This window comes from Diospyros lotus, chromosome 15 (genome assembly GCF_014633365.1).
Source record: "Diospyros lotus cultivar Yz01 chromosome 15, ASM1463336v1, whole genome shotgun sequence".
In the NCBI taxonomy this organism is placed as follows: Eukaryota; Viridiplantae; Streptophyta; class Magnoliopsida; order Ericales; family Ebenaceae; genus Diospyros; species Diospyros lotus.
The window spans coordinates 2,984,530-3,044,264 of record NC_068352.1 but is presented as its reverse complement, the minus strand read 5'-3'; the positions used below and the strand labels follow the sequence as shown (position 1 = coordinate 3,044,264).

General features: G+C 38.0%; 3 protein-coding genes across 5 annotated transcripts; 2 read left to right on the top strand and 1 right to left on the bottom strand.

The window, feature by feature from the left end:
* Positions 1 to 10,451: 10,451 nt before the first annotated feature.
* LOC127791355 (V-type proton ATPase subunit e2) lies at positions 10,452 to 27,891 on the top strand. 2 transcript variants are annotated; one of them, XM_052321172.1, is made up of 5 exons: positions 10,452 to 10,585; positions 10,784 to 10,910; positions 20,007 to 20,054; positions 27,464 to 27,546; positions 27,713 to 27,891. In XM_052321172.1, exons 2-4 carry the CDS (start codon positions 10,813 to 10,815, stop codon positions 27,528 to 27,530), a joined length of 213 nt encoding a protein of 70 aa, XP_052177132.1. In that variant the 5' UTR covers positions 10,452 to 10,585; positions 10,784 to 10,812; the 3' UTR covers positions 27,531 to 27,546; positions 27,713 to 27,891. The 2 variants fall into 2 exon arrangements, with proteins under 2 accessions (XP_052177132.1, XP_052177131.1); XM_052321171.1 differs by having other exon boundaries at positions 27,464 to 27,891.
* Positions 27,892 to 34,803: 6,912 nt separating this feature from the next.
* LOC127792457 (cell division protein FtsZ homolog 1, chloroplastic) lies at positions 34,804 to 49,029 on the top strand. The gene is made up of 6 exons (XM_052322945.1): positions 34,804 to 35,296; positions 38,532 to 38,631; positions 38,890 to 39,119; positions 47,317 to 47,484; positions 48,010 to 48,243; positions 48,610 to 49,029. The coding sequence occupies exons 1-6, from the start codon at positions 35,012 to 35,014 to the stop codon at positions 48,880 to 48,882; spliced, it is 1,290 nt and encodes a 429-aa protein (XP_052178905.1). The 5' UTR covers positions 34,804 to 35,011; the 3' UTR covers positions 48,883 to 49,029.
* A 1,116-nt stretch (positions 49,030 to 50,145) lies between these two features.
* LOC127792606 (syntaxin-52-like) lies at positions 50,146 to 58,336 on the bottom strand. 2 transcript variants are annotated; one of them, XM_052323170.1, is made up of 6 exons: positions 58,163 to 58,333; positions 55,729 to 55,950; positions 53,009 to 53,214; positions 52,822 to 52,922; positions 52,653 to 52,697; positions 50,146 to 50,672 (listed from the first exon to the last, which is right to left on the bottom strand). In XM_052323170.1, the coding sequence occupies exons 2-6, from the start codon at positions 55,944 to 55,946 to the stop codon at positions 50,541 to 50,543; spliced, it is 702 nt and encodes a 233-aa protein (XP_052179130.1). In that variant the 5' UTR covers positions 55,947 to 55,950; positions 58,163 to 58,333; the 3' UTR covers positions 50,146 to 50,540. The 2 variants fall into 2 exon arrangements, with proteins under 2 accessions (XP_052179130.1, XP_052179131.1); XM_052323171.1 differs by lacking the exon at positions 50,146 to 50,672 and adding an exon at positions 50,711 to 52,539 and having other exon boundaries at positions 58,163 to 58,336.
* Between the last annotated feature and the right edge of the window lie 1,399 nt (positions 58,337 to 59,735).

The following is a 59,735-nucleotide window of genomic DNA, read 5'->3' as shown; positions in this document are numbered from 1 at the left end:
AACAAGGTACGCACCAATCGAAAAATTGGCTTACTGTTTAATAGTGGCATCAAGGAAGCTGCAACCCTATTTTCAAGCTCATGAGATCGAAGTCCTGACCAAATACCCATTGAAACAAATCCTCCAAAAAACCAGATACCTCAGGCCGCTTACTAAAATGGTCTATTGAGCTCGCTCAGTTCGACATAAAGTACAAACCAAGGACGGCGATAAAGGGTCAAGCGTTGGCAGACTTCATTGCCGAGTTTACTGGACCAATTGACGAGGAGCCGAAAAACCTGAAAGGACCGTCCTGGGAACTATACGTCGACGGATCATCGAACGAACAAGGAGCGGGAGCCGGGGTTATGCTAATAAGCCCCGAAGGTCACAAAATCCTCTGCGCCCTGAGGTTCGATTTTTTGGCCACCAATAATGAATCCGAGTATGAAGCCTTATTAGCAGGACTCCGCCTGGCAAAGGAAATACGAGCTGAATTCTTGGAGATCTTCAGCGACTCTCAACTAGTTGTCAACCAGGTGCGGGGAGAATACCAGGCCAGAGACACGAAGATGGCAGCATACTTACAGAAGGTACACGAACTTTTAGCCACTTTCGAAAAATATGAAATGCATCAAATCCCCCGTTCCCAGAACTCTCATGCGGACGCTCTGGCTCGCCTAGCAACTGCCCGGGACGTAGAATTCTTGGGGGACATACCTGTCGATTTTTTGGCCACCCCGAGCACGGAACAACGAGATGAAACGCTACTGATCACGGCGCCACAAAACTCATGGATGACCCCCATCTTGGAGTATCTGCAAGACGGGAAACTACCGGAAGACAAGCTGGAAGCACGTCGCCTGCGAGCTCAAGCCGCCCGATATTGCATCTACGATGAAAGACTGTACAAGAGGGGGTTCTCAGCCCCGCTCCTGAGGTGCATTGACAGCACCGATTGCCAGGCTGTGCTAGAAGAAATTCATGCAGGCCACTGCGGTAATCATGCAGGGGCACTCTCTCTGGCACAAAAGGCCCTCCGACAAGGGTTTTATTAGCCCACCGTGAAGCAAGATGCCATAGAGACGGTCAAGAAATGCGAGAAGTGCCAAAGGTTTGCCAAGGTTCCGCGAGCTCCGCCGGCTTACCTACAACAGATGAGCAGCCCTTGGCCCTTTGCCATCTGGGGCATGGATCTAATCGGGCCACTCCCTACGGCTCGCGGAGGATGCAAACATGCCATAGTGGCAGTTGACTACTTCACCAAATGGGCAGAGGCCAAAGAGCTCACACAGATCACCAGTGCGAAGACACAAGCTTTTACATGGGATAACATAATCTGCAGATTCGGAGTGCCACAGCAAATAGTAACGGACAATGGAACCCAATTCACCAGCGAGCAATTCATCCAATTCTGCGAGTCAATGGGGATTCAAAAGAGTTTCACCGCCGTTGATCACCCCCAGGCCAATGGGCAGGTCGAAGCAGTCAACAAAATAATCAAGCAGACCCTGAAGACAAAGCTTGAGGCTAGAAAGGGGGCCTGGGTGGATGAACTGCAAACAGTGTTATGGACCTATCGGACAACAGCCCGAAGCAGCACTGGAGAAACCCCATTCTCAATGGCGTATGGGTCGGAGGCTATGATCCCCGCTGAAAATAAAGTGGCCAGCCACCGAAGGGCCACCTTCAGCTTAGATCACAATAACGAGCTACTGGCGGCTAATCTGGACCTGCTCGAGGAATCAAGAGATGTAGCTCGCGTGAGGATCGCCATTTATCAACAAAGGGTGGCACGATACTATAACAGGAAGGTCCAAATCCGACGTTACAACATCGGAGATCCGGTACTACGCCTCGTACTGCCATGAGCACGGGCGGCAAGCGATGGCACCTTAGGTCCTAACTGGGAAAGTCCATTTATCATCAAAGAAAATTTGAATAACGGAGCATATTATCTGGCAAATATGGACGGTCTCCCTCTCCCACGAGCTTGGAACGCAGAACACCTTCGTCCTTACTTCAGATAAATGTAATCGTTGTTGCCTATGCTCCGTCTTTTTCATTACGAATGACTTTCATTATTCTGGTCAGAATTTATGAACTTTCATTGCACTTTATTCTTATTAGTATTCGATTGAATGCCCCCGTAACGAAGGGTCGAGAAGCCATGGTTTACGAGCTGAGGCCTAAATAGCCTAGCCACGGCGCTACGGTCAACGACTTAACCAAGCATTCACCTTGGTCCCTCCCTCAGGTCGTGGTTTGCGAGCTGAGAACCAATCATCTTAACTTTATGTCATGGTTTGGAACCTACTGAGCAACCACTTCCACAAGTTACCCCGAGCTTGGGTTCGCTAGCCGAGGTCCTTTTATCTTGGCTTAAAGCCATGGTCTGCAACCTACCTGGGTGTTCCCTCTTAGTTCAAATAAAACTTGTAGAAGCCACTGGGTGTTAGCTGAGGCCGTAACGCGACCTACCTGGACACATATCCTGGCCGTACAAGTCAAACGAGATAAGAAGCCATGGTGTGTTAGTTGGGGTCACTCTATGACCCGCCTGAACATATAACTTGGTGGTACAGGTTGCGCTTTCACTAGCTGGGGTCCTCCTATCTTGGCTTAAAGCCATGGTCTGCGACCTACCTGAGTGTTCGCTCCCAATTTATTGAAAACTTATTAAAGCCTCAACATGCCAGCCGAGGCCATGGCATAATCTCATATCCTAGCAAATTTTGCGTATTGGACCCTATTGGCTGAGGTCCGTCTTAACTTGGCTAAAAATAGAGCATTTGCGACCTACCAGGCACACGCCCTATAACGAGCTTCTCAGCCACTACATGTTAGACCAGATCACAAGGTCATCCGACTTTACATATATCTCGGGAAGGCTCTCGTTATTTCGTCAAAATATGCCGAACGGGGTTTCCTGGAAATTGCCTAAGTATGAGTGTTCGCACTGATTATTACAACTATCATCAACGAGCTAGTTAAAGAGCGTTAGTCTACGAGCTGATAAAACTCCGGATCTACCTGGACCTATGTTCGAACAGTTCGTTATCAAGTTACATACTCAAAAGTTTCTTATCAGTGAATCTTTCAAAAATACGGGAGCTTTGTTGAAATGATTTTCAAGTTATACCATGAAGAAGTTACTTTCAAGTCACCTCATCGAAATTGATTCAAGAATCGTCATGCCAAAACCTCGTCAGAGTTAACTTGAGTTCGCGAAGAAATCTGAGGATCAACCTCGACAGGGCGAGCTTCAGTAGATAGGGTCGGCTGGAGATCGACCTCGACAGCCCCGGCTGGACAAACCTCGGCAACCTCCATAGGAGGCTCCTTGGTAGTCTCACCAGACTGAGCCGCGGCGACCCCGGATAGCTCGGCCCCGACCTGAGGAGCTTGCGTTGCGACCAAAAACGAGTCAAGGGGATTGGCATCATCAGCATCCTCCGCGGCCTCGGCAGCATACCGAGCCACCTCCTCGACAGCCTGCGCACCAAAGAAGGAGAAATCCATCTCATGATGGTTCACCCAAAGGGTGTACAGAAATGCCGAGTAGGTGTCGGGTCTGGTCTCCCTACGCGCCGCGTCCATCCGCTCTCCGACCTCCGCCCTTATATCGTCAATGGTCCTCTTGGCAAGCTGCTCGCATCGGACGACACGATCATCCGCCCGTATCCGCTCCTCCTTCGCCGCCCTAAGCTCCGCCTCGGTTGATTTAAGTCGCTTCTCAGCCCTCCGCAACTCCGCCTTCGCTCCATTTAGCTCGCCGGTGAGCCCGGAGTTGGCTTGCTCCCACATGTTCTTCGACCTGCAAAGCTCCTCGTCGAGATCTTTATTCTTCAGGACCTCCATCCTCAGACGCGTCAAGCAACCCTCCATCTCCTTTTGAGTGGCAAGAAGCTCGACCTGGAGATCTTTCTTCTCGTCCGAGAGCTTCGTTATTTCGGCCTTTTGGGCGTTCTTCTCGTCCTCAAGCTTCGCTATTTCGGCCTGACGGGACATGCTCACCGACTGAAGCTGCTCCTCAAAATCTTTGTACTGAGCTCGGAGCTTCACGGCAGCAAGAGAAGTCTGCAAAAGAAGAAATGTTAGCTCATTAAAAAAGTAGGCTAAGAAACCAAGGTACGAAGAATTCCTACTTACCACCAGGTTGTGACGGGCGACAAAATCACAAAGGGGGATTCCCTTTAACTTCGGGTTGTCGAGGGGCTTCGAATTCGGACCCAGGAAGTCGGGCACGGAATCCAGGAGGGGACCAACAAAGACCCCTCCTGGTAGGGCCTCCAGGGCCAGCTCCTTCTCACGGACCCTGATCCGTTTGGCCCTGATATCCTCCCCCTGTTGCAGCTGGTCCGATCTCCGTTTCGAGCTGGCGGCAGGAGCGTCTCGAACCTCCACTGCGACCTCCTTCCCACAGGCTCCACTCGAACCATGGTCTCGGGAGGCAGGGGGCCGATGCCCCAGCTGCAGATGAGCTTACTTTGGCTTTTGGGGCTGACGGGGCAGTGTTCTTTGCCGCTGCTCCGATAGACCGGCCCAATCACCCAAGGCCAAGAAGGCCCGGACGACCTCGTCAAGGAAAGTCCAGCCTCCACCAAAGATCCGGAACTCGTAAAGCGAGCATATGGCGAGCTCCCGGTAATCCCCCAACGAGCTCCAAGCAATCGACTAACGAGCTCCTGAAATATCCTCCAGATCGCTGGCCCATCCAGGTCGCTGGCCTAAAACCTCTAGCTCGCATGAGTGGCAAAGCTGCTGAGAAGTCAAAGGTAGGGTCCGATCACTTTATCTGTAACAGCCCATGCCCCTCGTAATGAGGATCCCACTCCCGGTCTTGTGAAGGCGATAAGAACTGTTTGTCCCCCATTATACAATCACTGTATTTTTATATATTATCTAAATTGTAAAAGCCCCTCAATATAAATGAGAATCAAAGAGACCATGGGGGGAAAGAAGGACAAAAAAAGAATAATCAGATACCGCCCTCTGAGAGAATAATCAGATGGCGGTCGTGGACTAGGCATCGTTCTGGCCGAACCACGTAAAAGATTCTGGTGTACACGCTTGGAATTTTTTTTGGGGGGGGGGGGTTTCCTTCCTTCTCAGTATTTTTGGATTGACTCACCGCGGCCCAAAACGAATCACGGTTGGCCGAAATCGAATGTCGACAACTGTGAAGTTGTATCTTCTAATATGGGTTGTCCGGTGCCAAGGTACGATATACGAGAAGATGTAATGCTTGACAGGGGAGTTAGGAAAAAAATGTTTACAGTTTTATTTCAAAGAGAAACTATTGAATTTGTTTGTAGTTATCATCTATTCGAGTTCAGGGGAATAATGTGTAGGCATGTGATATCAGTTTTGCTTCGTAATGATGTCACTACACTTCTCGAGAGGTATATCCTCAGGAGGTGGAGGAGAGATATAAATAGATGACACAGGAGAGTAGCAGTTAATTACGATGGTTGGATAAACACTCATGCTCAAGTAAGATTTGACAAAATGTGCATTGCTTTTACTAATGTAGCAAACTTGGCAACTGATGATGAAAACTAAGTTTGTAGGATCATGGAGTGGATTGAATCTAAAACAGCTCAGCTTTCCATGTTGCAACCCATACATGGCAGTAAAAGTAATTTACATTCCCAAGCAAGTGTACAAGTGGCCCTTAATTCTCTATCAATAGAACTTGTTGGAAGTGCTAACACGTTGGATCCAATATACTTAAGAACTAAAGGAGCTCTGAAGAAACTACGAAATAAAGGTCCATTGGAGAAGAGTTCTAAGAAATCCAAGGTATAGAAACTAACCAACCAATCTACTTATGTTTGATACAGTTTGTCTGTTATTATATATTTAATATTTTATACAATTTGCTTAAAAATGTTTGCTTAAATATAATTTTTTTGGCTTTACTAAATTATATAAATGATTTTATTTAACTGCGACCTTTGGTTGACGTACATGCAATTGCGAGTATAGATAAAGGCAAAACAAAGGTCCAAGGCAACACACAACACAGTTCATTGTATAATGAAGACTCACAACCATCGCAGGCCTTGATTCATCCTAGTATCTTATATATTGGACAGATCAATCACTGGTAAATTCTCAATCATTATCAATATTTTAACCTAAACATTAAATTGCAACCAGATCCATTAATTTGGAGTTATGAAATGTAAAATCCAATGAAAATGAACACTTTTGTTCGATTTTTATTTATTTATTTATTTTTTGTTTAAGGGTATACAATAAGCAATATCTAAGCACCCGGAGCACCTTACGTGTATCAGCATGTACAATATGTTCAACAACTATCACCATCTCCCTTAAAGCCTGCTTTATTCCCCAATATTGTTTTCGATCCTTTAAGTATATTTACACTACTTTCAAAAATATGTTGTTGGTTCAATATTATGGGAAGTCGTTTATTAATTATTTTTCCCTATATGCAAGTAACGTGATACAATATTTTAATCAATACTTGCAAGGAGGCTCGGGAGCATGAGTTTTACACATCTAATCGTTACACTTAGATTGAAGTAAAAGATATGAGATTTCAGTCACATTGGAGATTTCATAATTGTAGTTTTAATTTTGGAAAATGTAAACTCTAGCAATTTCGCTTGTTGTCAAAATACAACTTTTGACTATAAAAAATGTTTACATCTGTAATGACAAGTCTTTTTTGTCATGTAAATTATTTTAGACATAATTATTCTCCTTACTGTTCCACTTTCTTTTATTATCTAATTCACAAGATTTTGTAATTGTAGTTTTAATTTTGATTAACACAACAATTTCAAAATCATATAAATGTGGGGCAGTGTTAAGTGTTTATTATTTAGGGAACTTGCCATAGTGAGCAATATGTCTAGCATGGACAAGATGTGAGAAGCAAATTTTTTATGAGACAGTGATACCTAAATGACCTTCTATGAATATGCTTGACTTTGGCACAAATAGGCCACATATGGACCCTCCTACACACATGCGTCCACATAATAGATTGTTATTATAGACTTAATTAATATTCTAATTTTTAATCCATAATATTTAATTTACAGATATATATTGATCGTATGGAATTGAATATTTTTAAGTTTCTCATTCCGCGATAAGATTTTAATTAAAGGAAAATATAATTATACATACCAAGAAAAAAACTATCTAATTTAATTAGACATAAGCTCAAGAATTGGCATTTCCTTTTCCCTTACGAAATGTTACATTGAGAGATATCTCCGCATCTTCTTTTTCATAAATGCGAGCAAGAAATCTAAATGCACGAGCTATATCTTGTTCGATTTCTTCTGTGGTGGATGATTTGGCTAAAGCAACACCACTTGATTCATCTTTTTCATACACTCCTCCACTTAGTTGTCCTCCAAAAGTGTCAGCTTTCTTTTGGTGGCATTCATCACCCTACTTGAAATATCCGCAATCATCACTACAACAAAAAAACATTCATCCTTTGTTCACCATATTCTTCTCTACCTTCATCCATTTCACAAACCCCTGTCCACATGAAGAGCAATGTTGCTTGGTGGGACATCCCAGCAAGGTATGACCAGGACGTCTACAACTATGATAGATTCCTTTGTTTTTTCCCCATTATAAGATTCAGCAACGTCCACAATCATAGATAAACAATATTTCAATAATGATTGTCAAATTGTTGGAACATGTAAAATCAAAACAACTAATCTTAATTTGCAGTTATCTACTTCAGTGTTATAAGTAGTCAAACGAAATTACATAATACTGCAAATTTTAGCTTTCCAAGTACTAAATTTATACACCCAAATAAAAACCAATTAATGTACTCTAACAGGTTTATAGATCTCATCTAAACATATAGCCATACACAATGTAGACACTGATGTAACAATATTATAATTCTAGACTATCAAGGACTCAACTCAAGGCAATGTACACAATGGGAACTATTGAATTGCAAAGTTGTCAATATACAATTAGAAATAATAAACCATACAAAGTACTTCATATATACCATTTTATGAAATACAAAATGCCTCTAGAGGCCCATGGAAATTCCATTCATCACATACACTTCATTTGTTTTCACAAAGTTTTATCAAATTACATGTATTAAAAAGCCTTTTTAAAAGCTGTCAAATTTCCACCAATTACATGATATTCAAAATGCTACAGAATGGGACTCCACTGCATGTGTCAACTATCAACTATGACTCTATTCAGGACACAAATTAGCCCCAATTATTCTGGAAAACATTATCAGATAAATGTTGTCATAATACTACATATTTAGATCACATTAAATTTAAAAATATGTATTACAGTTTTCTGTTATATACTTAGATCATATTAAATTTAAAATTTAAATACTTGCACAGATACATTAAATTAACCCCAATTATTCTGAAAAACATGGTCAGATGAATGTCTTCATAATACTACATATTTAGATCACATTAAATTTAAAAATATGTATCACAGTTTTCTGTTATATGTTTCACAGTTGTATTGAATATAACTAGAACTTAGAATGCTAGAACCGAACTTGCAGCCACACACATCTTTGGAAACAAATACTCAGATACATAACTTGGTGATGAAAAGTGACGCTTGTCAAAATCACAATCCAGAAATTTACTCACAGGCTCAACATTAATTAAGGAAAAAACGCTATGATCTATTTCATGGATTCAAAGAAATAGGATCAATTGAGCACGTATTTAGTTAGGAAGTTTACTAGAACCACCAAGGCCTGTCGATCCAAACCAACTGCGTAACTTTGTCCTCCAACAAACAGCAAACGATTTGGCTATAGATTCGAATCTTCAATGGATCTGGGCCTAAATGGAAGATGTGGGGTAGACGACAGAGAGGGAGGGCGACGTTGGGGCTAGGCTGAGATGGGGTTCTAGCGAACGGCGGGGATGGGAGGTAAAGGGTTGCGGGGAGAGAGGGGAGGGGGCAAGAGATGGGGGAATTTTTAGTGAGTGGGCGGGAGAAATGGGAGAGAGGGAAGGCTGGGGGGAAGGGTGGTGTAAATGCTGAGAAATGAAAAGAAAAATAAAAAATAAATTAAAATATTTACCCGTAAAACTCTTTATAAGAGTCCCGGGATATCTAGCATTATCTATAGAGTCATGCTAAATGTACATCCATTTTTTACATCTTGAACTACATAAGGGGGTATTATGACTAAAATACCATGCGCCTTACATGCGTCTCACGCGCCTCTATGCGACTCATGAGGGATTTTTTTATCATAATACCCCCTATGTAGCCCAAGAGATACAAAATGGATGTACCAATAGCATTTTTCTTATCTATATCGACAATAATGAGGAAGATGAAAAACGATGGCAGGAAAGAGAAAATGGGTATTTATATTCATAAATAAATTTTATTCTCAGATTATGCAATTTATTTCAAAATTAAAGTTCAATTATAAGAATTAAATTTAATAACTTTTTTATTATAAATAAGGGTGAGCATTTTGAACTAATCGGAATATTGAAATCAAATAAAGTAAAATTGTGTAAAAAATTAAATTGAATCGACTAAACAAATAAGAAAACTGAAAGAATCGAAATAAATATAAAAAAACTAAATTGATTGAAAAAAATTAAAAAATAAATATTACTTAAATAAAAATAAGTGTTATTCAAATAAGAATAATATTACTCGATTAACCTAAATTTTAGTCTATAAATATTACTTCACTAAAAAAATGTATTACTTAAATAAAAATAAGTATTATTTAAGTAAAAAAAATATATTACTTGATTGACCTTTGTGAGCAAGTTTTAATTCACAAGTTTATCTTACCTAGAGTAAAAATAACATTATTCGAATAAATTTTTTATCTTGATTGAATATAAATGACATTTTGGTTGGTTTATTTATTTAAATTTTTTTCAATTCGAAAATTGAATTGAACAGAATTAAAATATTTGAAATTGCTAAACTTAAAAACTAAACCAAATCGATTATTAGTTTTAATTGAATTGAATCAACAATTTCAATTGTTTTAATTTGATTATTTTAGTTAAATCGAATTTTTCTCTAACTATAATTTTAAAGGTAAATTATATGAAATCTTCCTGAACTTAGGGTCATGTACAACTTATCCTTCTATACTTTCGATTGTATCAAAAAAATTTCTTAGACTTTTAAAATGTTACAATCAACCACAAATTGTTAAAATTTTACATAATTTTATAATTTTATAAAATTTTAAAAGAAATGTGACTGATTATAACATTTTAAAAGTGTAAATAATTTTTTTTTGATGCAATTGAAAGCGCATAGGATAAGTTACATATAACCCTAATTGTAAATAATTTCATATAATTTATCCTAATTTTAAACATAAAAAATTAAATTTTAAAATAATTTTTATAAAATAAAAATAGAATATAATAACAAATTTATTACTAAATACAAACTTCATCAACTAATTTGTTAAGAAATCAAAGAAATAAAGTTGTTGGTTAACGAGAACCCAAAAGATTCATCTAAACTACGAGAGCGAAGCCGAAGCGACGAGCTTCTACTTCCCTTCCGACGGAGTATCGCCGCCGGTCGCCGTAGATTTAAGGTCCTCTTCTCTGACTTTGCAATCAAAGCGTGTGTTCACATATATAGACATGTATATATATATATACATACATAATAATCGTGTTTCGTTTTCCGGTTCTACTTATTTTTTCGGATTACGGTCTTGCATCTCCTGATTGAACCATAATTTGCATTGTGTTTGACTCGGATCGGATGTGAATTCATTGCTTCGTTGCAGAAACTTTGGTGCAATTGAATCAAATCAGAATGGGGTTTTTTGTGACAACCCTAATTTTTGCCCTGATCGGAGTTATTGCGTCTCTCTGCACCAGAATCTGCTTCAACAGAGGGCCTTCTACAAATCTGTACGTTTCTGTCTTTGCTTTATCTTCTCCTTTGTTCGGATTTGCTTTTTCAAATTTTTCATTGTGGCTTTAGGCTAAGTACTTTCTGTTCTTCATTAATGGCTTTTTAACGTGTAAATTCTATCTTTTTTGCCTTTAGCTTTACCTTTATTTTTTTTAATTGCAATTAGGAATTTGAATCACTTAGCAGGAGGAATCTTACTTTTGGTTAGTGTTGAAACAATATTTTCATTCGTTGTTTTTTCTACAGAATTGCGAAAATTTTCAGGTGCAAATTAATTCTCTCATAATATTCTAAGTATATTAATTTATGAAAAAAATAATGACAATAATATCTTAAGGATATGAGCCACCCACATCTGATTCTCCTCTAAAGGAGGAAGTATTGTGTGCTTTCAAGGCACCGTGTCAGCAATGCCCCGGACCAATCAAATGCTGCCTGGCAACGCATGATTGGTTTGGGGCATAACAATATGGTGCCTCAGAGGCACAAAATACTTTTTCTCTCTACAAGGTCCTTGGATGGGTAAGATTGGGTGGACTCTTAACCTTTAGCTGCCTTCTCTTGCTGCTGCAGTCCCATGTTTGACAGCCAAACTTTTAGCCCTGCACCAAGAAATGCCTTAATTCTTTCATCAGATCTCGCACAAGCAATATTGAGGTGTGCAAAGTATGATTAGGAAGGGGAAAATATACCTAGTTGAGTGACAGGCATGAAAAATTCATTGCTTCTTTCGCATGTCCTGATAAAGTTGGGAAAAGAATCTTGTATATGAAAGTGTTTAAATTTTTCTTTTAAACACATTATGTTCTGATACTGCCTGATGGTCTGGCAAAGGTTTTGATTTTCTGCAATGTAGGTGGAGATTAAATAGCATTATAGAATATGTATAACTTGATCTAATATGGGTAGCAATGCCTCCTAAATTCAATTGGTGCTTGGAATCATATAATTCGACCTTTTAGATTCATGTAGGGCATTGAGCTTGCTAATAAGTTTAGTAATGTCACGACCGTAGGTGACAATAGGATTACACCTTCAATCCGGGTGGTATTTGGAGAGATATAATCAGTGTGAACAGAGAAAAGAGAGAGAGAGATTTAGAGAGTAAGAGTTGTGGAAGAGAGAGAGCTAGAAGATAGATAGAAATCAGAATGCAAAATTCATATTCCATAATCTTCTCAAGACAGCCCAGGGGTGATATAGCTGGATGGTCGTGTCCACAATCCTCCCTTCCTAACGGTTGTAACAATAAGTTTTGTCCTATTCTAGCTCCCTTCCACATGGGGAATCTTTAGTTAACAAACTGGTGCTAGAAATTACAATAAAACCCAAAAAAGTAAATAGTAAAACAGAAGAATTACAGTGCAAGGAAAATTAAAAATGTTGTTGCTTAGGGATGGTCGTGACAATTCCCCCCCCCCCCCCCCCCCCCGATTTCTTGTCCTCAAGAAATATTAAGGAGATTGGTCGTTCGGGGAAATTGCTTTAGGAGATCCAGGAGGTACTCCCAAGTGCTATAGTCCGAAGTGCTACCACGCCACTTGACCAGCACTTGAATGAGCGGCACCCCTTGCTTGTACACCACTCTCCTTTTGAGTGTAGCTTCTGGTTCCACCACCCCGGTAGCTTCTTTAGGGAATGTAGGGAGGGCCCTGCTCACTGGTTGGGTTCCCACGGATTCCTTGAGGAGAGAGACATGAAATATTGGATGAATTTGGGTCCCCTTTGGTAACTTTAGGCGGTATGCCACTTGGCCTGCCTTGGCTTCTATGGCAAAAGGACCAAAATATTTAGGGCTAAGCTTAGTCACTTTTCCCTTGGTGATGGACTTGAGATGGGGATACTGTAGCCTCAAGTACACATTATCTCCCACCGCAAACTCCCTTTCACTTCTCTTTCGATCGACTACTTGCTTCATCCTGTTCCTAACTGATGCCAGCTCTTACTTAAGCTGTTAAGTGACCTGTCTTCGTTGCTGAAGGTATTCTTCCACCGTTGCTACATTGGGTCCCCCCTCTACCACCGGTAAGGTTGGCGGTTGGTATCCGAATAAGGCTTCAAATGGTGACATTTTAATAAAGGAATGATGGTTGGTGTTATACCACCATTGGGTTAGGGACAGCCACCAATGCCACTCCTTGGGTTGTAAGAGGCAAACACACCTCAAATAGGTTTTTAAACTTTGATTTACCATATCCGTTTGCCCGTCTGATTGAGGGTGGTAGGTTGTGGACATGCTTAACTTGGTCCCCAATGCCTTCATGAGTTCCTGCCACATTAGACTTGTGAAAATCCGGTCCCAATCTGAGATAATGTACTTGGGAGTCCCATGCAGCTTCACCACTCGATCAAGGAAGTCCCTGGCTACATCTTGAGCGATATAAGGATGAGTTAGCCCTATGAAGTAAGCAAATTTGGTCAACCGGTCTACTACTACCAGTATACTATCCCTTCCCTCCGATTTCGGTAGGCCTTCCACAAAATCCATTGATATGCTAGTTCAGGCTTAGTTAGAGATGGGTAATGGCTGCAGCAGCCCGGGGTAGGCTATGTTCTCGAACTTGCACCTCTTGCAGGTATCACAAGACAACACATATCTTCGAATTTCAGCTTTCATCCCTAGCCAATGGAATACGCTCTTAACCTGTACATAAGTTTTTTGCATGCCGGAATGCCCTCCTAATGGCGATTCATGCAAGGATTGCATGATCTTTTTCTTGAGCCTAATATTATTCCCAATCGCCAATCTCCCGTGACGTCTCAACAATCCCCCACTCAAAGTATATTCTCCTTCTCCCTGTGTTCCCACCGTCAATCTTTCTATTATCCCCTTTATCTTTTCATCCCCCCCATAGCTATCAACCACCTCATTGTACCATTCTAGCACCACCTGGGATATGGCTGCAACACTTCCCTCTTCGTGGCACCTTGACAATGCGTCCGCAGCTGTATTTTCCTTCCCTTTCCTATACTAAATGGTATAATCCAACCCCATTAGTTTAGACATTCCCTTCTTTTGCAGCTGGGTGTGAAGTTTTTGTTGTAACAAGAACTTTAGGCTTTCATGATCGGTAATGCCTCCATTTATCCACTGCCATCAAAACAGAACTCCTTTTCATAAATACTGAGCCCCCGAATGCTTAGGGCTTAAGGCCTAACTCAAAAAGGCCAGTGGTCTCCCTTCTTGAGCTAACACTGCTCCAATACCCGTGCCACTTGCATCTGTCTCTAGGATGAAGGGTTTGCTAAAATTCGGTAGCCCTAAGGCCGGCACATTACTCATAGCTTCTTTCAACTTAACAAACGCTTCCTCTGCAAGTTGTCCCCATTCAAACCCTCCCTTCCTTAGTAATTCTGTCAATGGCTTGCTGATGGCCCTGTATCCCTTCACAAATTGCCAATAGTACCTCGTCAAACCTCGAAATCCCCTAAGAGCCCTTACTGAATTGGGCCTTGGCCAAGCTACCATAGCTTCTAATTTTCTCGGGCTTGTGCTGACCCTTCCCTTGGATATGATATGGCCTAAATATTCCGCTTGCCCTTGACCAAAAGCACACTTAGACTTCTTAATAAAGAGCTGCTTCGATTTGAGGATATTAAAAATGGCCTTTAGGTGAGATAGGTGTTGGTCGAAGGTGGGACTATAGATGAGGATATCGTCAAAGAATACAAGTATGAACTTGCGAAGGTAAAGCTCGAATATACGATTCATGAGGGATTGAAAGGTGGCCGGGGCGTTGGTGAGTCCAAAAGACATCACCAAGAATTCAAAATGCCCATGGTGGGTTCTAAAGGCTGTTTTAGGGATGTCCTCCGATTTCATCCGAATTTGGTGATAGCCCGAACAAAGGTCTAACTTAGAAAAGAATTGGGCATTGTGTAATTCATCTAAAAGACCCTCAACAAGGGGCATGGGAAACTTATCTTTGACGGTTAAGGCGTTTAGTTGGTGGTAATCCACACAAAACCGCCACGTTCCATCCTTCTTTTTTACTAATAAAATCAGGGAAACAAAAGGACTTTGGCTAAGACGGATTATGGACTGTTGAAACATATCCCTAACCATTTTTTCAATTTCATTCTTTTGGGCAGGAGGGTAACAGTAAGACCAGATATTAACGGGTTTTGTGTTAGGTTTTAGGTTGATTGTGTGGTCTTGCACTCGGGCAGGGGGAAAGGCTGAAGGTTCCAAGAACAGATCCTCATATTCTAACAACAATGTGTTAAGAAGGTCTGAGTATGATACATGGTCAGCCTGATCGTGAGGGGAACTAACTGTCAGTAACACCTCTCCGTGCTCCTCCTTTCCTCCTGTGACCTCCTCGATGGCCACTATGGAGAATAAGTGTGCCAGCTGGTTCCATCTCCCTGTGAACATTCTCTGCATCCTTCTCCCACTGATCATTTTGCAGCTACCTGTTTCCTTTCCTCCTGTCAGAGTCATCCTTCTTCCCTCTTTTTCGAAAGAGACCTCCATCCTGTTAAAATCAAAGTTTATGGGGCTCACCCCCTTCATTCAATCCATCCCTAGGACAACATCACAACCTCCGAGTTATAGGAGTCTTAGGTCCGCCTCAAACATTTCCCCTTGCATCTCTCAGCCGAAACCATTACAAGCCGACTTGCTCAACACCCTATCCCCATTCGCCACTGTCACACTCAAGGGTGGTGTCCCCGTGAGTTGACATTCGAGTCTCTTGGCGGTGCTCTCATCAAGAAAGCTATAGGTACTGTAACGCCCCATTTTCCAAACGCGTTATAATTCAGAATAATTCTGGGATAATAATTTTTTTTTTGTTCAATACTACTAAAACTAAACTATGTCATTCCTCATATCCATCTGAAAATTTCTATACATCTATCTTGAAAGAGAATCATCATAAACATTAAATGCGGAAGTTAGAATCGAACCTAACATCATAACATTAATCATAATTCAGTTCTTATATCACGGGACATAAATTTCTCAACATGACTTAATACATAACATAAGTTCACAACTAACATTAACCCTAAACAGAGTTCTACATTATCATTCCTCAAAACGTTCAGAATTCGAAGTAGCAGAACATCAATACATGAGCTACATAACATACATTCAACTCATCATAAAACTCATCATGCACTTTGCTAAGTGCTATTTCATGCCTCATTCATCCTCGTTTCTGCTACAATCTCCATCCGGAACGTTTGAATATTCTAGGGGCAAAACCCAAGTTAGATGATGAATCATCTAAGTAAGGGAAACAACACATTTAATGCTCATGTATGTATGCAATGCATATAACATCATAACTCTCATATTTGGGTCGACTGCACCTTAAGATTACCCGCCATTTTTCCTATCTCCCTGCTAGACCGGGGTGTATAGGTGCACCCTTGGCAAAGTAACGGAGCCAGTACCTAATCCCAAACCCATGCAGCGTATGACCGTAAATCTCATCATGCTCATATGCATATTTCATAAATCAAAACATGTAAATGCAATCTACATGACATACTCATAACAAGGCATGATAAGATAATAACACTTAGTCCAATTAGGAAGTACCACTTACCTTGTAAAAAGACAATTTTGCCCCTAGCATAATTTTGCCTCAAAATTTGCGTTAGACTTCCAATTGTACTCAATTATGAACCTTGACGTACCCTGGTATCATAATTACTTAAGAAAATCAGATTTCTAATTTTTCGCTAATTTTTCTAATTTCTCCAATTTCCTCCTATTATTTCCTCAAGATTATGAAATAAATATTTTCTCATAAAATTTTCTCAGTTTCTCTTCACAATAATTCATAAAACAATATTTCTAAGCCCCAGAAATTTCCTCATAATTTTTAAAATCCATGTTCTATTTATTTCTCATTTTCTCTTTGATTTTCAAGCATCTATTGCCTCAAAAATCCATAATAAATACTTATCATGCATTTCTCTTTCAACTTCACCATCAAAAATTCTAAAATATCATTATAATATTTCTGAAATTTTTAAAGAAATTTTTGAAGATAACTTACCTTCCCGCGGAGTGATTCGGTATTCTTCTATACTGCGATGAAGTCTCGGTTTGTGTATCCAACAACGTCTTTTGTCACAAATTTTCACACGAACTATTAAACCCAGCCTATAGGATTTTTCTAGAAATTTTTGGTATTTTTCTCTATATTTTTTCTTTCTCTTTTTCAAATCTCTCTTACTCTCAAATCTTTTTTTCTTACAACCTTTTTCTTTCTAATCCAAATCCTTCAACCTTTCAAGTTTTCTCTATTTATAGAGGTTGAATTAAGCTTAGTATAATTGTAGTGATCCACTATCTTTAATTATTTTGTCACCTTTCTTAATTATTTTTCACTAAATCTCACCCATAATCTTTAATTATTTGTTCACACCCCACTTTGTTTCCCACATTTCTCAATTATTTCACCCATTATCTTTGATTATTTGTCCACACCCTATTTTGTCTCCCACATTTCTCCATTAATTCACCCATTATCTTTTATTATTTGTCCACATCCTATTTTGTCTCCCACGTTTCTCAATTATTTCATCCTTTATCTTTAATTATTTTGTCACCTTTCTTAATTATTTCCCACTAAATCTCACCCATAATTTTTAATTATTTGTCCACACCCTACTTTGTCTCCCACATTTCTCCATTAATTCTCCCATTATCTTTGATTATTTGTCCACATCCTATTTTGTCTCCCACATTTCTCAATTATTTCATCCATTATCTTTAATTATTTTGTCACATTTCTTAATTATTTCCCACTAAATCTCACCCATAATCTTTAATTAGTTGTCCACACCCTACTTTGTCTCTCACATTTCTCAATTATTTCACCCACTAATTTTAATTGTTTTGTTACCTTAATTATTTTTCATTAAATCTTCTTTTGAATATATTATTCTTTCATTTATTAATTTTAAGCCCATTTTCTTAGTCCATTAATTTTAAGCCCATTTACTTAATCTTTCATTTTTCAACTTAGCTCACTAATTCTATGCCCATTTACTTAATATTTCTTTTTTCATCTTAGCCCACTAACTCTAAGCCCATTAGTTTTCTCAACCAAAAATCTCTAATGGATATCAAAAATATTTTAAATACAATAAAAATTAATTATTATTATTCTCAGAATACTAGGATATTACAGGTACTCCCACTGTCGATAAGAATCATCAAAGTACACCTATTTGATCGGCCTTCCACCTTCATAATCTTATTATTAGCTACCCCCTTTAGAGCATGAATGGAAATTTTCCCATTATCCTCCTTGTCGTCATCCTCGGGGTTGAATTCCCCGGTCCCCCCTTGATCCTCTTCTTCATCCCCCTCTAATAGGAGGATTTGTCTTTTACACTGATGTCCCGGGTCGTATTTGTCTCCAGACTCTCCACAACGAAAACAAAGGCCCGCTAACCCCCTTTGTTCTCTCAGTTGTTCCCCATATGGAGTTGAGTTCGATCCCCCCATGTGTTTTCCCTTCATCACTTCCCAATTGTAGTTCTTTCCTCTAGCATTAGAGGTGTCCAGAACCATTTCTCGTTGTTGCTGCCTCTGTTTCTTCATCATTGCCTCCACCAAGGTTTCTTGCAAACGGGCACTCTTCGAGACCTATTCCGCGATTCTCGGCCTCATCATTTTCACCATTGGCCGCAACTCTTCGCTAAGGCCACTCATGAAACTTGACACAAAATAAGCTTCCGAGAGGTAGGGGTTGTGGCGGATCATGAATGACCTTAACTCCTCAAACCCTTGCAAATAAGATTCAACACTTCCTACTTGCTTGAGTTTGTTGAATTCTTCTATGGTATCCATCAAGCTCCTTTCTCCAAACCTCTCGCGCAACTTCTCAGAGAACTCCTCCCATGTATACTCCCTCCTCACACTAAGGCACCCTTGGAACCACGCGTCCACTATTTCATTGAAATAAGCAATGGCCAGAGGTACCCTTTGTGCCTGCGGTATGTTGTACCAGTTGAACAACCTCTCGCACTTTCTTACCCACCAACGCGGATTAACTCCCTCAAATGTCAGAATCTCCCTCCGAGGCATTGGGTACCCCGGTTGATGATGATTGGGGGGTTCTACCCTGTCCCTACCCAACATCCTCTCTAACTCCTCTTCCGAGTTTACCTCAAGTTCGGATGTCCCAATTCCCCTGTTCATTCTATGTCCTTGCAGAATGGGCTCATTTCTCTCCCTAGGAGGGAAGTCTAGTGATAATCTTACCGAGTTCTGGTGAGTAAACATCACCGTGAATTGCTGCATTTGAGTTCCCAGTTCATCTCGTACTCTCGCGATTGAAGCATCCAACCTTCGCTCCAAGCCTTCCATGGAACTCTCCAGCTTGCGGTCTATGGCTATGATTACCTCATAATTCCGGGTAGCTCCCAACTCCAGTTGATCGGTTCAGTTCTAGAAATCCGCCACCGTCGAGTTAACTTGTTGAAGCTGCGTTTCAAGGCTTTTCATGCGAGTACCATCCGCCATCTTTCACGATCCCACAAAGTGTTAGCCAAGAATTTGCGGCTCTAATACCAATTATTGTCACGACCGTCGGTGACAATAGGATTACACCTTCAATCCGGGTGGTATTTGGAGAGATGTAATTGGTGTGAACAGAGAAAAGAGAGAGAGAGATTTAGAGAGTAAGAGTTGTGGAATGGAAGAGAGAGAGCTAGAAGATAGATAGAAATCAGAATGCAGAATTCATATTCCATAATCTTCTCAAGACAGCCTCGGGGCTGATATAGCTGGATGGCCGCGTCCACAGGCGATCCTCCCTTCCTAACGGTTGTAACCTTAAGTTTTGTCCTATTCTAGCTCCCTTCCACATGGGGAATCTTTAGTTAACAAACTGGTGCTAGAAATTACAATAAAACCCAAAAAAGTAAACAGTAAAACAGAAGAATTACAGTGCAAGGAAAATTAAAAATGTTGCTGCTTAGGGACGGTTGTGACAAGTAACGCAGCCTTTTTTTCCCTCTTTCTTTTGCATTGCTTGAGGTAATTTATTTCAGCTATGTTATAGGATTATTTAATATATTGCATTCTTCTGCATATGACTAATATATGCCATATGATGCAGGTTCCACCTAACCTTAGTTATTACTGCAACAGTATGCTGCTGGATGATGTAAGTATGATGTTTTTTAGTTGATTTCCTTCTTTCAGTAGCAAAATCTAAACTCGAATCATCTTGCATTAGGTATTAGAGGTAATTAAATTATTTAATCATATTCATCGTCTGTCACGTGACTACTGAGTTGTTATAGGTGTAGATATGCTTATAGCCCCTATTAATAGCCCTCTTTCAATTGGGTGTGCTGTTTTGAGACCAAGGTTGACCAGGCAGAGGATGCCTTTTCGGAATCTGTAGCGTGCATTAAGTATGAGACGGCCAAACAAGGGAAGGAAGTTATGATGATGACCAAAGAGTGGCAATTGGATACAAAGGTCTGAATTTCATGGATATTGTACCACTGAAGGTCTAAGGCCTTCCATTTATAATGGAGAATTTCATGTCAGACAGCCATGTCCGAAGGTCTTGGGCAGCTCATCATGGTTGAACCCTGTCTGGCCTCTAATGCACAAGTCGTAACAGGTCCCACACTGTGGGAAATAGCTAAACCCTTTCTCAATGTAGATGCTTGAGTTATTCTATGGTTGGTGACTGGTATGTTATGGAAATTATGCTATTCCATGGTTGAAGATTGACTAGCCGTGGAAGTCATGCTCAGTGGGCTAGAATGGGCAACTTAGAAGAGCAGAAAAGGGGGGGGTATTCAAGGAAGTCAACTCTACATGGGAAAGGGCGAATAGTTGGAGGTCTGGAAAACTGCCAAAATTATTGCAGCATAGAACTTAACCAAGTTTTAAGATTGACTAGTGGAAGCACTTGAGTATTGACTTAAATATTCATACTCTAATCCAAACATGCCATATCATGCATAACATAAAATAAAGATGCTTGTCAAACGCCTGCGATGTACACCCTTCATAGAAGTTTATAACTCCAGCTAGCATGCCTCTTAAAAGATAAATCAAAATATTGTTCTTAGTACTGTTTGTACTAGTCTAGATTAGCATGGTATAACACACTCCAAACAAGAACACATAGGATTTCCTTTAGTCAAATAACCTTCTTGAGAAAGAATTTCCTAAAAAGTGAATTCCAACATAACTTATGTCAATCTGTAACGTGAGACATAATGATTTAAGGGACTAGAAAAAAAGAAATGATTTAAATGATATGAGTAGATAGAAAATATTTAACAGAGCAAAAGCAAGCGTTCTATTTTAATTTGCATGAAAGAAAGCAAAGTTGGGCATTTGACTGAAGGGTTTCATATGGATGATTGGTTGCACCATAAAACTTAACCAAGTCTTAAGCTTGACTTATGGAAGCACTTGAATATTGACTTAAATATTCACACTCTAATCCAAACATGCCATATCATGCATAACATAAATAAAAGGCAAAATGTCACTTTTCATGAACTTACATGATTTGGTCAATTTCATATATGTACTTTTTTCCTAGTCAATTTCGTACATGACCTTACAATTTTGGTCAATTTCATACAAAATTACAAATATTGAATAATTAAAAAACAATTAATGAATAATTTAAAAAATTGATTCCCAAAGCCCAGTTTTATCTGCATCAATGTCAAAATGGTATCCTATTTGATATAAAAATGCATAAAAATCTAAAGTTGATATAAAAATATTTCTAAAATGTTTTTAAAAAAATAATTTAATATAATTTCCCATAAACATCAGAAATATTTTTTCTGAAATAATTTCTAAAAATATAATTTTTTATTATTTTATGAATTTCCTAAGCATTTTTGGATATTTTCAATATTTTTAACAATTATGAATAATTAATAAATAATTAGTGAATAATTACAAAAATTGCTTCACAAAACCCATTTTTACCCGCATCGTCAAAATGGTTTCTTATTTGGTATAAAAATCCATAAAAATCTAAAGTTGGTATAAAAATATTTATGAAATGATTTTGTAAAGTAATTTACACATAATTTCCCATAAACATCATAAATGTTTTTATAAAATGATTTCTGGAAAAATATTTCATGGATTTCCTAGCATTTTTATATGATATTCACAAAAATTGTAAGGTCATGTATAAAATTGATCAAACCATGTAAGTTCATGTATGAAAAGTGACCAAAACTGTAAGGGCGTGTATGAAATTGACCAGAAAAAAAGTTAATATATGAAATTGACCATACAGTGTAAGTTCATGTATGAAAAATGAGCTTTTCCCTAAATAAAATAAAGATGTTCATCAAAAGCCTGGGAATGTACACCCTTCATAGAAGTTCATAACTCAAGATAGTATGCCTCTTAAAAGATGCAAAATATCGTTCTTAATACTGTTTGTAGAAATCTAGATTACATTGGTGCAACACATTCAAAAAATGAACATGAAAGGCAAATAACCTTCTTGAGAACAAACTTTCTCATGAATGACCTCCAACATAATTTATGTCAATCTGTAATGTTAAACATAATAGTGAGCAACTGTAACTTAGAAGCAACTATTAGAAGGATCAAATAAACTTTGGAATTTAACTGATAGGAAAAAAGACATGTTTTGAATGATATTAGTAGATAGATAGATAGATAAAATATTTGGATGGGCCAGAAGCAAGTCTTCTACGGTAAGTTACATGAGAGAGAGAGCAAATTTGGTCATCTGACTGAAGGATTTCATATGGATGTTTGACCATAAAACTTAACGAAGTCTTAATATTGACTCATGGAGGCACTTGAATATGGACTTAACTATTCATACTCCAATCCAAACATCCCATATCATAGCATAACATAAGTAAAATAAGGATGCTTGTCAAAAACCTTGTCCACCCTTCATAGAAATTTATAACTAAAGCTAGGATACCTCTTTTAAGATGGATCAAAATATTGTTCTTAATACTGTTTGTAGAAATCTAGATTAACATGGTATAACACACTCAACAAGAATACCAAGGATTTCCTTGTCAAGCTCGTAGGGTGCAGGGCATATTGTGTAGACCATTGTAGCAGATTATCTCTACAATTGGTAGTTAGTTAGTAGTTAGTTACATTCTGTAACTGTGTGTTCTTGGTCAGCTATATATAAGCTACACCAACTTGTATTGGGGAACAAGATTTCTAATACAATTTCTCAAATTCTCTCTCAATTCTCTCCTCTGTTTCCTCTTTAATTTCTCTCTATTCTCTCTCCGTTTCTTTCTTCTATTCTTCCTTCTTGTTTCTACATTGGAAACCCTAGATTCAAGACTTAGGTCTTGACATTCCTTTAGTTAAATAATCTTCTTGAGAATAAACCTCCTCATAGATGAACTCCAACATAACTTAGCTCTGATTTTAAACATAATGATAATGAGCTACTACTACCTAGGAGCAACTAACTAGAAGGATCAAATAAAGTTTGGAATTTAAATGATAGGAAAAAAAAGACATGATTTGAATGAATGGGTAGATAGATAAAATATTTGAATGGAGCATAGCAAAAGCAACTGCTCTGCGTTATTTACATGAAAGAAAGGAAAGTTGGGCATGTGACTGAAGGATTTCATTTGGATGTCACTTTTTTTTAATGCTCTTAGCATAAAATCAATGAGAACTTTTTGACAACCAAATTAATAATCCCTTTAGTACCTTTGAGAAGAATCACCGCCTGATGGCGGGGAGCCAAATTCCAACAATTTGGGGTCATATATACTAGCCCACCGCCCAGATAACTCCAATGAGCAACAGTCCAGCACAAGACTAGAGGTCAACAAAATCCAACAAATCCTTTTTGAGAGACTCAAATGACAACTGATTAGTAGCTGATGTGAAGATGCTATGTGCATTTTAATAATATCGAGATTGGGATGGCAAGCAGGGTAAGGATGAGGTAGACCTTGACCCAAAATTGCCCCATTTAAAGATATTAGTTGATTGAAAACAAATCTGGGTATAAGTGGTACAACCCAGTATTTATCAAGTCGGGTTAACAAAACTCTCCCTTACCCGTTTATATCTGGTTCTAATAATGTATTATTACTTTCTAAGTGAGATGAAATCTGATGTGCTGAGCTGGAGAAATGTTTCTCAGTCACCAAGTTGCTACCCATTGAACTAAAATCCAAGTTTGGATTCAGCCAAAAAAAAAATCCCAGTTAGGAAAGTTTTGAGCCACTGGCTATGGTGGTGGAAGGGCTAATAGGTGTGGTGGTTGGGGTTGGGCCACCTGGATATTCGATTTGGTTATGAGTAAGAGCCTTAGAAGGATGGGGAGTGAATGATTTGGTTTCGATCTGGTTAATGAAGGAGCTACACTGCCGAGCCTTGCCACCGGGCAAAGAACATAAGGGGAAGGGTCACCAAAGAGACCTGAGTCGCTCAAGTCGGATTTGGTTGGGCATCTCAGGTTGAGATAATGACCTGATATGTTGGGCCCCTAGGCCAATATTGGCCGATCTCTTCAAGGGCTACTATGACTAGGGTCTATTAGTGAAGGAAGAGTTGTCAAAGATGGAGACACATTTATGCTTGTAGGCAGAGTTCTAGTGATTTGTGGTGGTCCAAGTCTGCTTGAGGGTTGGATCGGCCTAAAATAGATTTGTTGACAGCGACCAGTTCTGGGGTCTGCTTCTGCACCAGGGATGCAAAGGCTGTCCTTTTGGGGCCCTCCACGAACCCTTGACCTGATCCAGACCCTTGCTAGATGGCATCGTGGCCATGGATGTGGATTCTGAGAGATGAAGTGTGAATCAATAGAGTTTGAGCAGTGGGCTTGTTTTGAAGCTAATCTGGTAAAATGGGTAACGTGGGGATTTAGCAGTAACTGGGTTGGGCTTGCTAATCTGGTAAAATGAGTACTTAAGTTAGTGTGTCCCTTTACTGATTATGGTGTCAAGGTGTTACCGCCGACACACAACACCAGTTTTCTAAGCTTAGCTTAGCTCATGGGAAATCAAATATGATAATCTCACAAAAGCCATGAAATTCAGATATTCATCAATGGTTTTCACACTACAGATATTTGCATAATTGCATTTTCAAGTAATGAATGTATAACCAGTTTGAAGGCTTGTTTTGTACTTGCTATTTTTAGCAGTTTTTTTTAAAAAAAAAAAAATCTTAAAGGCATTGACTTTTTAGATTTTTTTGAGCCAAAAAAGCACAAAAAGAATTTTTTTTTCATTATAAAAAAGAGATCAAACATATATTATGCATAATTTTTTTATATAAGATAAAATAATCCTCTTATTCTGTGATGATGTTATTGCTTTCTAAATCAAGTTTCAAAAAAATGGCTAACAAAAAAGTTAGCTTTCTTAAGTAGTTATCAAACAATCTGTTATAGCCTTTTCTTATACTACACAATAAGTTAGCTTTTAATAATAATAATAATAAAAGATAGCACCAAAAACAGCCCGAGTGTGAGTTTGGATTTGTTATTTTTACCTTCATATGTAAATGTGCAAAAATACCATATCCGTGATATAGAGATTTGGTGCCTTCGATGTTTTCAACATTTCCAGTCCTTGCAAAAACTGTGTCAGGAGTTCTGTTTTCTACTTGTACTCGCTCATTCAATACACTAATTGCTCTTCGAACTTTTCATTCGTTGGAGAAAGACATAAGCATGCTAACTTCCAAGTTATGACAGAAGGTCTTTACATGTCTTATGCGTACAACCATCGAAATTGGGGTCCCCAGATATGCTTTATTGTGCTATCTAACATGCTAAGCTTGCTATGTGCCTATTTTGTGTTCGCTTAGTAAGTGAGGTAATATATCTCACATATTGCTACTCAGTTGGGCAATGCCCTGTTTTAAAATTCTTTTCTACACCATCCACTCCAAATTAAAAAAAAAAAAATTATTCCTCAAAATTTGCCACCCTTTTCTACTCAGACAAGCATGAATACTTCCCCCCTTGTGTAGTCCTCACATCTCCATGTGCCCTATTCACTACTAGTCGTGTCACTTTGGATGCCAGAACTTGTTCCTTTGGATCAAGGATTTTGTTAGGCTGCTTTACATGTGTTGGATCTTCTCTAAGTTAAATTGGTTATTATCAAGTGCACAGATGGTGTGTGGTTCATGGTTCCTTACCATTGACACATAAAACATATTTTGGGTATTTGGTACATACAGCAGCAATGCTACCAACTCTTTCTAAGATCTCAAAGGGGTCAGGAACCCGGCCTAACTGCAACTTCTTTGATGAAAGAATTAAAAGAGAGGGAGAAAATAGAGAGACAAATGAAGGGAGACGAGAGGAACTGAAGTGTTTCTGATTTTCCAATGCCCCAAATTCATCTCACGAGTGGCTAATATAGCCCACTCTTACAGGAATAAAGTAGTGGGAAGGAAAATGGATGGTAACTGCCAGTTACTGTACATAACTGTAAGTTACTGTTCATGCTAAATTATAAATAGGGAAAGAAAAATAAATAACAGAAAATAAGACTGAAATTAATAACAGAAAATTAAGACTGAAATTAGGTAATAATCTGCTGCACCAAGGGCCTGGATGTCTGCCTACATCCAGGTCGTGACAAAAGGGTTCGATAAATGGCAGATTATATTTCTTCCCACCGATTCTTCTGTGATGATCAGCATAAGCAATTTTGCCTGAATCAGTCTCTTGGACCTCAGCCCAAAATTTCCTGTCCTAAACTAGTACCCAGATAACCGGGCTAAATTACCATATCTTGTCACAATTTACTTTCTACAGTAGTTGGTACATGTTTTCTGTTTTCTCTTCGAATGAGTTAGGTTCTAGTTGTAGACCATAGAATATGGGGTTCTTATACCAGTTCAGAACTTTTATCTTTTTCTGATCAGTTACCTTGCATCCCAAGTTTGAGTATGCATTTGTATTTATTATTTAATCAGTGTTGAGTTTGATTTTGACTAGGGTTTTTCCCTCTGATCTTTCTTGAACATATATTATGCAAACAAGCTCGAGCTGACAAATTCTAGCTTGAAAATTTTGACATGCCAAGCTTTGCCATAACTCCAGATTCCAGCTGAATGAGCTTGTACATCTCATTTTTTTGCTACACTTAAATCATAAATTTAGCGTGTCTGAAATTTGGCTACATGTAGATTTTGCAGCTTATAATACTTGGATGGCTCCTACATGTTTTTGTTCTAACCTCAACATTCTTTTAGACTGCATCTCTTAATGTCTTCCCCCGACACCATATTCCATTCTTTGACGCTCAATTCTGGAACTAATTAGCAAATAGCTCTTTTGAGAACGCCAATGTGAACTAAAAGATGGACGTACTGATTCCCAACTTGAAAGATGTTGGGTTCCTATTTTCCAATCAGTTTCTGTTCTGTGAAAGTAGCCTATAGAATACTATATTTCTTTTTTCCCCTTTCTATGGATTCAGGATTCTATAGTTTTCGTTTTTTTGTTTATTTGAACGGCTTATTTCCTTATTGCCCATGACCTGTTTTCAAAAGTTATTTCATTGTGTATTCCTTTCGCTCGTGTAGGTGGGCAATTGTGTACCTTGCACAGATGAAACCACTCATTGTCCCAATTTTGAGTGAAGGGGAATAAAGTGCTAGTTAGAGAGGTAGAACAATCAATCCTCCCAGTACCCAAATTCTTCTCCTTTCCTTTCAGATTTGTACGTAATTTCTTATTGGTTGAGAACAACACTGGGTGGGTTTTGCATAGTGTGTTCAGCCCAACCTGTTGTAACACCAACTATTAATGTCGTATTCATTTTGGAGATCTAGTAGCAAGAGGAGCATGGAGCTTGTACTTAAACACTCGAGGAAATGCAGTTTGGTATATCATAAAGAAGCCACTATACTAGGGATGTTTAAATGCTAACTTAGGTCCCCAAAACTCTCTGCCCATTCTAAGGCTTCAATAAATCCATATATATAGATACATTCTTTGCGGTTTGCTCTTACTATTGGCTTGAAAATATCTCCTGGAACACGTTGCATTGCATCTATGATTTACTGTTGAGTGCTCAATGCATTTTTCTGTCAACTAGTTTAGTACTTGCAAGTCCTGTTTCTGGAGGACACGTAAGAACTAGCAGAATGTGTTTGGGAGAGACAGGACTGTACTTGGGAACACATAAGTGTAGATGCTAAGGGGGCTGTTTGGTTGTGGGTTTTGTTGTCTAATTTTCTTTATCCAATTTTGTATCAGATCTCTAGTTTTCATTTCTCTTAGGAATTTTGGAAAATGTGTTAAAATGGAGAGAGAGATATTGTGGAGTCATTTTTTCAAGTCCCTATCTCTTTAAGGAAAATTTGGAAACTGATTTTAGGAGTTTTGCAAGTACTAATTTGGTCAACATTTTTACTTCAATCTGTTTCTGAGTCGGTCTGTTTCAAAACCAAAATTTGGTTAAAAAATTATATAGTATGCATATAATATATTATTAAAGTGTAATAGAGTTAAATCATGTTTATATTTTTTATGAAATTTTTTATTTGAATTATATATATTTATACTTTTTAAAAATTTTATATTAAAAAATAAGGAAAAAATATTTAGGACCGGCCCAAATCGGTTTTGTCTTTAGTATAGGATTTTTATGAATTCTAGTCTAGAGTCGGTTTAGACAAAATAAATTTCCTTAATTCGACTATAATCGTGTGATTTTTGTGAAAATCCATGATCTTTTTAGTTACAAAAATCAATCTTATTAAAAGCGTTAATCGGCAATATGAAAATGGATGAAAGATGATTTTTTTTATATGAGAAAAAAATAAGAATAGAATGAAAATGGATAGAAACCTCTTTTTCCTCCATTCTTTCAAATCTCTACTTTTTTTGTCTCTCTTAAATTGGGAGAAAATAAAGTTTAAATTACTTTATTATGTGCTTATGGCATTATTAACCTTAATAGCTTTTTAAAAATTTAAATTTACTTTTATCTAAAAAAGGGCCTCCGACTTTATTACATTCTCTTGATTCATTAAAAGGATATTAATAGTTAATATTTTTTATTTAAAAAAATATTTTTTAAAGTTTTATATTCTCTATTCTTTCAAATGAGAAGAAAATATTTTATATTTAATTTCACTTATTTCTATTTATTTTATTACTCCTCTCTCCAAACAAAACTTTTTGTGCGATTAGGTATAGAATAAAGAAGATAAAAAATTTACTCTCAAATATAAGTCGAACGATCGGATGAGTAATATGTCAGTGTCAATTCAGTGAGTTGTGAATTTGATCCTCACTTTATGCAAGAATTAAAGGGCCAACCTATAATTTATCTTTCTTGACGTATTAGAATGCACAAGTATCGAAAACCGCACAAGAGTAATTATCCCAAGGAAGATAAAAAATTTAATATATGATTGTTAATGGTGTGTACAATGATAATGTTTTTGTTGTAAATTATTTTGTTATTCATATAAAGAAAAAGACTACAAATAAGATTAGATGAACGTAATAAGGTTAGTTGCGCTCAATCAAGGGTAAGCATTTGATTCGTTTGATTATTGAATTGATCGAAATGCTGAAATCGAAATAATCGAATTTGTATAAAAAATTGAACCAAACTGACAAAACAAATACGAAAATCGAACAAATATAAAAAAATCAAACTGATGGAAAAAATCAAACAAATACAAAAAAAGAAATTGAATCGATCAAAAAATTGAAAACAAGGACTCCAGTAAGAATAAATGTTATTTGAATAAACTAAATATTACTCAATTAAAAATAATTTTTACTCGATTAATCTTTATGAGTATATTTTAGTACAAAAATACTATTCGATTAAAAGATTCGTTACTCAAATAAAAAGAATATTACTCGATTAAGAACAATTTTTATTCGATTAACTAATCGAGTAAAAAGAATATTACTCTATTAAGAACAATTTTTATTTAATTAACTTTTGTGATCAGATTTCAATCAAACAATATTACTCAATTAAAAAGATTTATTATTAAAGTAAAAATGACATTACTCGATTAAAAAATTTTCCTTACTCAAGTAAAAATGACATTTTGATTGGTTAAGTTATTTTGATTTTTTTAATACAAAAATCAAACCAAATAGAAATAATTGAAATTGTCAAATTTGAAAACCAAACCAACCCTTAGCTCGAACCGAATTGAACCGGCAATTTCAATCAATTTAGTTAAACTAAAATTTTGCTTACCCCTATGGTCAATAAACTTTGATAAATTTTCATGATAATGTTATGAAAGCTTTAAACTCAAATATATCATCAAATGAAAAATGGAAGGCATAAGGTCTTGTTCTGTTTTGAGATCATTTATTTTGATTTTTCATTAATTTTCTTGGATTGGCTTTTGTTTTGAATTCATTTGTTCTCTTGTCTGCATCGAGTCAAGAAGGGTACGCGCCCCCTCTTATTTTGCCTATGTAAGACAAACATTATGTTACTTAATGCGGACAACATAACATTTTTCGAGAAAGAATATAATACGAGAACATGAACCCGTTGAAGCTTTGAAATTGCCTTCATTACAATAAAGTTAAATGCTAAAATTTTATTATAATCATAAAAGTTGTATATTTCATTCTCATTTCAATTTTTTTTTTTTTTAAATCTCACTAGTCTCATAAGTAGCAATACAAAATAAATAATGCTATTGGTATACCTTTGTGTACACATTGGGCTACACAAAAGTGTATCAATGATAAAAATGTCCCTTATGAGGCACATAAAGACACGTGAGGCGTATGAAGACAAGGGGTATTTTGATGATAATATCCCTTTGTGTAGTCCAAAATATACAAAAATGATGTACATCTAGAATTCTATATTTTGTTATCTTACCCACACCCATTTATCTACACCTAATGACCATTTTTATAATACTAACAAAAGTCTTTGTTAGGCCTAGGGAACAACATTATTAGCCATTTCACCCCGTAACCTTAGCCGATAATGATGATATATTACATAAAAATTAAATCTCAAATTCACTAAGACAATTATCTATCACTAGATTACCACCCTAATACCCCATGTTTGTATAAGGTTGTCATGTAATTTTACTGAGTTTAGAATACCGAAAAATTGACTTGATAGCAATTATAAGTACCGAATCAACTGCAGGGAATGCCTCAAAGTGAAATTGTTTAAAAAAAATAATATGGTTTCGATAAGCGTTCTGAGATAGAATTTATGGTATCGAAAGAAATCGGATCGAGAACAGTTTTCAGTACAGCTAAAATATAGCTGCCATTTAGGCTGAAAAACTGAATCATTGTAGGAGGCTCCTGAAAAATCAACAGAACCCTAAGAGGGCTCTGATTTTGCGTAATGAACAACCCTTCAGTGGTTTTGAGATGAAACGACAGCTCGGTAAGGACACTAGGGCGAAATAGCCTTTTTAACTAGGCTTCAAGTTATTAATTTTATGTTTTCGGTATCGTAATGTCAATTAATTCAGTGTTTGAGGATATTATTGTAATTAGATAATTATTCTAATGAATTTAAGATAAAAATTGGGATTTAATGCATAATTTTATCAATCAAATATATGATATATAAGTATATATATAGGTGCATGAGAGTTAAGCTTCTGTGAAGCATTAAATGGCAGGATTTGGTGAAATTGCCAGCAAGCAATCGCCAGCGAGATTTGAGGAAATGGCAGCCTCTATGAGATCTTCATTGCCAAAGAATTTCCTGCAATTCAGCCGCATCCGAGATTTGTGCAAGATTGAATATAATGGCAGTAAGAATGTGGTCAGTATTGAGATTGCGTGTAAATTATACATTCATATATACATATATATGTATTCGAATGGAGTAGCGGCCAAGGCAGGGAAGTTTATAAATAGGATGCATTCGGCTGATTGAGAGCAAGCAAGTGGGAGATTGAGAGAGAGAGAGAGAGAGAGATTGAGAGAGTTGCAAAGGGATGAAGTAAGGGCTGATTCGGCCATGGCAGTGAGTGGCCGAGAGCTGCCAAAATTGCCAAGAGAGTAAGGGCATGGAGAAAGGCCATGAGAGCTTGGCCGAGTGAAGATAGTAGCCGAGGGAAGCCGCGACGGAAGCTCGCAAGAGCTGCGAGCAGCAGGTGGGAGCAAGCAAGGCAGCCATTGCTGCACGCTGCAAACAGGTCACGGGCGGAGTTGGGCTGCACGAGTGAGCAGCGGTGGTCAGAGAAGCGGCCAAGGGGTGATGGTCCGTTGCGGCTGAAGGCGGCGGCAGCAGCCGGCAAGGCTGGGATCGCAGCGGGTGAAGGCTGGTTCGCGCGGCAGTTGTAGGGAAGGAAGGAAGAAGAAGAAGATGAAGAAGAAAGAAGAAAAGAAAGAAAGAAAAAAGAAAAAAAAAGAATAATAAAGGAAGGAAGAAGTGGTTGTTTGGTTGCAGAAGAAGCAGGGGAAGGAGAAGATGAATAGGAAGAAGGAAAAAAAAAATAAATGAAGAAAAATGAAGAAAAGAAATAGAGGAAAAAATAGGAAATAAATAGAAAAAATTCTAGAAAAATTCCAAAGAATAGGAAATTATGTTTCGGTAATATCCTGAAGATTTTAACAAGGAAAACAGTTCGGGCACGCATTTCGAGAATATGGCACGCATACCGAGGAAGTCAGAGATGCTAAGTTAAGGTGAGTAAAATTTCCTAGAAAATTTTAAAAATTTAAGAATATTATTTTATGAATTTTCGTAGTGAAATATTTGAGAAAATATTTGAGAAATATTTAGTTTGGATTTATGGAGGAAAATTAGGAAGAAATAGAAAGAAAATTAAAGAAAATGCCAGAAATTATGAAAAAATAGGTTTTAATGTTTATTTAAATAATTATGGTGATTAGGATACTTGGAGGCTGAAGTTGAAGAAACTCGTGCAAATTTTGAGGTTGGCACGCAAATCGAGGCAATGCACAGATATCGAGGTAGCTCGATAAGCTTGAGAAGGTAAGTAATACTCCCTAATTAAAGTTAGTTTTATGGAAAATACTTGGTTAGTAAGTGATTTATGTTCCTCGAAAATATTTCCATCATATTGACATGCCCTGATATGAATCCATCACGTAGACTGCATATATGACATGACTATGAAATGCATAAATACACGTTGATATCATTGATCACTCGCATTTGAGGCCGTAAGGAGTATGAACTGGCACCGCTGCTTTACCAATGGTGCACCCATACACCTCTGCTTCGAAAGAGGGGACCGCAAAAATGGTATGTAGCATAAGGGGTGCAGTTGACACCTACGATGAAAGACATTGCATTCATGCACAAAATATGTTTTCTGTACCCTTACTTAGATGATTCATCATCTAACTTAGACTTTGCCCCTGGAATATTCAAACGTTCCAGGTGGAGATTGTAGCAGATACGAGGATAAATGAGGCATGAAATAGCACTTAGCAAAGTACATGAGAAATGAAATATATATATATAACGTAGCCCCTATATTTAAGTTCTATTACTTTAGATTTTGAACGTTTTGAGGAATGTTGAAGATGTAAGAATTTATTTATGATTAATGTTAAGATATCAGGTTTCGATCATTGCTTCCGCATTTAATGTGTAAGTGATTCTCTTTGGAGATTAATATATGGGAATTCTGGGACGGATTCGAGGTATAATATGATTTAGAATTAAGTTTGAAAAAAAAAAAATTTATTGTCCCGAAATTGTCCCAATTTATAACGCGCCCAAAAAAACATGGCGTTACATATATTTTGTTATGAATGACAATTATCACAATATCAAAATGGATAAATTTCACACACCACATTTGAGGTTTGAGGAGACTTCATCGTCTACCTTTGTGTTTATAGAAATGTCATCCCCTGTAACTATGTAACAATTGTTAATTTTTTTTTCTTTTCTAAATCCTCAAAATGACCCCTCTGTCTCTCCACCATAGTTACACAAAAGTAAAAATATTAATGGTGGGCGACAACCACCTATGTTGGTCACCACCGTTTCACACACCACACTCGAGATTTAGATAAATTTCATTGTTTAATTTTGTGTTTATAAAAATGTCACACTTTATAATTATATAACAATTATTAATTTTTTTTCTTCTAAATCCTCAAAATAGCCTCCCTCTCTCCCTCCACTAGTTACACAAAAGTAAAAATATAAAATAAAAAGATACTAGTGGTGAGCGGCAACCACCTATGTCAATCACCACCATGGGTGTTTTTGATCGAAGTTGATAACAATGGAATTTTAGGAATCTAGAATCTAAAACAATAGCCCTAACATTATCACCACGAATAAAAACCATTGTTATCACCATAAACCCCAATTTGCCATCATAGATAAGTTCTCAAAATTTCAAGAACCAATAGAGAGAGAAGGGGGAGAGAGTTGTATGATTGATAAACAATTGACAAAAAATGAGAGTTCCATTACAAGCTATCAAAGATGAAAAAGGAAAAAGAGAGTAGAGAGTCATTGAAACTAGAAATGAGGAAGAAATAGAGATGCAAACAAAACGATAGGAATAGAGGACAACTTATGTTGCTCGATATGAACAAATTGAGAGAGAGGGTGTAGGTCCCATGAGGGGGGTAAGTCGGACTCACACCCACTCATTTCCTATAATCTTATTTCGGGTAACATAACAGAATTTAAGAAAAGATAAAGAAAAATAAAATTATTTAAATATAAGAGTAACATAATAAATTTAGATATTTTATAAAAAAAAATGAATATTATTTTTAAAAATATAAAAATAATCGATAAAATTTAGAAGGTTAGCATAGCAAGCAATGGCATCCAATTGTTTTTGAGAGTCAACAATTGGTTACAGGCGCGAGGCAATGGATGAATTAGGGCTTCGATTTTCGCGGGCAAATTAACCTGATTTTTATTATTAATTAATTTTAAAGTAGCGAAAGAAAGCTTTGGACGGATTTTCTTTGCTTCGGTATTCGGATTTTCTTGGCAACCAAACAGATAGATGGTGTAAGTAAAAAAAGCAAAAGCCTATCGATTACTAAAACCCTAAGAAAACCTGCTTGCCTTGTCCTCTCTTTCTCCCTCCAGAAGAAGCCGAGATCCCCCCTCCCCTCGTTTTCTCGGCCACCAAACACTAGCATTCATGGCTGCGATTCGTCTCACAACCCCGGCCGACTTTATCTGCTCTTCCTCCTCCTCTTCGTCTTCGATTCTCGCCGGGTTTACCCGGAACACGCTCTCTCCGCTTCTTCCAAGGCCCGGCTTCTCTCCCGGAGGTCGGCGGAGGAGCGCCTCCAAGCATGAACGCTCCGGTCTCTGCTGTACCTGTGGTTCGTTTAGCCCGATGGAGTCGGCCAAGATTAAGGTCGTCGGCGTCGGTGGCGGTGGCAACAATGCCGTTAACCGCATGATTGGCAGTGGTTTGCAGGTGGGTTTTCTCGGATTCCGCCCTAAATTCGGTTTATCTGACTTCCTATACGTAAATTTGCATAAACGTATATTTTTGGAGATCTGCCTTACTCTGATTGGAGGTAGGATTGGTTCTCGTCCATTACTGTGGTTGTTGATCACAATGTTGCTTCCTAGCTACTTCATTGGTCTCAAAGGATAAGTGATTTTGTATGAACAATGCCGGGCGTGTATAAATTATGATTCTCCGGTCTCTTTATGATATGGTTATTATATGAGTTTTTTCGTTCTCAATTTTGTTTCTTTATGTGGATCTGTTTTTCCTTTCCTTTTCTTTTATTTTGTTCCCCTTGTTTTTGGTGGAGGATGGACGTTTAGGTGTTGTAGGTTCTGTGGTAATAGTAGATGTCCATGTCCATTATAGTTTATGAAATTCCAGAAAACAAAGATGAATTTTTTGAATAACAGTTATTGATAAGCATTTAATCTGTATGCGTAAATTGAGACATTTCAAGTTTTAATTGGACGTCTTGTTTAAGGCTGAAATGGCTAAACCTTATGAGGTACCATGTTGGATGGTCTTTGTCAAGACCTCAAGTCCAACAATGGAGTTCTCCTCGTGAGGAAGAGAATTAGGGCTGAAAGAGAGTAGAAAACAGAGAGGAAGAGAAGAACATAGGGAGAGACAGAGAACAGAGAGATCGGAGGGAGAGAAATCGAGTGAGAGAGATAGGTTTGTTTACTGTGAATTTCATCGGTGCCTAATCATTCAGTTGAGAAGCTTTTTATAGCTCCTCCTTGGCGCCAACTTACAGGCAGTTACCAAGGTACAACTTCCAATAGCTGTTTTTAGTACAACAGCTTATAACCACTACCAATCTACTTTACAACATAATTCCCCCAAAAGACAGAAGTACCCCTAATACAATCATAGGGTCCTGATAGGTCTTGATGCCACTGTATTGCATTACATTGAAGGGAGGATTGGTTCTTGACCATTATTGTGGTAGTTAATGACAATGCTGATTTTGCTTTCACACTACTTGTTTTGGTTCTTTTTCTGTGAACTATAAAGTGTGTGTGCTGTTAAGTTATGATTCTCCACTCTTCTTGATATGGTTATTGGTTATTTCATGCAAGGTATGTTGAACTTCATTCTCAAGTTGGTTTGTTTATGTGGGTCTTTTCTTTTTCTTTTTCTTTTTCTTTTTCTGTCTTTTGCTCCCCTTTTTAGGGAGAACGGACATATTACCTTCCATAGGTTCTTTGGTAGTAGTAGATGTTACATTCTAGTTTATGAAATTTCAGAAAACAAAGATGAATTTTTTGAATCAACAGTGCTTCATAAGCTTTATTTGAGTAAATTAACATGTTTTCTAGTTTTAGTTGGACCATCTTGTTCAAGAAGTAATTGCCTAAACCTTTTGAGGTACTGAGTTGGATGATCTTGATGCCACTATAAAACAATTTATCTAGCCTTTATCCCACTATGTGGGGTCACCAGTTATTTCTATTTATGGATTTATCTTTTGTAAAGTCCTTATAAGTGTATCAATACCTAACATAAGTGTCTTCACAAAGTTTTTCTTGGTCCTCCTCTACCTCTTCTGCGAGATGCTTTTCCATTCCATTCACTCGATCTTCTGTTGGTCTTTTTTTCGCATGACTAAATCATCTTAATCATGCTTCACACATATTATTTCCAATAGGAGCCACTGTATTGTATAAAATTGAATTGCATGTTTTGAATTCAGATGATTGTCAAAGAAAGTGCTAGTTATTACTTCTGATAGTAGCAAGACAGGCAATACTAATACTTCCATTGTACTATTTTTGGATTTCTCTCTTTCAGACCTGGGATTTAGATTGACCATGTATGTTAAACGTTTCATGTTTATGTTCCACAATTTATTATGATTAAATTTTCTTTTGATGGATTCATGTAGCCAATCCAGTTTGTTGGGTTTTTGACTTGTGTAATTGAACACTTAGAATGAGCATTGTTGGCCCCAATACTAAGGATAAAAAATAACTGCACTTCAAATGCTGGGGAATAATATAAATCAAGTGTGCATGGGTGTCTATGTTGCTGCCTTCATCTATTGTTTAATTCAAAAATGTGATTTTGTATTTGTGAGCAGTGTTCAGGTATGTCTAAAACTAGGTTTTATTTGTGATTTCATAATATTTTTATAGACTATTAGTTGAAATATAATATTTATTTATGGTTTTGACTTAGAAGCAAAGATAATAACCATGTTCATATTAGTTTTTCATATTGTAGAAAAATACCATATTCATATTTATAGTTACATTTAATGCATAAAAATTAAAAAAATAAATTAATTTGAAGTTAAAGCATGTGTAACAATACACTTGGTGAAATTATTTTTATTTTAAAAAATTACCAAGTGATAATCATATCGAGTTATGTAACATCCTTGATGGCATATTTGTTAAATTGCAACCATAACCATGATTTAGTTATATGGTTGCAACTTGCCAACGGAAAATGGTTTTGAAATCTTTCACTCTTGTCAAGGTGGTTTCCCTGCTTGTGTGCTCAGTTTCAAGGCTAACCTTGGCAATTCACAACTTAAGGAAGAGGTCTAAATTTTTGATAGGTTAGTGCAATGTGTGTGAAAGAATCTGGGGAATGTTAATCATTTTCTATTTCGTGTGCTAGAAAGTTTTGGAGCCTTCTCTCCTCTATTTGGTGAATTGTGTCTCATTCAAAGAGGGATGTTCTTTTGTCTTTGGGGAAAGCAAGTCTTCTGGCCTCCTAGGTAATGGGATTAGGAGGCATGTGCTATAGCACCCAAATGTTTTTGATATGGCATTTACTTAGGCATATGCTAAGAGTTGTACTCCTTGGAAACTAAGATGGTTTTTGGGTTCAGCACAAAAAAAAAAAATTAATAATAATAATAATAATAATAATAATAATAATAATAATAATAAAGATGGATTTTGGGCATATACAATTTTTTTATATGTTTATGGTGCTTTTTGTATAGTTCTCATCTGTTTATTTGTTTGTATATGTAAGAGAAATAGTTTGGTTCTTGAATCAATGTTGATCCTATATGCCCCAATGATGGGTTCATGTTGAGCATGTATTTCTTATGAAATGCATTGAGTTATCAAACCAACATTCAGCTGTTTTGAGTAGCATGATAAGCTACCATGTTTGTTTTCTTTCCTATATTACTTGGACAGGACTGACAAGCTTGATGTTTACTGTTTAATATTAGGGGGTTGATTTCTATGCCATAAACACTGATGCTCAAGCACTGCAGCACTCTTCTGCTGAGAACCCCCTTCAAATTGGAGAGCTTTTGACTCGTGGGCTTGGTCTGGAACTCTCACTATAATCTCAGTTTCTATTCGAAGCTTCAATTTTAGCCTATTGTTTCTTATTGTTGTGATAATGGATCTTAATCCCACGTTCTCTGTTAAAGTAGTGCACTGCCCATATAATTGGATACCAAAGTCAGTGATCCAGTTGCATCAAAAAGTCACTGATATCTGCATACTTGCATGGTGTTCTTGATTATCTGTGTCCAGTGTTTTTTCTTGTTTTTTGATTTGAGTCACTTTATAGAGACACAGGTACAGGTGGAAATCCTCTTTTGGGGGAACAAGCTGCAGAAGAATCAAAGGAGGCCATTGCAGGTGCCCTTAAAGGTTCAGATCTCGTGTTTATAACAGCAGGTATGGGTGGGGGTACAGGGTCTGGTGCTGCTCCAGTTGTGGCCCAGATTTCAAAAGAAGCGGGTTACTTGACAGTTGGTGTGGTTACCTACCCATTCAGTTTTGAAGGTCGAAAAAGATCCCTGCAGGCAGGTGCATTTGGTCTTTCTCTACAAGTTTAATATACTAATTTACTTGCTTGTTAGTTACTATCCACTACTTGTGTGCTTAAGGGTAAAAAGTTAAATGTTCGCTGGTAATTCTTTGTTAGTTACTTTCTGGATAGCTATTAGTTGCCTATGCATATAGTATTTAGGTTGTAATTGTAAGTAGTCTTGATTGTTGATATTGATTTTGATTATTGATAGTATTTAGGTTGAATTGATTTGAGTTTATTGATTGAGTTTTTGTTCATTCTTGTGTTATTGTTCTTGGTTCTACATCAATTTGGTATTAGAACTATCTTTAGGTTGATTATTCTACTTCAATTAATTGATGTAAGACAGAAAAGTAGATATTAGGAATTAGTATGATTAATTTTAGTTCTTTTGTTTATTTTCTGTTTCCTCTTGTTTCCTAATTTCTTTTGAGAGTGGCCGCATTGGTTTCGATGTGGTTTGTGAGTTAGGAGAAAGTTGGGATTTTTGGTGGATTTTGAACAGGTAGGAATTTTGGCTCTGATACCAATTCAAGCAAATACCGATGTCCAAAGTCGGCCCATCAATCCCACTTCATGTTGTATTTTTGCCAGCTGAAACTTTAGTAATAGAGGAGACATCAAACTGGTACAGTGAACAAAAAGATGACATGACCGCCTGAACTCTCTTATTGACATTTGAACATTTGCCTCATGAAGAATCTCCTTGAGATGAACGTTACGCATGACCTCCAACACAGCCATCCATACATTTATCAGTGGGAGGTGTAATTATCATAATCCACATGGCACTCATTGATTGCTATTTGGCAAACACGTACCAACCTTATGAGATGGCACCTTACTTGCAGGAGCTGAGTTAGTACAACCTAACTCCAAATAGAACTTGCTTGACCAGTATGAGCTCAATCACCCCCTCAAGTTGGAATATTGCTTTCTCCATTCACCAAATACCATTTGCTTGAGGCTAAGGCTAAGACAGGGTCTTTCAGTTTTCTTCTTACCTTTTTTGTTTGGAAGCCTAACTGACTTGTGGATTGGATGCTTAGGATTTAAAAAAGGCTATTGAGGTGAGCTCCTTCCCACCAAGATGTCTCCTTGATAGGGCCTTGAGAGAGAAGACTTGTATCAAGGGAAGATAGTGTATGCACTTGGACATAACATCTGCCTAAGGTACATCAATGTGGTGATGCTGAAAGAACTCCCATCAGACCATCCCATTGGACAGAAGGGCATGAACTGGCTTTTTAGCTGTTGAGTGTCACAACCTGGTTTGTGACAAGCTAGTTTTAGCTCCGGATAAGAAGAGGAGCAGAATGAGAAGGATAGAAGAATGAGACAGGGAGGGAGAATAGAAAGACATGGGAAGGAATGTGATGTAGAAGGAAATTCTGATTCAATTCATAGATGCCTTCTCCAGAGAACCTTGGAGAGGATATATACTAGCTGGTGGTAGGGTAAGTCTGTCATAGCTGATTCCCTTCCTCAGGCGGTTACAACAACCCTTTTGTCCTATTCGCCCCTTGCACGTGGGACCTAAAACTAACTCATAACAGAAAATACAGAAATAGCAGTAATATAATATTTGGATACTAAAAGAAAAAAGATTCCGATCCAGCTGGTCATCCCTTGACAATTCTCCCCCCTTAACAGATTTCTTGTCCTCAAGAAATTTGGAGTAAGTTGGCCGCTCTAGGGAACTTCTTAAGCAAATCTGGCAAATATTCCTGGGAGTTATTTTCTATTGACCCTCCCTTCCATTTGATTAACACTTGAATGAGTGGCACTCCCTGGTGGTAAGTTACTCTCTTGTCCATCACAGCCTCTGGTTCTTCCAACACATTTCCTTCCTTTGGCAGTGGGGAGCAATGTTGGGTTCACCCGTTCAGTACCCACTGCCCTCTTCAAGAGAGAGACATGAAAGACGGGGTGTATGTGTGATTCTTCAGGCAGTTGTAACCGGTAGGCCACCCTACCCACTTTAGCCAAAACAGTGAAGGGCCCATAGTATCGGGGGCTGAGCTTAGACACTTGCCCCCGTGTGATGGACTTCAAGTGGGCATGCTTCAGCCTCAAATAAACTTTCTCCCCCACAGTAAATTCTCTCTCGCTTCTTCTTCGGTCAGCCACCTTCTTCATTTTGTTTTGTGTGGACGCCAACTCCTGTTTTAGCTGCCTTAGGACTTTTCTCCTTCGTTGCAAATATTCCTTGACTGCAGCCGCCGTGGTGTGCTCTCCCATAGCTGGTAGAAGGGGTGGTTTATACCCAAAAGGGCTTCAAATGGAGACATTTTGAGGGAGGAGTGGTGGTTAGAGTTATACCACCATTGTGCTAAAACTAGCCACCTATGCCATTCCTTAGGTTGTAGGATACACATACACCTCAAGTATGTTTCCAAACTCTGGTTTACCCTCTCAGTTTGCCCATCAGACTGAGGGTGGTAAGCTGTAGACATACCCAATTTTATCCCCATAGCCTTCGTTAGTTCCTGCCACAAGAGACTTGTAAAAATCTTGTCTCGGTCCGAAATTATTGTTTTAGGAAGACCATGCAGTGCCACCACCTAATCTAAGCAGACCCTGGCCACTTCCTTGGCCATATAAGGATGAGCAAGGCCTATAAAATGGGCGAACTTGGTTAGCCTATCAACAATTTCCAGAATGTTGTCCCTGCCTTCCGACCTGGGCAGCCCCTCTACAAAATCTATTAAGATGCTTGACCAAGCCTGTTTGGGTATGGGTAGCGGTTGCAGCAATCCTGGGTAGGCTACATTTTCAGACTTGCATCTCTTGCAAGTGTCGCAAGCCATCACAAATTCCTTTACTTCTGTTTTCAACCTCGGCCAATGGAAGAGTTGCTTCACTCGTAGGTAGGTGTTTTGAATTCTCGAGTGCCCCCCTATTGGTGATTCATGTAGTGCTTGTAGAATCTTCCTCTTGAGGCTGACACTATTGCCAATTACGATTCTGCCTTGATACCTTAGTAATCTATCCACTAAGGTGTACCCCTCTTGTTCCTAGGAGCCAACTGCCACTCTTTCTAACACTTCTGCCGCCTTTGCATCCCCTTCATAGCTGCTTATCACCTCCAGGCACCAATCTGGAATTATGGCCGTCATAGCTGCATTGCTCCCTTCCAGTGTTGTTAAAGGCGCGCCTAGGCGCAAGGCCCCTCAAGGCGCAGCCATCTCGCCTTGCCATGCCTAGGCCAGGCGAGATCCAGCCAGGCGCGCCTAGGTCCTTCAGGCACACATCCATCAGGCGCAACTGATTTTTCAGCATATTTTATTTTTTAAACATTCTCCTTCTTCTTCCGCTGCTGCTAAACTACTTCTTCTTCTTCTTCTTCTTCTTCTTCTTCTTCTCCTTCCGTTGCTGCTAAACTTCGTCTTCTTCTTCTTCTGTTGCTGCTAAACTTCTTCTTCTTCTTCTTACTACGCTACTGCTAGCCTGCTTCTTTTTCTTCTTCTTCTTTTCCTCTGCTTCTTCTTCTTCTTTCTTACGCTGCTGCTATTTCTTCTCTTCTTTTTCTTCTTCTTCTTCTTCTTTAGTTCTTTTTTTTTTTTTAATTTTTATTTGTTGAGGCCTGGTGCTGCTTCTTCTTGAAGTATGTTTATGTCATGAAGTATGTTTATGTTGTGATTTATTTAATATATGTTGAATTCTTGAATTTTTTGATAACATAAATGTTGATATGTGATTAGGATCTATTTTATGACTTATTATTCAATTAAGAAGTATATTTTTCTTTCTTCTTAGTCAGCATGCGCCTTGCACCTGCCAGGCGCGCCCCTCGCCTTTGCGCCTTGCGCCTCAGGCTCCAGGATCCTTTGCGCCTTAGTGCACCTTGGGCCTTTAATAACACTGCTCCCTTCCTCATGACACCTCGAAAGCACATCAGCTGCCTTGTTCTCCTTGCCCTTCTTGTACTGAATTGAGTAGTCCAAACCCATTAACTTAGCCCTCCCTTTCTTTTGTAGTTGGGTTTGGAGCTTCTGTTGTAATAGAAATTTCAAACTTTCGTGATCGGTTTTGATCACAAATCTGCCTCCTTCCAGGTAATGCCTCCATTGATCCACTGCCATTAGCACCGCTAGGAATTCTTTTTCATATATGTTGAGTCCTTGATGTTTAGGGCTCAAGACCTAACTTAGGAATGCCAATGGCCTACCCTCCTGTACCAGCACTGCCCCAACTCCAGTCCCACTAGCATCCGTTTCCAGCACAAAGGATTTTGTGAAATCTAGCAGTCCCAAAACCGGCACCCTGCTCATGGCCTCCTTCAACCTTTGGAAGGCCTCCTTTGCCTTAGCATCCCAGCCGAATCCCCCCTTCTTCAATAAATCAGTTAGGGGTTTGCTGATTGTCCCATAGTTTTGCACAAACCGGCTGTAGTACCTGGTTAACCCTAGGAATCCCCTCAGGGCCCTAACCGAGGCAGGCCTTGGCCAATTTATCATAGCTTCTATCTTCCTTGGATCGGTGCTAACTCCTTCCTTTGATATAATATGCCCCAAATACTCTATTTGTCCTTGACCAAATGCACACTTAGATTTCTTAATGAAAAGTTGATTAGACCGGAGGATATCGAGGGTAGCTCTAAGATGGTTCAAGTGTTGCTCAAAGGTAGGACTATAGACAAGTATATCATCAAAGAATACAAGTATAAATTTTTGAAGATGTGGTTCAAAAATTCTGTTCATGAGGGATTGGAAAGTGGCTGGGGCATTGGTAAGCCCAAATGGCATCACCAAGAATTCAAAGTGCCTGTGGTGGGTCCTAAAGGCTGTTTTATGAATATCTTCGAGATTTATCCTAATTTGGTGATATCCCGAACGTAAATCTAGTTTAGAAAAGTATTGGGCATGATGCAATTCGTCCAATAGGTCCTCTATCAAAGGTATGGGAAATTTATCTTTGATGGTCATGGCATTAAGTTGGCGGTAGTCTACACAAAATCGCCATGATCCATATTTTTTTTTAACTAAGAGGACGGGTGAGGCAAATGGACTTTGGCTAGGTCGAATTATGGCTTGTTGAAGCATGTCCCTAACCATCTTTTCTATCTCATTTTTCTGAATTGGGGGGTACCGATAGGACCTATTGTTGACAGGTTCCGTGTTGGGTTTGAGATGGATGGAATGGTCAAATATTCTGGTTGGGGGCAAAGATTTGGGTTCAGCAAAAAGATCCTCATAGTCTATCAACAGTTCATTAATAGTTTCTAAATAATGTACCTGGTCTGGACCCCCTTGTGGTGTGCTGACAATCAGGTCGATCTCGTTTTGAACCTCCATCCCTTCCTCTATGGCCATCATCGAGAAGAATTGGGCCAGCTGATTCCACCTTCCTTTGAACACTATTTGTAGCCGCTTTCCTGAAATCATTTTACAAGTTCCAGCTTCTTTTTCACCCGATAAAGTCATCCTTCTACCCTCCTTCTCAAATGACACTTCCATTTTGTTAAAATCGAAGCTGATGGGGCTAACCCCCTTCATCCAATCCACCCCAAGGACTACATCACAACTTCCTAACTGCAATAATCTTAAATCCGCCTCAAACTTTTCTCCCTGCACTTCCCAGCAAAAACCGTTACACGACAACTTGCTTAATACCTTTTGGCTGTTGGCTACTGTTACACTTAAGGGAAGTGTCCTGGCCAACTGACAATTCAACTTTCGAGCCGTGCTTTCATCAAGGAAGCTGTGGGTGCTCCCACTATCAATCGGGATCATGAGGTTACCTCCTTTGGCTTGTCCCTCCACCTTGATGATTTTGTTATTAACTACTCCTTTTAGGGCGTGGATGGAAATCTGTCAATTATCTTCCTCTTCTAGGCCTTCACAATCTCCATCCTCTGCCTCCCTTTCTTCCTGGATATCATCCCCTTCTAGTAGTAGTATTTGTCTTTTACATTGATGCCCAATGTGGTATTTATCCCCACAACGGAAGCAAAGGCCAGCTATTCGCCTCTGTTCTCTCAATTGATCTCCATACGGCAGTGAGCCAGGGCACACTCCACCTCTACTCCCACTGCTTACCTTCACTGGTTCTCTAGCGTAACCTCTTCCCCCCGGGTTAGAGGCTCCTGCAACCACTCCTCTTGTTTGCTGTCTCTGTTTTTTTAATAGCGCCTCCACTGCTGGCTCCTGTAAGCGGGCACTCTTTGATGCTTGTTCCACCGTTTGGGGCCTTAATACTTTGACCATCGGTCTCAGCTCCTCGTTGAGTCCACTCAGATAGCTAGATACAAAATATGTCTCGGATAGGTGGGGATTATGCTGAAGCATGAGAGACCTTAGCTCCTCGAATCGCACCTGATATGTCTCCAAATTACCGGTTTGTTTGAGTTTGTTGAATTCCTCTATGACATCCACCATGCTCCTCTCCCCGAACCTTTCACACACTTTCTCTGAAAATTCTTCCCAAGTACAATCCCTTCTCCGCCTTATGCATCCTTGATATCAGGCGTCAACCACCTCATTGAAGTAAGCGGATGCCAGCGACACTCTCTGTCTGTCGGGAATGTTGTACCAATCAAACATTCTCTCACATTTCTGTAGCCATCATCTAGGATTCACTCCATCGAATGTGGGAATGTCTACCCAAGGCATGGGAAATCCTGGTTGGTGGATATTACCCTGACCATTCCTTCCCCCGCGGATTAATCCTTTCAGCTCGTCCTCAGGTTCCACTCCTATCTCCACAGCACCATGTCCACCCGCTTCCCGATTCCCTTGAAGGATCAGTTCTGTTCTCTCCCTAGGAGGAAATTCAGGGGATATACTTACTTGGTTCTGGCAACCAAACATTAACATAAACTGCTGCATTTGAGCAGCCAAATCCTCTCGTACCCGCATTATGGAGCCTTCAAGTCTACGCTCCAGTCCTTCCATGGAGCTCTCTACCTTCTGATCCATTGCCACAATCGCTTCGTGACTCCGGTTAGCTCCTAACTCCAATTGCTCTATCCGATTGTGGGTGTCGGACATAGTTGAGCTGAACTGTTTTACTTGCGTCTCCAATGCCTTCATTCGAGTGCCTTTTGCCATTGCCTTAATCCTAGCTCGGCCGAGGATGGTGGCTCTGATACCAATTTGTCATAACCTAGTTTGTGACAAGCTGGTTTTAGCTCCGGATAAGAAGAGGAGCAGAACGAGAAGGATAGAAGAATGAGATAGGGAGGGAGAATAGAAAGAAATGGGAAGGAATGTGATGTAGAAGGAAATTCTGATTCAATTCATAGATGCCTTCTCCAAAGAACCTTGGAGAGGATATATACTAGCTGGTGGTAGGGTAAGTCTTGTCATAGCAGATTCCCTTCCTCAGGCGGTTACAACAACCCTTTTGTCCTATTCACCCCTTGCACGGGCGACCTAAAACTAACTCATAACAAAAAATACAGAAATAGCAGTAATATAATATTTGGATACTAAAAGAAAAAATATTCCGATCCAGCTGGTCATCCCTTGACATTGACACTGCAAAGATCTCTCCTCAGCTCACTTTGAGAAAACCTATGTAAGGGCCATTCTGAAAAGAAAAGGGGGATCTTCTCCTCCCATCTCCAATTTTGCATACTGCCAACTCTCTTGGTTGCTCAATACCCCTCCTTTGCAGCCCCTTTGGGACTTTTAGGAAACTTGACATTGCCATTGTATCCAAGATTGCTATTATACTCACCCACAACTATTCTAGCTGCATGCTGTATGAAATAACTGCACCACATTGAACTTGGCCATGCTAGAGTTCCCTCTGGTGTTTTTGACTGCTTCCCGCCTATTTGAAAGATGGAAAACATGTTCACATTGTTGTTTGAAATATTGGTTTTGTATGATTATTATTGTATAATTCTTCTTGTCTGATTTATTTCGAATAGTTAGTTGTCAAAATGATTGTCAATCCCATATAGTGGGTTGAAGGCTTTCTGGTGTGTGTGAATTGAATGTCAAATGAGCACTTGATTTTGTTCTAGTTAAATGGGATTTGGTGGGGTTGCCTGTTGGCATTTCTCTTGCTTTACTTTAGGATGACCTAGATGAGGGGGTGTTAGTGTACAGCTTGGATGACGAGCTCTAGTCATTGCCAAAATTTGCATATAGAAACTATATCAAGCATAGACTCTATCATCAGTATCTAATCTTTCTGAGTTCCAGATTGTTATATTCTTGCATTTGCTTATTTTGCAGGCATTGGAGGCCATTGAGAAGTTGCAGAAAAATGTTGATACTCTTATTGTGATTCCCAATGACCGTTTGTTGGACATTGCTGATGAGCAAACTGCCCTTCAGGATGCCTTCCTTCTTGCTGATGATGTTCTTCGCCAAGGGGTGCAAGGAATTTCTGACATAATTACAGTGAGTGTTGTGAAACCTTAAACCATATGCCATATCTTGTCCTTAGGCTGTTTTTCTCAGGTCCATTACAGAATCACTTGACCTTGTTAGAAGCTTCAAAGCGTACATAACTTTGGTAACATTTTAGGTTAAGCACCCGTTATTGCCATTTGATTAGAGGACATCAGTTCATCTGTGTGTCATCAATGCTCACGGCAAAACACTCCTGCTTATCTGAGTATAACTTTCTTTTTTCTTTCTGATCTAAACTCACTATGATTTACTCCTCCACAAGAACTTTTCCAGGATTCCAATGTTCTCGTATATGCCTGACACATACATGTGTGTATGGTTGGATCTGATGCAGTCACAAATATTGGATGTGGCCATCCTATTCACAATGTCTTTTATTAACCAATCATGTTGTGCCTCACCCTACTGTTATCATTCATTATCATATTTTTCAAATGCTATCTCAAGTCCCAAAGTCCAAATGCTCCTGGCTGCTGAACTGGGATAACTGAAGTGTGTTTTCCTGGTATGCAGATACCTGGACTGGTGAATGTAGATTTTGCAGACGTAAAGGCAGTCATGAAGGATTCTGGAACTGCAATGCTTGGAGTAGGTGTTTCCTCCAGCAAGAACCGTGCTGAAGAAGCAGCTGAACAAGCAACTCTGGCTCCTCTGATTGGATCATCGATCCAATCTGCTACCGGAGTTGTGTATAATATCACCGGTGGAAGAGACATAACTCTGCAAGAAGTGAATAGGGTGTCTCAGGTATTTTTAAACTTTCTGAAACTTCCATTCTCATTTATTCCCTTTATAAATTGGCTGATGAAACACGGTTATGCACGAGCCCATTGTTTTGTGCCAATAATGTGGAATAGCCGAATAGGCAACCAAACTATTAAGACACCAAATACTATCTGTCTCCTTTAAGAAAATCTTTTGAGTAGTGAAATAGGAGTGGCGGCAAGAACTGAACACCTAAGCTAGTCAACTAAGCATTGTTCTTCTTGACACGCTCCAGGTTACCACTGTATCTTGTAGGATTAATTCCCTGTGCCCTATCATCCTCCTTTACTAAAATAGTTACATGCTCCAAGAAATGAACAATTTTTTGTCATGAAAATCCATCTCCAGGTGGTAACAAGCTTAGCAGATCCTTCAGCAAACATCATATTTGGGGCTGTTGTGGATGAGCGTTACAATGGGGAGATCCATGTGACAATCGTTGCAACTGGTTTCACGCAGTCATTTCAGAAAACGATTCTGACAGATTCGAGGGGAGCAAGGGTGGCGGAGAAAGGGACAAGAAGCCCAGACGGTCAGAAATCGCCTGCCACTGTCATGTCGTCACCGTCGTCATCCACAGTTCCATCTCGACCTGCAGCCACAAGGAAGTTCCTATTCTAACCATTTGTTTTCCAGTTTGTGGGATTGCAATTCTAGCTTTAGGCTGTGTAACGATCTTGATTCCTCTTTCCTCTATCTTTGTATCAGAATATGCCATTTTTGTTTTTGCCCGCATAGAGAATTAACTTCCCCAGTTCCCATTTTTTACAGGAACAAATTCTTTAATAAAAGAGCAAAAATTAAGAATGAAAAAGAATTAACTGTAGAACCAACCATGCAGAGATAATATTAGCCAAAATTATATTGTGTCCAGCCAGCTACAGATTCAGGTGTGCTCCCTTCAACCAACCTACCTGTTGCAAAACCTTGCCCCTCCTGTTTTTCAAATTTTGTTCGTCCTCAAGTTACTTGTAAGTAATTCAAGGTATTGGGAGGCCATTTGGCTAGGCTTTTTCTAAAAAGAGTTTTAAGCCATTTCTAGCTTTCAGCTTTCTAAAGTTTTTTAAGTTATGTAATTTTTAAGTTACTTAAAATGTTCGGATAAAATGTGCTTAAAAGTTGTTAGAAGCGATGAAAATGATTAAAAATAATTTTATTTTTCTTTGTATAACATATATTATAATTTTATTAATCAATTTTTTTAAATCAAACAATATATTTATATAGTTTAGATTTATATATTTTTATAAACTTTATATAAACTATTATATTTATATAAAGAAACTATACATAATATACATGTATATATAAACAAAACAAAAAAACACTCGAGATTAGTTGGCGAACAACTAAGTGCGAAACTCATTGGTAATGGGTTTCGTTAATGACTGGGAAAGCATCACATTTGTAGAAGACTCTGCGACGGTAATAAGTTCCAGATTTGGAGCCCATAGAGGAAGAGAGTGAGAGAGGGCAAAGGCGATGGGTGGACGCCGCTTCTTCTCTATCGGCAATTGTTGTTGCTGCTGCTGCTAACGACAACGACAATGGTGACAGGCGATGGTACCGACCAGGGTAGCATGGAAATTTTTAGTTTGTTTGAGGGCATATTTGTTTTGGTGTAACATTAAGCTTCAAAAATAAAAAAGTTACTCCTTTCTAGTTTTTTAAAAAAGTAACCCCCTTCCTAGTTTTTTAAAAACATAAATACAAAAATTTTAGAGTTGGGTAGCGTCCTAATTAAATAGGTGATCACTCTGAGTCCTATGCAAAGAACCACAGTTGAACTCAAGACCTCTTAATCACTTATTCAAGATGAACTCCTGCACGAGCAATAACCACCACCCTCAGGGGCCATCTGTGAGATTTCACTAGTAAAATGCATGGCACAAGCTGAATGAGCACACAAACTCACTCATTGTCTCTATTGCTCTGTTAATCATCACCAACAGTGCAGTGCATCTTTACAAGTTCCGGTCAACATTGCCAAAAATTTAAAGCCAAAGTTATTGTACCCTTGCTTTACAAAGAGGCCGTTGGCAATCAGTAAGATGTTCCAGGCCAGAAGCAATGGGGGTAAGATCAACAAACTCAAAGCTTGAGAGACATATCATCTTGTGTTTGTATACAGAACCCGTTTCGATGACTCAAACAAACATTATAAATCGAAGGAAATCAGCACAATCGAACAATAACTTATTAACAATGCAGTCATAAAAACCACTTCCACGCCAAGACAAAGAGCACATCGAGAGAGAGGTGTGCATGTTTGTGTTGCATCACAAATATTTCACGAGCAAATATATGGCAAAAAGTAGGACCACAATCCCAAGACCCGATAAAAGGAGGCACATGCAGGAGCAACCACCTTTGGTGCGTTTGTTCAAAATTGCGAGGTTCTTCTGAACGCGCTGTTTTGAAGAGATTAAAAAGCCCAAATAATAAAAATATCAGTCATCTAAATTAGCTGAACTGAACAATAATAATAATAATCATAATAATAATCATAATAATAATAATAATCAAGATGTGAATGACTCCTAAAACAAGTACACTATAGGTTGCAACAAGGCAAGTGAGTTAGCAACTTTTCACTATAGATTGATCCCATTCACTATAGGTTGCAAAAAGGCATCTGAGTTAGCAACTTTTCTTTGAGGAAATAATATCAACTACATGAATTACTTAAAGGTGTTCCAATGAATGGCTCTATATTTGCACGTTGCAGAGCAACCAATCTAACCATCAAGTGAATAAAACCTGCTGCCCCCAAAGCATAGGTCAAGTGGCGGGCAACTAATACGTTGTGGTTAGTACCAATAGATCATGAGTTCGATACTTGGCCTAAACAAGGGCCAAAGACCTGTCTGCGATTTACCTCCTATGACAAAATCGAAAGCACGAGCGGCAGGGGACGGCGCAAAGGCGGTAATCCCAAATGACTAAAACCTACTCCTCAGGCTTTGCCCGCAGCACCTGCTCCTCAAGCTTTACCTGTAGCACTAAGGTGCCTCTACCACTTTCCTCTTTCACAGAAGTGTCTCGAACCCTTTTTGCAGCTCCAAGGTCTTGCTCAATTCCTTCCCCAGGGCATTCAAGTGCCTCAATTATCCCCCATTAAGGCACCCCAAGTTTCTTGGTGCCCTTCCCAGTCAAGTAGATGCTAGACTGAGGCTTCTTATCCTCCAGCACTTTGGAGTCCTCGAGGGAAGAGTACAAAAATACTTCAGCTGGAGGATATTTGGGCTCTTGAAGTTTGGTGGTTAAAGCTAGAGATTCCTAAAGGGAATTGTGCCTGCACTTCAGGGGCTTTGGACTAAATTAGTATAAAGAAAATTGGGACAGGACAGCCGAGTTACTGTCCTCTTATTGGTGAAACCAACCCCATAATACCACCTGACTTTTGAGAATTAGCATCCTCCTTAGGTAGCATGATTGACACATACTCTGGTGACCTCAAACAAATAGGTCATGCAGAATAACCATACCAAAATCTCCAGCTCCTCTCTCTTCATCCTTCATATTGCTTCAATCTTTCTACTCATTTGCGTCAGAAAGCCTTCACTCTGGTGACCAGAGGTATCTTAGAGAACATGCCCATTCAGGGAGGACATTCAACCATAGTCGACACATGATTTTAGCACACTTCATGCGCAAGCTTCATCAATTGTTGACTTTTTATTATCTGAACCAAATTCTGCAACCAAGCAGTTATTTTATGATTTTACACAACATAACTTAATATTTTTATCAATAAAACCTTAACCATCATCTATAAAAGATTAGGTTAGCCTTTTAATTGCACTCCGTATAAAGTGATTAGCAAAGTTATGATGCATATTATGGCACATATGAGATGAAAAAGAGAGTTCGGAAATTTAATCACAATAACCAATATGTTTTTGTCCCCTTCATTTCCTAGCGATCAAGTAGAGCATATGCATACTCTAATTACATCCAAACCATCCCCTACTAAGATGAAAACTTGAATTTCTTTGTTGAGGGAATGTAGCCAAAGCCACTGGGGTTGTCTCCTAAAAGCATTTTCCATGTCACTCTATGCTTCACAAAACTATAGACAGATATGACAAATATTGCATATTTCAATTTAATTTACAAATCTACAAATTCAGCTCATTACTTTAAGAATACAAATTTTCTTCAAATTTTTTCACTGAAGATAGTTGTTTCTCTCCAAAATGTTCCTACTGGTATCTCCTTCCAATGCAGAAATTTTCAACATTTTCCCAGCAGGATATTTTCAATTTGCAATTCCATCTGAAAAACCAGGTGCTTAGGAAAAATAAAATAAACTTGCACGCAGGAATTGCATCTCAAATTATGAAGGCTATGCATGGTATTCACAAGTACATCACTAGGATGAGGATCACCTGTAAGCGGGAGTCTGAAACCTCCACATGTTGGTCCAGATTATCCTGCATGGTGGGAAGAATGGCATCACAAAGGTCATGACTCATTGGACTAGAATATCATATTACTTCTAAAGCTTGACATTGGAAAGAGGCGTAAGCAAATAAACCAATCAAACGGAACACATACAATTAGTCTAGAGTGTAGGTCAAGTTCCTCATTGACAGCCAAAGCAATATGTTTTGTACTTATCACTGTCTCCTCCAATCTCTCAAGGCCCTCATCTTGTTCTGCTTCACAGGACAAAACACCAATGATATAGAAGCCAAATAAAATATCAAACAAAATCTATTTTGAAGAAGTTACAACAACTTGCCTTTCATTACTTGTCTTTGAAGGCCAACTATGCCATAGTTATCCAGGCCACTTACCCTGCTCATGGCATCAGCCGGTTTAATTTCTGGGCCAAGCAAGTTGTCCCTGTTTGCAAAATTTGACATGTTCAATGTGGAGGCCATCTGGTTTACTTTTGATCTCAAGTTTGCAAGCATATCCTTCCGGCGATTCATCTCTTTCTCTGTTCTGCATATAACAAAAATGAAGCGACAACAACGATCAAAAGACAGCATGAAGAAAATAATACTTGAGTTCCAATTCTATCTTGGAGGATCACCTAGCTTGGGCGGAGAGAGAGAGAGAGAGGGAGGGAGAGAATATCAAGTATGGAGTAAGGGGGTACAAGAAAAAATCAAGACAAAGAAAACTTGCTACAATACTTGGCATACATTCCTTGATGAGGAAAATTGGAAGATGTATATTTTAGCCAAAAAAGAATTCAAGAAAGGCCATCAGTGAAGCAAGATCAAATGCTTATGCAAAATAGTACAACTGTCTTGTCACCAAATACAGAGAAAGATATATGTGTGTATAAGTTGGCTGAATCATGAGAACAAGAACAAGAGATCTGAGCCAAGTAAAGGGCATAAAAGACTTGCACATGTAATCTCATGCAGCAAGATTAAAAATCAAGTGATTAAACAGAAGCTTAAAAGGAGATGCTAGGCACTAAAAGCACTTCCATTTCTACACCCTGTAACACTCACCAAAATGAGAATTTCCACAAGAATATCACCATTATCTTATTAAGTAATATCCACATTGCCTATCAAAGGGCACTTAATACTTAAATTGCATTTGTCATCTTAAGTACAGGGCAACAACTCAATATTTCCCAAGTATATTGTTGAATCTGTTGCATGATTGGCAACTCAATGTTTTGATACTTAAACAAAACAACACAAGAAGTGTTTACAAATTACAACACATACGTTAAGTGTTTAAACATCATCTCAAGAAATGAATGTCCTTAGACTCTGGTATCTTTAAGTCAAAATAAGTGATATATGAAGCTTGAGAAATGTTAGAATAAGTTTCAAAGTATAATTGAATTGGAAAAAAAAAAAAAAACATAGAAGTTTCAAGTGTTTGACAATGTGTTAGTCGAGTATTACACATAAAAACTTTGATTAACCTTACATTGAGAACATTACTCGAGTAACTGTATTGAGAAATTGAGGGCTTCACTACATTAATCGAGTAAGGTTAAACCTTACTAACCTGCATAGAAACTAAGAAATCCTATACTTATTACTCGAGAAACCTTGTACATTACTCGAGTAACCTATAAAGTTATCGAGATGTTCCAAACATTATTCAAGTAATTTGATATATTAGTCTAGTAATCTTCGCTCTAGTCTTGAAATTTAAAATGTGTTTAGAATATTACTCAAGTGACACCTATACATTACTCAAGTAGTACGGCCTGAGAAACTTTAAATTCAAATTTCCTAGCCGTTGAGTCGCATCAAATGCAGTCTGAAACAACACTTAATGCTCTCAGATTGAATTTCTGTTACATTTATTTTAATATATCTTTGATTTCCTTGAGATTAAAAGTACTAACAAGGTTTACTTGGAAAAGGAATGTTTTCTCTGATCATCTACAGGAAAGAGAGCTGTTATTGTTGAACAAGGTTCTGAAGTGCTGAGAAGGTTTACATATATATATATATATATATTCACATCCGCTTTGCATGAGAATAACAACTGATACAGAACAAGAGAGAAAGAAACAAGCTGAAAAACAATAGGAGATTAAGTGAAAATCATCCTCTTCATCCATAGAGAAGTTCTTCATTCTCATTCATTCTCTATCTCTATGAGAAAACCTAGCGTGTCATCCTATTTGTGTTGAACTTATTTTCTGAGGACCCCAATAATTGAGAGTATTTTTTCTCTCCATCTGTATTTCATTCTATCTTGTAAGAGGGTTATTGCTTCAGCCCTAGAGTGAAAAAGCATTGTAAGGGTTATTGCTTCCCCTAGAAAAAGCAAAGTGAGGTTACAGAAAGCCCATGAAAAGCTACTGCTATAAAGAGGGTAGTGCTCGCTTCTCAAATCAGGCACTCCAAGTGGACTTTGAAAATCCTTGACAAGGAGTCAAGGTAGTGGAGATAGGCATTTATTGCCAAACCACTATAACCTTAAGCTAATACCTTTTCATATATATCTCAACTCAAGTTACGCTTTTGCTTAAAGTCATTGTTGCTTTCAGTCACATATTAGCTGGTACTTATTTAGTACATAAGCAAGATATGGCATGAAAATGTCAGAAGTTATTATAAATGCATGAGTATTATATCCCAATCAGACTTACTTCAATGTGGATTATGCACCACAATACTCAAATATCATTTTCCCATGAAATGATTCTCTTACTACCTCATAGAAAGACCCATTTAAAAATTAAACATATAAAAAAACGCATAAATTTCTTTACATTAATCTTATGCAAGTATAAACAAACAGCAGCAGTCATTTTAAAATCTTAATCAACATCCCTCTCAAGAAGGATCACATGGAAAACATAAAAGAACAGTTAAGTAAGAAGTGTAAAAAATTAGATAAACCAATTGCTCCATGAAAAGGTAAATCCTTTAGGAAACTAAGGTGAATAAAATCTTCGATCTATTTGGTTTAAGTAGCAAGTCCTCAATTCTTACATTGGTGGAATTATATATAGTGTTGGGAACTCACAAAGGCTGTTTGTTAGGAAGCTTTGATAGAAGAGACTGCAAACTATCAAGTCTAGTTCCCAATATTGTAATTTTTCTCCTTATGGAAGATGCATGACGCTGTGCTTCTGGTCCTGATGCAGGTAGAGAACTTCTTTCAGAAATCATGCCATTGATATCATCAGCAAGTTTCACTGCTTCATTATATTCTCTGATCCAAGGATCTGAGGAAGATGCCATTGATCTGAAACAGATGAGAAAGATTATCAACAAGTGGTTCAATTTGGAAGTGAAGCCACATATAGAAGCCAAGGACACCTCATAGTCCTAAACACACACCAGCACAACAAATCCTAAGATGTAAGGGACATGGGCACAATATGAGTATAGCAACATTTTGGTGTCATTATAGACCTTCTATAGATCTCACATAAGAAAACAATGGCTCTTAATGTGTCCATATATATATTTTTTACATTTATCAGACAAGAAACGAAGCAAGGGTAGCACTGTCAGGTTAATCCTTAGTGACTGGAAGATCATGGATTTGAATTGCAGAAACAACCTCTTTGAAAAGAAAGGGTAAGACTATGAACAAAAAACAACCATCCCCAAACTCTCACAAAGCAAAGAGCCTCATGCACAAGTGTCACCCTTATTTGATAAGAAACAAAGAAAATATGTAACTGAAACCATTGCCCAATTATTTCTACTAGTTACAAATGTGGAAATCCAAAGTATTCACATAATCAAGCCAAGACAGTTAAAGTGGAGAAGTGTGTCTTACATTATATACTATGCGACCATAAAATCCCTTAACAGCTAAAAAGAAAGTTTTATTTGATAACTATAAAACCATTCGTGTTGTACGGCTTACAATGTTGCATGTCTTACAATGGTGTGTAGTTAAGTACTAACATGTGCAAAATATGAGCATAACTGAGATGAGGATGTGGTGGAATGCAATCACATAGAAAAAGACATAACATGATTAAAAACAAGATTATTCCTAATAATTTTAGAGTGACATCAATTGAAAATAAAAATACGTCAGGTGTGATTATGATAGTTTAGATATGTGAGAAGAAAATCAATATATGCACTTACAAAGAGAGTGGATAGAATGGATGAAGACTGTAGTAAAATAAGTAAAAGAAGACAAAGGAAATTTAATTAAAAAAACCCTAACCATGATGTGGAATAATGGTTTTATAGAAAATATGCCCATAGGTGACATAATAGGAGAGCTAGAATTCATTTAATCAACCCCAACTAGTCAGACTGAGTTTGTGATGTTGTTTCAAAATGTCGAAAGTCTGGTCCACAAATATAATATCTATAACATGTACTCCTGCTACTTGTTCTGTTACGGTTGCTTTCATATTTTTAATGCTAGGCGATTTTTTATAAGAGAATTTACATTGAAAAAACAAACAAAATCATAGAGGTGATGCGGCCCATTTATAGATGGAACCTCACCATGCTAAAAAAAATCTCTCTACCATGAAACTGGATGCAAAGAGAGTGAGGGGATGAGATATGGATCTCACTCACATACCAAATTGGACATTCATATCAGCTAATTTTCAATGCAAATCAAGGACAATATGCTTGTAGGAATGTTTCTATAGTGTTGGTCTTCAGTAATTGCAAGGACAATGATCCTCCCCTGTATACATGCTTACATTCTTCAGTAATTGCAAGGACAATGATCCTCCCCTGTATACATGCTTACATAATCTAGTCTAAGTAAATGAAGCTTTTTATTTCCTTTTTACTTATACATTCATCTGACAAAGGGGTGAATTTTTTGCACCAAAAATAATGAGACCCTAAGTACAACAACAAAAGATTACATAAAAAAGTTAATAGTATTTCCAAATATCCTTTTTCTTTAGTGCTACAGTAGGAACTAGAATCTCTCGATGGAAAGGAACATTGCACACCTTAAACTAAACAAACAGATAAGAAAAAGAAAGAAATTTACACGGTGAACTTTCATGTGCAAATATCAATCAATCAATCCACTTTCAATTCCTTCAGTTTGTTTTCATTCTCTAGTTTTTCCCTCCAGAAATCCAAGTTTAAAACAGCCAATGCATAACCTAAGTTTGAGGCAGAGGATTCCAGGAAGTTATCTTCCACATGGGAAACAAGCATCCCCCTTACCAAGATGAGTAACTAAATAAGCAATCAAACATTAACACAACACTACCACCCCCGCCGAATTAGATGACAGCAAACTAGGGCATTCACAACTCAGCACAAACCACCACCCCCCCCCCCCCCCAAAAAAAAAAAAAAAAGAAACCCAGAAAAACTAGGGCATTCACAATTCCTTCTCACAGAGAACCACAATCACTTAGAACTGCACATATATCTAAACATAGCTACGTTATAGCCTTTGAAACAAATAGAAAAGCAGATCTGCATACGAGAACACGAGAACTCCCCACCTCTTGATTCAAATCGACGATCTGAGTTGTGTAATTTTACAATGGAGGAGGATCGAAGAGGACGAAAAATGCTAGTTACTTTTGAAATCGAACTTTCTGGAGGAGGCGGCGACAGATGGCGCCCCCATTAACCGGCAGGGCTTGTCCGGCCTCCTCGTCTTTGACTACGCACCTTCTTTTGAACTGTCCCTTTATCAAAAAATATTTCTTAAAAAAAAAAAAAGCTGAAATAAATCCTTGTCGTTATGTAATCTGCTAATAAAATATTACTTTTATAATATTTTATATTTAAAAATTAAAATTAATTATATTAATAAGGTTTGATGTCATAATCTTTAAATTATCCAAATCCAATTGACCCAAATTCCTAAATTATAATTTTTTAATCTGATTGGTTATGGTTTGAAAACACTTTTTAAATCATCTAAATTGATAATTAGAATAGTACAAATAGTCTATCAAAATTTACTAATCGATAAAATTGAATCAGAGAGCAAAATCCAACCGATCCGACTAATTAACACGAAAAATCAAACACATACCATATAAATCGAATCGAATAAACATAAAAAATAATGTTATTTTATAAATATTAAAATAATATTATTTTAAAGTTCAATTGATTTATTCCTATTAAACTTTCACCTAATATATATATATAAAAGACAAACCAATCGCAACTAAAATGGGTAAATCACACCAAATATCATTAAATTTTAGTGTATTTTTTATTTTAGTCACTAAATTTTAATTCTTTTCAATGTGATCGTAAAAATTTAAAAAAATTTATAATGTGGTCACATATAAGATTTTTTAGTTAATGTGACAAATAATAAAAATTATTAATATTTTTATTATTTGTCACATTAGCACCACGTCACCCACTCAACCTATAAAATGGCTGAAAAATCTTATATGTGACCACATTATAAAATTTTTTAAATTTCTGTGATTACATTAAAAAGAATTAAAATTTAGTAATCAAAATAAAAAATTGAGTGTGATTTACCCAACTAAAATCAAGATAGATTATAGAAAGGTAAAATGGTTACGTGGGTGCACATTAAGCTGATGCCGGATCACAATTCATTATACTTTGATTGGCCTTTCTCACGTTAAAATTGATATTTGCGTTTGATTCATTGCCATGTACTTAAAATATGCATGTATGTATGGGTGATGTTATTGGCAATTTGGCAATGTTGTTGTTCCAACACAATAACAGGTTTATTGACTGAAAATTTTGTCGTTAACGTGGTTGGAATCTGTAAAAAATAGAACGATCAGAGAGAAGAGAGAAGTCTTCGTGCAAACATTTTGATTCTTAATTCAGACATTTAATGATTGAATGTCGTATTAAAACTAATATTAGTGACATAAAAAAAATTTGAGAGCCAGACAGATTGATAAACAGGCTTACAGAATAAGGGTTAAAAGACTAAAATGTCATCACCCACATTACATTGCACTTTTTTCAATGTAATGTGGGTGAAGGTATTTTAATCTTTTAACCCCTATTTTGTAAGCTTGTCTATCAATCTTTCCGACCTTATAGAAGAACTCGCATATATTT

What these genes read in the sequence shown, in the direction of transcription:
- LOC127792606 (XM_052323170.1), bottom strand. Translation starts at nt 55,946, where the DNA reads ATGGCATCTTCCTCAGATCCTTGGATCAGAGAATATAATGAAGCAGTG. An exon ending in TCAAAGACAAGTAATGAAAG is followed by an intron (nt 52,923 to 53,008) that starts GCAAGTTGTTGT and finishes CCTGTGAAGCAG; the next exon opens with AACAAGATGAGGGCCTTGAG. An exon ending in ACCTACACTCTAGACTAATT is followed by an intron (nt 52,698 to 52,821) that starts GTATGTGTTCCG and finishes CCCACCATGCAG; the next exon opens with GATAATCTGGACCAACATGT.
- LOC127791355 (XM_052321172.1), top strand. Translation starts at nt 10,813, where the DNA reads ATGGGGTTTTTTGTGACAACCCTAATTTTTGCCCTGATCGGAGTTATT. An exon ending in AGAGGGCCTTCTACAAATCT is followed by an intron (nt 10,911 to 20,006) that starts GTACGTTTCTGT and finishes CATATGATGCAG; the next exon opens with GTTCCACCTAACCTTAGTTA. An exon ending in ACAGTATGCTGCTGGATGAT is followed by an intron (nt 20,055 to 27,463) that starts GTAAGTATGATG and finishes TCGCTCGTGTAG; the next exon opens with GTGGGCAATTGTGTACCTTG.
- LOC127792457 (XM_052322945.1), top strand. Translation starts at nt 35,012, where the DNA reads ATGGCTGCGATTCGTCTCACAACCCCGGCCGACTTTATCTGCTCTTCC. An exon ending in TGATTGGCAGTGGTTTGCAG is followed by an intron (nt 35,297 to 38,531) that starts GTGGGTTTTCTC and finishes GTTTAATATTAG; the next exon opens with GGGGTTGATTTCTATGCCAT. An exon ending in GCTTTTGACTCGTGGGCTTG is followed by an intron (nt 38,632 to 38,889) that starts GTCTGGAACTCT and finishes ATAGAGACACAG; the next exon opens with GTACAGGTGGAAATCCTCTT.